Raw genomic sequence first — 72,089 nt, 5'->3', positions numbered from 1 at the left:
CAGTCACAGTTTGAATCTCGGTCAATGCACGGGGAGTTTTTCAAATCGAATATCGTAATTTTCTTACTCGAATTTCACGTAAGGGAGAGTTGTAGTGTCCTACTCCGTCATCATTAAGATTGCCAAGTATATGACCCTAAATCCATTAATTATAGATTGCTATGTCTTTCAGTGTTCAGTCTGCAAGCCTCTGTGAAATTACTAACCACCGGCACAATCCTCTATTTACAATTAGTTATGTGACCTCGTTTAGTTCTATACATCTGATCTTTATATAACTCTAAACTGAGTTTAACCATCGTCATCTTGGTCTCTCTCTACTTCTCCTACCCTCCATGACCGAGTCCATTATTCTCCTAGGTAACCAACCCTCTTTCGTTCGCCTCGCAGGACCTCGCCACCGAATTACGTGTATAGCTTCATCAATCTAGTTCATTCCTAACTTAACATTTATATCCTCATTCCGAGTTCCCTCCTGCCATTGTTGCCACCTTTTGTACAAGTAATCAATCTTGCTACTTTTATGTCTTGTTTCTTCTGACTTAAGAATAAGATATCCCGACTCCACCCAGCTGTCACTCCCGTAAAGCAAAGTTGGTCTGAAAACAGACAGGTGTAATGATAGTTTCGACCGGGAGTCGATTGTCTTCTTACAGAATACTCTTGATCGCAACTGCGAGCTCACAGCATTAGCTTTACTGGACCTTGATTCAGTCTCACGATCAGGTACATCCTGCTACCGTTTGCGACAGTAGACGGTACTACCTGCGACTGTCTGGCCGAGGGCTGGTCGGCTGTTACGAAACCTGACAAACTAAGGGTGAACCAATGGCTATGGGCAGAGGAGTTCACCCTTAGGGGGCTTGTTGAAGCCATTGTGAAGGAAATGACTCATAAATTCAGATGTGGCAGGGGACTACTAAAGAGTAAGTGGGACAACCCTGACAGAAAATCTTCTCTAACGTTAGGCCTAGCAAGTCAGTTGGAGAGTAACTGCAATCGCTTTCAACACTTATACGAGTCTCGGATGCAAACAAAGAACTTGGAGTAGACAACAGCACCCGCAAACCCACGCCAGGTATGATGGCTTACAGCCTGATGATAGGCCAAGACTTGCGATTGTGCAGCAACCCCGGAGAAAACACACTCGAACAGGGACAATCAATGTATTGAGTTTGACTGGGAAATGTGAAGAGTTAGTGGAGATCATAGAGAGAAGGAAAAATCAATCTTAGGACTGAGTGAAACTAAATGGAAAAGTAAAGGGAAGAAAGAGTTGAGGAAAACTATACCCTGTACTGGAATGGTAACAACAGAGAGATTAGAAATGGAGTAGGATTGATATTGTCTAAAGAGTTAGATGGTATTACAGAGATCCAGTACATCAATGAGAAGAAAATAAAGGCAACAGTTCACCTTGGGAAAGCTGACACAGTTGCAAGTGTATGCCCCTCAGACGGGCTGCAATTAATACGAAAAGGAGAAGTTTCTGGAAGACCTAGAACAGATCATCAGTAAAGAGAGGGCAATCGCCATCGGGGACCTCAACGCACAGCTCGGGACAGACATAAATGGCTATGAGAAGGTGGTGGGACCACATGGCTATGGGAGAACGAATTCAGAAGGCGAACATCTCCTAGACTTCTGCATAAGAAACTGTTTGCCAGTAAAAAACAGTTGGTTCAACAAAAGAGTCAGTCACAAGATTACCCGTTACAGCTGGGATGGAAAGAGCAATATGGTCACTGACTATGTCATTACAGATAAAGAAAGAAGTAGACTTGTGACTGATGTCAAGGTGATTCCAAGTGAGAACCTCAATAGCGACCACCGGTTATTAGTAGCAGATCTGAATGACATTAATGTACCAAAGATAACAACCAGGAAATTACCTGAGATTAAGGTGTGGGAACTACAAGAGATTGGAAAAAGGACAGATTACCAGGACCGTATAAGAGAACAGTTGCCTACGGAAGAAGTGGAGAGTGGTGAGGTAGAGTAGACAAGATTTATAAACACCTTGATAAAAGAAGGAATAGAGATTTGCGGAAAGACTAGTGCGAGAGTAAGGGAAAAAGAGACACCTCGGTGGAATGAGAGAGTAAGATCCTCAATAAAGGAAAGGAACATGGCACAAAAAGAACGAGATAGAGAGAAATACAAGCCAGAATAGGTATGGGACGAGGGGAAGATCAGAGACCTCGAGCAAGTTTACCGGGACAAGAAATTGAAAGTTAAAAGAGTAGTAGAAGAGGAGAAGATAAAGTGCTTGGGTAAATTTACTCAAAAACTGAAGAAAGACAACAGAGGCAATGTGAAATTATTGCTCAGAGTGATCAAAAACAAAAGGAATTCAGTTGAAACCATCAAAGCAATTGAAGATCCTAATGGAAACCTGGCCAGGAAAGAAGAGGACATCAGAGAGGTTCTGAGGAATCATTTTGATCACCTATTTAACAGGACAGAAGCAGATCAGAGAACAAAAGAACCAACTGTTGAAACCTGCACTGAGGTACCTCCCATTACATGGACAGAAACAGAAGGAGGCCTTAAGAAGATGCCGCAATGGAAATCGCCAGGAATCGATGAAATCAGCACGGACATGATTAAAGCAGCATGAGTCCAGGGTTTAGAGTGACTGCACAGAGTGCTCAATGTAGTTTGGAAAGATTGCAAGATACCTACTGATTGGAGCAAGGATGTCATTATCCCCCTGTTTAAGAAAGGAAATCGCGAAAATGTTCCAAATACCGGTGAATAACACTCTTTTCTCACGGGCTTAAGATTCTTGAGAAAATCTTAGAGAGCAGATTGCAAATCATCTTAGAGCCACAGTTTGAAGAGGAGCATTATGGCTTCAGGCCTAACAGGTCCACAACAGACCTGATCTTCTGTGTCAGCATGTTAACGAAAAAATATTGGGAAAAAGGCAAAGATCTTTTTATGGTTTTCCTTGACATTGAGAAGCCATATGACAGCATTGCAAGAGAGAAGATATGGGGATGCCTAAGAAAAAGAAATGTGCCAGAGGGACTGGTGAGGAAAGTTCAGATGCTGTATGAGTACTTCACCAGCTGTGTGCAATTGGTTGACTTACATTCATCCTGGTTCAAGACAGAAAGTGGAGTCCAGCAAGGCAGTGTACTATCCCCATCATTGTTTATCACCATCATGGATGACATAATGAAGAACATCAAGAAAACCTCTGGTGAACTAAATGCAATGGCCTTTGCTGCAATAAACAGAGAGGGACGACCAGCGATCATCATGCTAGGAAACCATCCACTAGAAAGTTTGGAGAGCTTTACATACCTCGGCAGTGTAATATCTCGAGATACTCTAGTCACAAAGGAGGTGGCCAATAGTATGCAGAAGAGCTCTCACTTTTACTAGCAAATACAAACACTCCACTGGGATACCAAAGTACCAACACAATCAAAGTTGGTGATGTTCAATCAGTACTTCATACCAATCTTGACCTATGGTATTAAAACCTGCACCCTCACTAAGAAAGACTCATCAAGGTTACAGGAATCCGAAATGAAGTTCCTTAGGTCCACAATTCAGAAAACCAAACTGGACAAGTTGAGGAATGATGTGGTTAGGAAGGAAGCTGGGATTGTTACATCATTGTTAGGTCGGATCAGCGTGTCCAGACTGAGGTGGTTTGGGCATGTAATGAGGATGGGTCCAACAAGGACAGCATATGTTAACTTGGAGGGAACTGTGGCACGGAAACGGATGGTGGGAAGACCAAGAACCCACTGGATGGACATCGTAAAGATGGACATTACAGATCGGGGAAAGACACTGGAGGACGTCATTAACAACAGAACGTATCTCAATAAGACAGAATGGAAGAGGCTCGCCAACAGTACCCGGGAAACTGGAACTGTTAAATGATGGTGATGATGATGATGAATACTACCATCCTGGGAGTATACATATCCGAAATTCTTGAAATTGTCTACATGTTCCAGCTTTGTATCCTCAACCTGATATTCAGTTCTCTTAGGTTTCTTACCTGATAAAACCGGAATGCCCTGCGAGCATTCGCTTTCATGTATTTCTTGAGAAGAACGCACTAACACCCGACTGTATGGATTCAAAACGAGCGCCGAGCGCGCAGGCATCATGGGGGACAGCATGCAAGAAAGCGCTGCTACAGAGTGCCAGCCAAGGCCAAGTGACGTCACACCGAAAATTCTATTCGATTCTATGTCGTTTCATCACGAACGGAAGGTCAGATCGTTTTTGGAGAACGTCACCTTGTAGGCCTGGACAACAAATACTACTACCCAAAATCTCATTAAAATCGGCGGAAGGATGGCGGTAATATGAATTTTTTTAGAAGCTCATATCTCCAGTCTCGCCGTCCGATCTTGAGCAATATAAGGGAGTCGCCAGCCTCGAGGAGATCAGAGTGTGTCAGTGTGTCACAGTGTGTGTCACAGTACTTCGTCATGAACCAGTCGTCTCGCCGATGTGATACAGTTCGTTACTCTGTCCGGCTAAGGACCAGGGTTTGAAAGTACGTAATACGAGTGTTGAAAGCCTTCTCTGTGGACTCTCACTTCGCGTGTAAGCGAAAGGTTATTCACTGATAATATCGGTCTGTCGAGCCGAGTAACATTATTTCGTTTTTTGAATTGTGTAATTGAAGAGACTGTACAGTAATCACTTGATATTTTGAAACTGTGCTTAAAGGACTTAGGGCATAAAGACTGTGCTTTAGTTGTTCCCTCTACAAGAGACTGTGTTAGGCTATTTCGTAAAATTTTCCCCTAGTGAAAGTACAATTCTTTTTATGGACAGTGTCAATTTGTTTCATAAAGGACAGTTCCAACCTTCCTTTTAAAGGCTGTGCCAATTCAGCCTGTGAAAAATCAGTGTCGGCTTTTAGTGCCGGGAGTGTCCGAGGACATGTTCGGCTCGCCCGGTGCAGGTCTTTTATTTGACCCACGTAGGTGACCTGCGCGTCGTGATGAGGATGAATTGATGATGAAAACGACACATACACCCAGCCCCCGTGCCGGCGAAATTAACCAATGATGGTTAAAATTCCCTACCCTGCCGGGAATCGAACCCGCGACCTGTGTGACCAAAGGCCAACACACTGACCATTTAGCCAATCATATCCAATGTTTCCGCTGAATACAGGCGCTTAGGTTTAACGACAGTGTCTAGATGCCTCAATTTAACCCCATAACACAGAACCTTTTTGTTATGGGTGTTCCTTGTCAGTTGAAATGGGATTTCCATTATTCTTGCCCCCTTCTTGAGGGCATTCTCTTCCGATCCATTCCTTCGTAATATTTCTCCCATTTACTTAAAGCTCTTAACGCTCCTTACTTTTTCGTCTCCTAAGTTCAACAACTGAGGGGTCTCTTTAATGTTGGCCATGAAATGAACATATGTCGTATGGTTTTTAGTGCCGGGATATCCCAGGACGGGTTCGGCTCGCCAGGTGCAGGTCTTTCTGTTTGACTCCCGTAGGCGACCTGCGCGTCGTGATGAGGATGAAATGATGATGAAGACAACACATACACCCAGCCTCCGTGCCATTGGAATTAACCAATTAAGGTTAAAATCCCCGACCCGGCCGGGAATCGAACCCGGGGTCCTCTGAACCGAAGGCCAATACGCTGACCGTTCAGCCAACGAGTCGGATAATGTTGGCCATGAACGCAGTCTTCTCAAAAGATATTTGAAGCCTAGTCGTCTTTGCCATCATCTGGACTTCTTCAACCCTTAAGAAGAAGAAGTACTCACTACCACACCAAATTGAATTGAGAATTATTAATCGGGTTTGAACATTAGTTGGTAAGAATAGCCTAGTGAATAGATCAGTAATGACTTACCTCTAATCAACCTCTACGTCACGTTTAAATTCTCTAATTAGCCTTCACATCAATTAGAGTGCCATTTCTCGTAGCCAGGGAGCATTACTTTTACGTCTAACAGAACAGACAGTGCATTCTCTTTTAAGTGCATTTCGTTTGGCTTGTTCCGCATTCTAGTTCATTGCTCCCGTCCTCTACGTTAACAACATGTCTCTCACAGAGTTAGAAAGTATTGGACTTGCAGCATTAATGGATACCAGTAATGATGTTCATAGTGTTGCCAATAAAACACGGTCTGTTTTATCGACCTAAATTATTTTAGGATCACCCTCTTAGCACATACACCATTATATTTAACCGTGAATGACTACACTGCACTAATTACTGTCCATTTTCAAAGTGCCTGATTTCCTCACAGGAGGTATTGCGGTTCGTAGTATTACCTGAGACACGCAATAATCCTCATTGACAGCTCGCATTCGCTTTCAAGTCCAGTGACCGCGCACAGCAGCTGCAGGTGGACAGATGCGAACACAGAGCTATTGGTCACTACAACATATGACCGTTCATTGACTCGACATCAGGAAAGGTCTACCACTCTCCCTTTCAACATAGTGAGCTACTCAACACTGTCAATTCTCACCCAAGCAAAATTGTCAAGATATCGTCGCTTAATAAACAATACGCCTGTCTAAAAATGTTCTTCCTATCCATTATTTTCTTTAAGACCGGTCACGCTTCCCAGCCCCATATGAATATGCAGATCTTTAGAACAATTTTCGTCATGTTCATTTTCGTCTGCATGTAAATAAAGGAAAATGAACATTTTACAGAGTGTACTTGAAAAAGCTTACAGGGAATGTGAGTATTAAGGGTACATGTCTGTGAAGGACCATAATTTTAACTACAAATCACACACAAGATATCACCAGTAGTATGCTTCATATACACCTAAATTTCACTGTACAAGTGGAATTAACCTTTTAGAACCATAAAAAACAAAGAAAAATTAGTTAGTCAAGTATTTTAGTAATTAGCCTAATTTATCCTTCGTAAGTAATTTACTTTTTAGGAGTGGAGACAGTTTTTAGGTACCTATATCTTTGAAACCTATCAATAAAATCCACCAATGTTTTACTGTATACAGAGAATATGTGTGTGCACAAAGTAGACTACTATGGGTAACATACAGAAAGAAATGAATTAACAGCATTAATTAAAACTTGGTACATAAAAATACAGCAATTTTTTGTTGGGCGTAACTGAAGTCAAGTCCTTATTTTTTAAGGTAGGTCCGTGATTGTAGTCTTTCCTTCAATTAACATACTGATTCTATGTACAAAGTTTCAGCCTTCTTGATTGCACCTTAACCTCACTCTCACCAGAACCATTACTGGTATTGATTTATTTTTCTTGCTCTTTAGATGTGAATCTATTTCCGTAGAACTTGCGCCTGCCAGCACCAAATTTCCTAGTCCTCGGCATATCTGTGGAAACATTTACTACTTATCTTTTAAGAAAAACTAATGTGATCAACACTATAGTTTATATATTACTGATGTGGATAAAGATGAACATCGTACAGGTTAGCCAAAGTTTTGAAAGTTAAATTTACTGTTTTTACATAGAAATTACCTTGTTCAGGAAATATTATGAAGTTTAAATACATTTGACGTGTAAAGGGGCGTGGCAAAGTTCTGCAGATATTTAAGATTGGGGCTGTATAAGGTCCTGAAACATTAATAATATGTACTTATTTTATATGATTGGATTCAGGAAAGACAGGGGGATATTATAAGAGCAAAAAAATTTTCGATTTTTTCTAAAAATTCGCGTACATGTTCCCTTAAAGTAGTTTTCCTTTTCCCCCTTCAACGTTAAGTCCATTAGCAATACAACTTCCAGAAAGAAAGCTACCCTCACCTGTATTGCGGAACGTGCCTCAGACACGGGGTGACCTAATTTGCAGATGCCAAAAATATTATCGGTCCAAATTACACTTTCTTTCTTTTTTTCTTCCATTTTACATTTCTGAATTTGTCTGCCCTCCAGGGTTGGTTTTACCTCGGACTCAGCGAGAGATCCCACCTCTACCACCTCAAGGCCATTGTCCTGGAGCGTGAGACATTGAGTTGGGGTATACAACTGGAAAGGAGAACCAGTACCTCGCTCAGGCGACCTCACCTGCTATGCTGAACAGGGACCTTGTTGGGGGATGGGAAGATTGGAAGGGAAAGACAAGGAAGAGGGAAGGAAGCGACCGTGGCCTCACGTTAGGTACCATCCCGGCATTTGCCTGGAGGAGAATTGGGTAAACAGGAAGACCACTTCGAGGATGTCTCTACTCAGTTGATCTCCCGAGGCTGAGTGGACCCCATTCCAGCCCTCGTACCAATTTTCAAATTTCGTGGCAGAGCCGGGAATCGAACCCGGGTCTCTGGGGGTGGCAGCTAATCACACTAATCACACAGAGGCTGACATTATTATTATTATTATTATTATTATTATTATTATTATTATTATTATTTTCTTCACGTGTTTTTATAGATCACAGAGGTGAAGGAAAGTGAGGGCATGAACGGGTGGATGTACGAAAATCGAAAGATTGATTTAAAACTTTAAAATTGGCAGTTTTATTTCTTTTGTTAACCTTTCCCTTTTTCCTTTTCAAATCTTTATACCTAGCCAAGTAATTAACAATCATTTACAAAAGTTAACTCGTAAGCTTGAAAAACACTTTTAGAAAGGTCTAAAATATCAGATAACAGGATGAACTTGAAACTCCCAATTACAATTTTTACCTGAGCACTACTTCTCCTTTAAATCAATAGCCAAGGAGACGGATTTCCCAATTTCTTTACATCAACAGGAAGAGCCTTAAGTTGGTGGGAAGAGACAGAAGTGTTGATAACTTTGAACATCAAAAATAAACACTAAACATTCCAGTTCAGGAAACTTTAACATACAAAACTTATCCAGAATTTTAATAGCTCCTCTTTACACCAGAGGGCACAACATAAGTTTGTAGTAGCGACATCTGTTGAGAAATGTTCAAACTTCTTGTCCTAGTTGTTGCACGGTTTATATTTCAGATGGCATTCTCCAAGGCGCTTAATTTAAATGGGCAGGGCGAATGTACCTCAGGTACAATAATAATAATAATAATAATAATAATAATAATAATAATAATAATAATAATAATAATAATAATAATATATTATTATATTATATTATATTATATTATATTATATATTCTTTCCCGTGATCGATTCCCGACCGGATCCGTTATTTCAACATTCATTAGTTAATTCCTATGGCTCAGGGCTGGTTCTTTGTGTCGTCTTTGGCATTAGATTTCATCTTAAGTAGGACTCCATCCTCACAAACGCGCAGATTGCCTATACGGCGTCAATTGAAAAGACTTGCACCAGGCCACTCTAGAAGCCGAGTATATCAGTGTTAAACATCATTGAAAATTATTATTATCATTATTATTATCATTATTATTATTATTATTATTATTATTATTATTATTATTATTATTATTATTATTATTATTATTATTATTCATGGCATATCGTGGAACGCAGAGGTGTAAGAAGGTGAGGGCATGAATGGTAGGATAGAGAAAAAACCAAAATTTTATTTAAAATTCTAAAATTTGAAATTGTATTCCTTTCCTAGGAATTTTTTTTTTTTTTTTTTCAGATTTTAAACTTTGCTAAGCATTAATACATAATAGTTGGAAATACATAGGAGGAATTCTACATCTACAGAAACAATAATTATTTGAAATCAGGTAGAGTAAGAGTTGAGACAGATAGCTCAAAATGTTACACCATTTCCAAGAGCACAATTGCTCCAATTAATTACAAGAAAGGAGACGGGACTCCAACATTTATATCATTTTAAAGAGTGTCTTTGCTCCACGTAATTATTCTCTAGGAGCCTATTCTCCAAAATCCAAGGGGCCTCCAAGATCTAGGCCTCTTAAAGCCCCAATCTACATTTTACAAAAAACAAACAGTAGTCAATATCTACCTGCTCAACAGACTGAGTTACATTTAAATCAGAAATTAAGTAAGAGAAGTTAACTTTAACAGAGGCAGTAAGTGCCCATTCTACGTGGCCTTTGCAAGAAGAAAAGGTTTAAGTTATTAGCCGAAAATCAAAATGTTAGGAGACGAACACCTGCACTCCTCCTAAATTTACAGGAACATTATCAAAAACCCTATTTGGGCTTAAGGTCCGACGTTACAGAGGCTAAGTGACTAGTTGGAGAGAAAATTTAAATTACCAAAGGAAAAGACAAATTATAAAGTTTACGAAATCATAGTCACCTCAAAACCAGGTTGAAGGGGAATAGAAGAGGGTTCCCTCTCTTTATTCCCTAAGTTAGACTACGGTCTTCGGACTCGTTGAAAAGTTACATGTAAAGATTACATTAAAATAGGATTTTTTTGAAACCTTCCCCTCGAGTTAGCTTTCTGAGACTATTACATGATTAAAAGATGTTTGCCATTACCTTGAGCTGGTGGATCTTCCGGAGATGGACGGGGCAAGCCCTCCCCTGCCTCCTCTACGAACACACTCTACTGCTGGACTGGAGCGATTAAAAGACAACGTGACCCAAAAGATCCCAGCTTTTATAGAGGAGGGGAAGTTTGCAGAATTCTCTGGGCATAAGCCCTGGACACACCTGCAATTTCTATTGGTTGGTTAAATAAATTTCAAAAATTCCTTATCGGTTAATTTTAAAGCCAGCGGGAAGATGTAAAAGTTCTGATAACCTTAGAACACTAAAAACAGTCTACAAACAATTCGGTTTTACCAACTAATGATTACAAAATTTCTCTTAAAAACTAATTGTCCATCCTCTCACCAAAGGGAGCACGTAAGTTGACAGAAGAGACATCTAACGTTAAACATTCAAATTTCTTCCTCTAGAAGTTCCACAGTTCATATTAGAGATGGGCTTCTAAAAGGCGCTCGTTTTAAATGTACGGAGTTGGGGTACCTCCGGTAAAAATTATTATTATGGTTATTATTATTATTATTACATTTCTTTCTTTCTTTCTCTCTCTCTTTCTTTCATTCTTTCTTTCTTTCTTCCTTAATCTGTTTACCCTCCAGGGTTGGTTTCTCCCTCAAACTCAGCGAGGGGTCCCACCTCTACCACCTCGGGGGCAGTGTCCTGGAGCGTGAGACTTTGGGTCGGGAATAAAACTGGGGAGGAGGACCAGTACCTCTCCCAGGTGACCTCACCTGCTATTCTGAACAGGGGCCTTGTGGGAGTATGGGAGGATTGGAAGGGATAGGCAGGGAAGAGGGAAGGAAGCGGCCGTCGCCTTAGTTCAGGTGCCATCCTGGCATTTGCGTGGAGGAGCAGTGGAAAACAACTTCGAGGATGGCTGAGGTGTAAATCGAACCCCGCCTACTCTGTTGACCTCCCGAGGCAACTGGACACCGTTCCAGTTTTCGTACCACGTTTCAAATTTTGTGGCAGAGCCGGGAATAGAACCCGGGCCTGCAGGGGTGGCAGCTAATCACACTAAACACTACTCCACTTTATCATCATGTTTAAATAACGTGTAATACTGCACATTACTGTATTCAAACAAAAGCCTAAAGTGTTTCGATATATTGTTTTAAACTTGAAATATCTTAAATGTACTAAAAATTGCTGGAGAGGACCTTCATTTTAATATTGTCGGTTTAACCGGCCGTTCAGTTATCCGACCAAGAGTCTGGTCCCAAGGAGGCCCGTTAACAGGACATCCACTGTGTAGGCTATAATTCGATTTTTCTCATTTTGGAATCACGATTCCTAAGGAATGGCGCAATTTGTTGAAAAGTGAAAACTTTCGGAAATCTGTATTTCACCTTTCATCATGTCCGTGCACATCACTATGAACTCAGGACAATGACATGCTATGAGACTTGGCAGTTCTCACTACCGAACACAGTTAGTGTTGATTTCCTTCTCACCTCTTGAAGCAGCGCGCAGCGAAGCTGGCTGGTATTAAGATGTCTGTCCGCCAGATTCAATTACCACACACAAATATGTACTTAAGCAAATGAGTGTTATTAATCAATCAAGCTGCCACTAGGAGCGCACCTGTGGAGACCAGCAGGAAATGAGGAAATATTTATGAGCTCTGGAGATCAATTAGAACCTCCTGCAGGGAGCTCGCTTGTATTGTTGATGCACCAATTAATCAACAATTTACTTTAAAACCGCAGACCTATTGATAAATCCTCAATATTCATGTTCTTTTCAAGACTGCACCTCACAGATTGCTTTTCAGAAAACATATATATAAAATTTAATAAAAGCAATGTAGTATACCACACCTGTTGCACTCATCGGCGTCTTTGACACGTTTAAATTTAGAATAGGTAAGGTAAGGGTTATTCTGCCCGAAGGCAGGTCCAAACCTCCGCAGAGGTGTTCCTGAGCCGGAGTTTACGTGCGGTAGGGTGGCCAGTTCCTTTCCGCTCCTCCATTCCCTTACCCCCCACCAACAGCACGTGGCAACCCATCCAACTCCTGACCACGCCCAATGTTGCTTAACTTCGGAGATCTCACTGGATCCGGTGTTTCAACACGGCTACGGCCGTTGGCTTTTAAATTTAGAATAACGCGCGTTAAAAGCTTTGGAAACATTTTTTATTCTAGCAACAAGTACTTTACTTAAATGATGTCTATAGGGGTATTTTATGTTGTAATTCATAAAAAGCATAAAATTTAGTATGATCATTATTATCAGTGTTTTTTCAAAATAGCTCATTGTTAAAATGTAAATCGTGAGGTTTACAAGGAAAATATATTACGTCCAAAATCATGGAAATGAGATAAATGAAGTTTAACTTTGAATTATGGTGAAAAATCAGGTGAGCAACTGGAACACCTCTGCTTATTTTTATTCATTAGTACAAGAATTAGGCTACATATTATCATAATTACAACGTTCATCACGTTGTAGAGTCTAACGGAACTAGATGACCACTTTCAAAAAAATTGTTGCAACTAACATTTAGAGCGTGTAATTTAATTTTTATGCTATCTCAAAAACTATTTGAATAATGGTATATTTTATTATAACTGTGATCTTCGCAATCATTACTTGCACTATACTTCACACCAAGTTCTATTGTAGAGCCGGATGTTGGCAGACTATTTTACTGCCAATGATACTTGCACGACAAAGTTTAAGATCAGTCTTCTTTACTGTTGCAGTGCAACTTCTTTCATGGGTTGTTACCTTTTTTCTTGCTTTGGTAACAACATTATATTCAGCCAGAAAGAGAACACGTTATTATCCATTCCAGTACTTTCAAGGTAGCGAGCAGAGTGAAAGAAGCAATGCTAGAGTTGTCAGAGGTTATCCGTAGTAAGTACACACAAAAAAGCGGGAGAGGAAGCAAAGGGACAACACTGCAATTAGAACCTCCTGCAGGGAACTCGCTTAGATCGTTGATGCACCAATTAATCAACAATTTATTTTAAAATCGCAGATCTATTGATAGAGTAGGCACACTTTCCTGAACAACCCACAATTTTAAGAAATATATTTTTCGTTTGAAAGATAACAAGTTAATAAACAAGCTTACAATGGGAGTTTAAAATAAAAATCTTTACAAGATCTCTTAATTTTACAACACGAATTATAATGTTATTGAAAAAACATGACTAGAATATGGGACGAATCAAGTTCATAGAATTAGCCCCATTAAGTTACCAACGTAGGGTTACCACATCAAGAAAAGCACTTATTGAAAAATCTTGAACTTTTGTACAATAAAGGCCACAATAAAAATGTTCTAGAAAGTGTTTCTAGAACTTTCTTGAACAACAAACATGAAAGAAAGAGAACCATTGAGGTCTGGGGAAAAGAGATAGATGGGATGGAGAGGAAAGAAAAGGGAAAAAATCTGAATGCTTATTTAGAAAAAGTTTTCTTACCCCAATACGAGGTGCATTAAGCTCCCTTAAACACTCGTAAGTAACACCAAAGTTCTTGTCCACACGCTGGGCTTATAAACCACAAGTCCACAATTACTTGTAACGAAGCAAAGAGGATTGTAAGTTCTCGTACAAAAAGAGAAATTTTACTAGGCCATTCCAGGGCCGTATGGTTATTAATGCGAATAGTGCCTGGAGGGCAAAACAGGAATGAAAATGTCCCAGTATGTATTTCAGACGAAAGTTCATTTTTGCTCACCCAGTCCACATGTTGACAATTTTATATTCCATTTAGACACAAATATCGAAGTGCCTGTGGACCAGCTGCACGAGGTCCGTGCTCCATCCACATAATTACACAGTCGATGCCAGTGAGCCAATTTTGTATTATTTTTTTCGGGGGCCCCCGAAGCCCGCTCCCCCCGCGTGGCCATTGTCTCAATCTCCATGGCCTCCGACATGCTATTATTTCTAAGAAGAAAGAGATAGCAGGGAAGAGTGGGAGGTGATTACAAGGAGTATCTGCCGGTTTCCGAGTTAGACTCGCTACAATGACAAGAGTTTGTGTTGGTAAGGTAGTGTTAAGGTGTGGTATTGAAGTGTCAGGGAAAAACCACATAGGCAGAAAAGAGATAGAGCCTACATGTAAAACCTGACATCTTTTGATAGCACATGCAAGGATGTGGGCTGGAAAGGTCCAGTGGTAGTGTTAGTTGAGAAGAGGTATACAACAGCCATGAACCGTAGTCTCGCCATTCCATCTGCCAGGAGATCAGTCCGTCTGGGCACTGCCGTGACTAGCGCGGGCCTTGGCGGTTGCGGAGCCATGCGTCGAATACCACTAGGGCCAGCCGCACAGCACCACCTCCTTGGGGTCCCTCGTACCCAGTCTCCGATCCCGGAGAATGAGGTCAAGCCAGCCGGGGCGGGGGCCTCCTGGAAGGGGGTGGGTCATGACGCCAGGCCTCCTTCCCCTCTGCCCGCGCCATGGCCGGTAGACTGGGCAACTGCGATGGGAGGCCGGGTGGCCCCTCGCGCGGTTGGCGCACACCGGCGCCCCCTTAAGTGTTGCGCAGGCCGTGTTGTGTTGATCACCCCCACAACGGTTGCACCTTACTTGGAGCCCACACCTCTCCTGCCGGTGGCCCCATCTCAAACAGCGGAAACACTGCAAGAGCTGTTGAGGGGGACGTTTCGATCTCACCTGATAGCCGCTACCCGCTGAGGTCCTCTCCTAATTGGCTCCCGGCTCGGCTGCTGTCCTGGGAGCAGTCCTGGGTTGCGGATAGGCGGCCCTCTCCTGGTGGGACGGCGTCTTCTTTCTCCTGGTCCTCGGGCGGCATCTTCTTCTCGGGGATCTCTTCTCGGCAGGGGAAGAGGTCTCTTTCTGGTAGCCCTCCACCCGGCCTGGTGACCGCGGAGTAGCGAGTGGCTCCGCTATGTCGCGGTCTACTTCCTCCTCCTGGCTGGCGGCGGTGGCGTCGGTTGGTGCTAACACTCGACTGCGTTCCCTGTCCTGGTGGTGAGCCAGGGCCATGCTCAGTCCTTTTATAGGAGAACAGAAGGGCAGACGAGGCACATCGAGAAGGTTATCCCTTTGTTGCCTGAATAGTTAAAAATAATAAGTATACTTGATTTTTTCACCTTATTCTAATGGAATATGTTCAAATAGTAAAAGCTAATAGTTTCAAATCATAATTTTAATTTTTGGTATGTTTTTGCGGCCTGGTACTTTAAAGTACCGTCAGGCATATAGGAGGCTTCATATTTGGGTAGATAAGAATGTTCACATTTTGGATTTATATCACATTTATTGTCTCAACATATTAGTAGAACATGTTTTTCATACCTAAAACTATTACAAAAATGTAAAAGCAAAATTTAAAGCAAATATGTGCAATAAGACTGAAGTTCCCTAATATCATTGTTTATATGTAGAACATCTTGCATACATCCCATACAGCTGACACATTATGATACTCTGCAAAGCAGTTCTTCTTTTCATTGCAGCAAAGAAAACACTACATATAGTACACTTTGAATGCGGTCTTGACTGCACCTTCTTTCTCGAACACACCTAAAATCGAGCACGGTTTTTTACAAAAACAACAAAATTATTTCCACGATTACTTAGTCTGACATCACTGGGCACGGAATATTCTGTTTTCCTCCTTTTTGGTAGACAAGTTTGCTCTAGTGACTTTGGTGACCTCATATCACGTGAGAGTTTTCCTGGAAGAGGAATTTCTTTCTGGTTCATCAGTCCTAGGGCCATATTATGCCGGAATGCCATTAGAGGGACTTTTTCTTGCAGATTACAGTATATGATGTAGGCATTGACAAATGATATCTCAATCATTCCCCAAAATCATCTATGCCACCATTTTTGGATCGACGGTCTACCATATACGCCTCGAAGTCTATCAGCATGGTCCACTCCACCCATGGGTGCATTGTAGTCTTGCACAACAACCGGGAAATCAACAGTAACATTACTTCCATCCTTCTGTTTCCTAGAAACAGTTGTGGCTTCTGTTCCATGGAAATTAGGTGCTAAGCACACACCTTTACTGTCTTTCCCTAGAAAAACACTGATGTCCATCGAAGGAAAGCATTATTTTCGGTTTTGGATATGACTAACATGAGACCCTCCATATGGCCTGACGGTACTTCTAAGTACCTCGCCATTTACTAGCTATATATCCACACCAATTGCAAATTGCATTACAGAAGCATACTTACATGTACTAAGATCACTCGCAGGTCGAATGTAACAATAGGAGCTATGAAATAATCAATCAAAATGTCATTTGTTTACAGTGCTAACACTATGACTACACTCCTAAGAATAATACGATCTCCCGCGTTTTTCATCAATACCAACACCAAAAATGAAATATCTCTGTTTCAAGAATTAGTTACTTGAAAGTACCATGAGGAAAATACAAGGGTAGGATTTACTGAATAATTCCAAAGCCATGAAATATGAGATGGTACTTTAAAGTACCGTCAGGCAACAAAGGGACGTAGTGTGGAAAGAATTGGAAGCCAGCTAGTGTACAGTATATGGTGAACTCATACAGCGGACGGAGTAGATACAGATAGGCGAGCAACAAAACGGCGTATATAGTGAAATATAAAATAAGAGTTTTGTCTGTACATTGCTCAGAATTTGAAAAGAAAGTTATTTCTGTATCGGTCATGTCCACAGAAACAAGGAAATGCACTTTTTACTTTTCCGTAATGTCTGTCTGTCTGTCTGTCTGTCTGTCTGTCTGTCTGTCTGTCTGTCTGTCTGTCTGTCTGTCTGTCTGTCTGTCTGTCTGTCTGTCTGTCTGTCTGTCTGTCTGTCTGTCTGTCTGTCTGTCTGTCTGTCTGTCTGTCTGTCTGTCTGTCTGTCTGTCTGTACACGCATCACGAGAAAACGGATGAAGGGAATTTAATGAAAATCGGTATGTAAAGTCGTGGAATGAGTCACTACAATCTAGGCTATAAATCATTTTATTCACGCTGAGTAAAATGGTCGTTTAGGGGAATGCCTAAAATTGAATTCTCAAATATTTATATTATTAGTGGTACTATCGATAAATACTACATAACTGAAGTTATATAAAATTAAATTTCCAATAATTTATGCCTTATACATTTTTACCGTACCGGCTATGACAACACAGATATTCATGATTTCTTTTTTTTTTTGGCTAAGTCCATATCAACGACGAGCCAGGAAGAAATGGGCTAACAGAATTTAATGAAAATCGTTATATATAGTTGGGAATAAGAAACTACACTGTAAGCTATAAACAATTTTATTCACCTGGATGAATTTGTAGTTCAGGCGTAGGTGCCTAAAATTGAATTTTTATGTACCTGCGTTATTGGTCCTATCGAAAAGTATTACATAACAAAAGTTATAGAGAAAACAATTTCCAGTCACTTACGTTTTATTCAGTTTTACCGTACTATGATAAGAATGGTATTTCAGAGTCGGAAGAAAAACTAAATGTGAAGGCCTACAATATCGAAAGCACATAACATTGATCAGCAATAACATTACACTAACTATTGTTTGTTGCGATGTTCTTTGTCTCTTATGCTGCCGCTCAACTCCGATAGATGGGATTACTGCTGCGTACCGATTATAACAGCCTGACTGAATATTCGGGGAAATAGCTGGGGAGCTAGAAAACTTTCTTCTTTAGCAATCCATTCCTCTGGTTCATACATTTTCTCATACTGCTGGTACGTAACATACTGGTTCATCATAGTATTCCAGCTATTCGATCCCTACTCTGACACGCTGTTTTGAATGAGCAGTGTGCACACTTAAGGCAGAGGCTCACTTAGTAGTAGTAGTAGTAGTAGTACTTGGTCTAGAAATACAATTATGCCTATTCCAAATTATATTACCACAATTCACTAATAACTCAAAATTCAACCCTGAAAAGAGTCGTTTCTTATGAAAAGCTTCTTCTTCTTCTTCTTCTTCACTTTTATTTAATTCAACATTCATTTTATTCCAAATTAGCAGTAAAGAGGGGATTTTTCCTCTGGATTGCAAGAAAAATTTGCTTCCAAATCAGATAGATTATTCCACCGCCAGTTAGTGAATTGAGATTTTCCGACTCATCAGGTACTCCTACGAAAGATATTAGAAAAAGGGCATATTTTTTACCCTGGGACTCTCCACTATTCGACTACCGCCCAACCCCCCTTCCCACCCCCTTAAAAAAGACAGAGAGTGTTCACTGATCACGGCTGTCTGCGGCTTGGTCATTCCAGCTCTGGAACGTTTGACTGCTAGATCGGCAATGTACTACTGTTCGTTAAAAGTGAGAAAATTTGTGTTTTTTTTTCATTTGATCGAGTATTTCATATGAAAGCATTGCCTTTAATCGTGCCATTCCTACTGACGCCATTGTAATGACCTACATTCATTTCAGTTGGGAAACCACTAAAACATTCTTTCTGAGGATGTAAAAAGGCAGGTGGAGAGTGAGTGTCCACCATTATAATGAAAACTCCCCAAACGTATTGTGTCTGATGGTACGCAAGCGGGCCTACCATTACAACGAAAGTTCCTTAAACCAGTCTTCACATTAGAAAAGACGTTTGGTGACTTACCCGTCGCGTTTCTAGCGTAACGTTAAGAGCTTTGCAATTTCAACCTTGGTCACAACGTGTACACTACCTAACCTAGAATTCTGTATACAATGTAGAATTCTGTAGCTAAGCACGGGTACATCAGCAAGTAGTGAAATATACGTAACAGCAGGCACCAGACGAACCAGATGAACAGGTAGAAAAGTTGATGCTAGTATTTTGTTGGGAGTACATTAAACTCGGCTAATAGACTAAAAGGATTTCAGCAAATAATGCTGATTGAGCGATACTGATCAGGGTGTCCATACTTGTACTGCAGAACCCATGGATTCTCCTTTGTATACTTGAAAAACTTGTACACGTTCAACCAGTTGACATCACCATTGTCATCTTTGGACCCATTCTTCATTGGCTGTTTTGTCATTTGGTGAAGGTCAAAGAAAGCAGAATATTTCAATTCCTTTACTTTGTTATCATCGCCTTTCTTATTTCAAAGCCAGTCCCTCATACTATATACAGGCACACATTTCTTAGTATTTTCAACGGTACTGTGCATTGAGTCTACTTCCACTTTCCAAGAACTTGTGTTCTACCACATGAATATCAATACTTCTTGCTATGTACGAAAGAAGAGCTGCAATCGTTTGGTTCCTGTTTTGACTGCCACAGTTATCTGAAAACACGTAAACCTCCATAATGTGATCTGGGAGAGAAGACAGATAACAGAACAAACAACTTCCAATTTCTGAACTCCCAAGTTTCTCTTTAATTTCGTTCCACGCAAAGCAATATACATGGAAGCTGGTGCAGCGGACACGTACAGTCAGATTTTGCATGTGTATTTCCTGCCGTATTATGTATGCGAAAAACAGACTGTAAATGAACTTTGCTGAAATAAAATCAGACTCTGTTTATGAGAAAACCATATCGTACATTCACAGTGTTAACCAAGAACCCAAATCACTGCTATATGGTTAAGATACTTGATACTACATAATCACTTACGGGCTTAATTAATTCTGTATGTGCATAATATACTTAAAGATCAATATGAAAGTGTACGGGCAAAAGGTATTAAATGCACATAATGTTTGTTTGTAGACAGAATTTCGTGTATAACGGACTTAGATATATCTGAGCGTCTCATTGCTAAGAAACTGTAAGAGATAAACTTACTTCGTTTTTTCTGTGTTTAGAGAATACTTTTTTGTACTTAACATTATTAAAATAGTTATCAATTTTCTCACTTTTGAACTTAAGACATTTTCCTTGTAAACCCACGAACTGACGCTGCGGAAGTTAAGCATCAATCAGTTAAACGTCTAGTGAAGGCATTTGCATTCTTATATGAACATTACTTTCCCGTATATTCATAAAAATAACGCAACTAAGTGCTATTTGTTCATTAGTACTTATATATTCATTTGTCATAAGTCTGTACAGAGTTATCCTCCATATTCACAGACACTATACATATGTCTACATTAATGCATGAATGAGTTGATAATGAATGATTTCATGACTGAATTGAATTGTCATGCATGCATCAATGAATAAACACTTCTCTCCCAGTCACGGATAACCACTAACTGAGAAGAGAGAACATTCGATTCGCTGAATAAATGCATGGATGGGTTTATGCATAACTACTGCCCGGTCGTGTTATCCACCCCTGGTGAGAAAAGGAGCCACCTTCCCAGGGATAACATGCCCGGCCCTTTCTCTTGAGGCCCAAACGGAAGACCCCCACCTGATCTAATAACTGTCAAACACTAATTTCTCACCATTCCCTAAATTCAGCAAGGCACATGTAAGCGGAAATCCCGCTCTCCATGTGCCCCCCTTTTCTTCTTTCTCTGTTGCATTTGTAAACATTCTACCCCATCCTACCTCGGTTATGTTCTTACGTGAATGCATGAATTAATTAATTAATTAATTAATTAATTAATTAATTAATGATTCCTTGCCTAATGTGTGCTTCCTTACACGGGCGGATCACCATTCCACATGCAAGGGCAACGCCTACGATTGTTTCTACATGAATGAATGGACGAATTAATTAATCAATTAATGATTCCCTAACTGGATTGAAGATAAATGTTTGGGTGGATTTATGAATGGGTACATGAATAAATTGATTAAATGCACTCATCTAATAGCTACTGAGATATTTATCCCTTCAGAGAGGATGAATGGTATTCATGCATGCATGATAAGCAAGGAGACTCATCACTCCCAGTAAGAGATAACCAGTAACTGAGGAGAGAGCCCTTATTTCTGAATTAAATGAATAATAAATGGGTGAATGAATAATTAATGAGTGAATGAATGTTATCAACCTACAGCTACGGATCGCCAGCAGCTGAGGAAGAAACATTCTATCTATTGGGCCCTGTCTCATTACATACAATTTAACAGTTAAATACGTTATGCCTTAATAACAATAGCGACCTTGCAGTGATACTAATACAAATATTCCTTATACTACACACAACTATTGACAAATTCTTAACTAACCGGTTCATAACACAAGCATCCATCCGTAATCTGCCCTACCCGCATTGTAGGCTCTTTCAACTCTATTCTGTATAAATTTCTAATTACAATTAATAATTTACTGAGATTACCAGGCTTATACCATTCTTTTCTTATCATCCTAATAATCCTATAACCATTCTCCTCCTCACTTATCATATATTGTTCCTTGCTATTCGAAAATTTCCTTCTCACCGCTAGGGTTTCTTTACATGATTTCAACATGTGAAATAATTCTGTTTTCTATTTTTATAAATTCCCATCATCCACCATATCAAACCTCGGATTTCTCTTCTATTTACATTCACAATATTTAAGTTCATATCCTACCTTATCCTATTGAACTCTGAGAGGGTCACCTTGCTTCTACATTCGGATGCCAACCACTGTCTTCGAATATCTCTGAGTCGTCTAATGATTAGTTTACTCGTCGATATCTCCAAACTCTCGAGGTCCTTCTTCCAATAATTTCCGTATCCCAACCTGTCTAATATACTTTTAACTTTAGTTAGCCAATACTCTCCCTGGATAAAATCTCTCTGATGTTGATATGCGATCTGCAGCAGCTCGCCACCCTCTCTTCCTTTCAGTCTCAACAAATATTTCAAAATTCTCTTAAGAATATCTACTTGGATATTTTCTTCACATATTAATCTTACTCCACAGTTTGCTGTACAATTTGGTAACCCCATTACAATTTTACAAAACTTACTTATAAACTGGTTCAGCATCCCACATTCTTTCTGTACACCCCATAGCTCAGCTCCATATAACATTCGATTTTTACCTACGGCTTGCAAGACATTTCTCTGAATCTTGTAATCTATATTTGGGAATTTATTTTCAAGAATTCTAATTACTGACAATGCTGCAAGACCCTTCCACTTCGCTTGTTTTATCTGGTGGACCCACTTGCCGTTACTTGCTATATATATTCCCACGTTCTCTAATCTATTCGTGACCTCCACATGGCATCCATCTATCGTCCATTGTTCATTCTTCGCTCGCTTACAGCCCTTTTTATAAATCTAAACTTCCGTCTTAGAAATGCCAATTTTTAATGACCACGTTTTAGCAAACTCTGTCACAGCATTAATACTATTTTGCATGCCTCCGGCCGTTAACGTCATCAGCAGGACATCGTCCGCGAAACTTAGGCCTGGTATTTCTTGATTTACTAGAACTGGGGTGGGAGGACAGAATATTTGGATAAACAATAGAACATGTATGGATATCTCGAGGGGTTTAGAGATATGTATCCCCTGCTTGGATAATGAAATATCAGGATATGAGGTTATAGAAATGATCAGAAAGTCCAAATGTAGAAAAGCGGTGGGCTTCAATTGTATAACTAATGAATTTTGGAAAGAATCAGTTAAAAGCCAACAAATGCTGGAAATATTGTTCAATAAGATATTTGATTCTTCGGAGTTTCCTAAGGCATGGCAGACGGGTAAAATATGTCCAATCTACAAGAAGCGTGGGGAGAGAAGTAATCCAAGTAACTATACAGGTATAACACTATTGGACTTCCTAAGTAAATTATATACAGGAATTCTGGCAAATAGACTGATGAAATTCTCCATCCTCTCGAGAAATCAAAGTGGTTTCAGGAAAGGCAGAAGAACAGTAGATAACATCATGATTGTAAAAACAATAATAGATAAGTATAGGAAAACCGAAATCAGGAAGACTATATATAACGGCTATAGATTTTGAAAAGGCTTTTGACACAGTCAGCAGGGGGGCATTGGTCGCGAAATTACGCCTATTAGGGGTATCCAGTAAGATGGTACAAACAATGGAGGCAGTCTATCGAGGGGTGCAATGCAGTATTAGCGTAGGTGATGGGGTAGCATGTGGTCAAATAGAATCTAAATTGGGTTAGAAACAAGGATGCAGGCTATCTCCTATTTTATTTTTGTTATTTATAAACGATATATTAAACGGACATGAAGGTGATAAGTGGATGAGCCCAGTTCTAGTTCTAGTACTTATATATTGTGTCCTCAATATTATACATTGATCACGAAGCTGAAATGGCATCTCTTAATATGAAGAAAATATAGCCCTTTCCTAATAAAGTAAGCTTTTCCAGAAAGTGCGTGTATTTTAACGGCACAGTTAGGACTATAAGATGATTATGTCACAAAGTAAATAATATTACAAAATGCTTTTGCACGTTCTCGTAAAATTTAAGAAACGAGATTTCCTATTCAGGAGGTGCATATGGCCCTGAGGTTCACTCAGTCTACACCAAAAATGAGTACCAGGTTAATTCCTGGGGGCAAAGGCAGCCGGGTGTAGAGCTAACCACTCTACCCCATCACGTGCCGAGGTTAACAATGGTGGAAGCCTTTACCTTCCACTTCTCCAAGGACCTTCATGGCCTGTACGGAGGTGAATTTGTTTTGCTTTGCTTTTACACGTTCATCAAATTCAACATTAAAATCTAGTGAGCTATGAATTTATTAAATAATGAATTTGGCAATAAAGATTTATCCCGCAGCAATTCTACGTGCAAGAAAATCTACCGAGACGAGACTGGTGTATTTGAGCAACTTCAAACACCACCGAACTGAGTCCGGATCAAATACATCTACCTGAATCTACCGTCTGAGCTACTCAGCGCGCTCTCTTCACCAAAGTTCCCAGTTATTCGTAAATCAATGCTGTAAAATTTTAAATACGTTACCCTGAGGAGTTATGTCTTCCCGAATACACTTCTTAAATAAACGATGACCTGAAACCTGAAATAATGATATTATTTTCATTTCTAACATGGGAACATGTGCACAGGCTTAATGAATGTGAAAATTCTAAAATACGCATTTTGAACCATTCATAAATATATAGTTACTTACCAGCAGTGGGTGGGAAATTCTCTCTTCAGTTAAATCCTCGTTTAATACAAAAATCAAAACCAAATCATCTCCGTACAAACCATGAAGGCCCTTGGAGTGGTGGAAGGTAAAGTCTTCCATTTTCCGTAACCTCAGCACTTCGTGGGGTACAGTGATCAGCTCTAAGTCCCGCCGCCTTTGCCGCTAGGAATTAACCTGTTGTTCATTTCTGATGTAGGCTGAGTGAATCTTCAGGGTCGTGTGAACCTCCGGAAGTGGAAATCTGGTTTACAAAATGTTTCGAATTCCTGACAGAGAATCGAACCCATGTCCAACCGTGTAAACTAAACACGAATTTACCAGATCGGCCTGGCAGCCCCTCTCGTTTAACACAGACTCGTTTTATCATATCTGTATTACACTTAAGAAAATGGAAATTGCAACACCATGAAAGCATTGGTCGTTTGTGTTGATTTTCAAGATATGGAACGATGCCATGTATAAATGTAAACGATCAAAGTTTCAGACCCATTGGATTGTTGCTACAGGTCTCCCCACGTGATTGGTCGCGGAGGAATCAACTCCAGTGTACGGACTCTGGTGTAGCGTAGATGACTTGCAGTCTGTGTAGTGAAGTGTTCCCCGTCAAACATGCCTCGACGACAGAGAAGAGCACGCTATCAACAACTGTCGCCGTTTGAGAGGGGTCGGATAATTGGGCTGTGTGAGGCTGGATTATCTCTAAGGACTGTCGCTGCACGTGTTGGCCGACAGGCATCTATGGTACAACGTGTATGGCAGCAGTGGTCAAATGAAGGTACCCACACTCGTAGACTTGGCACAGGCCCAGCGCGACAGACAACTGTGAGAGAGGATCGCCGCATCATTCGGATGGCCCGGATGGAACCCCATGCAACAGCAGCGCAAATTCGAGCAGCTGTGGCACCCCACGTTACACAACGAACAGTTGGGAATCGCCTGCGTGCAGCTGGCTTACGAGCCCGTGTCCCTGCAGAAGGTGTTCCATTGACCCCACAACAACGACGTGTAAGGCTGGCCTGGTGTCGAGAAAGAACGACGTGGGTCGACGAATGGCATAGGGTCGTCTTTAGTGATGAATCCCGCTTCTGTCTTGCCCGCAGTGATCGCCGGAATCGTGTGCGCCGACATACCGGTGAAAGGGGCCACCCAGATCTTATTGTCGAGAGGCACACAGGGCCAACACCAAGCATTATGGTCTGGGGAGCTATTGGCTTTAATGTGAAATCACAATTAGTGCTTGTTGAGGGCACTATGACTGCTCGACAGTACGTTAATAGGGTACTCAATCCAGTGGTTGTCCCTATGATGGCGAACATTGCTAATGGGATGTTTCAGCAGGACAATGTCCGGGCTCACACTGCACGCATCTCCAGAGAATCTCTCCACGACATCACAACCTTAGAATGGCCCGCCAGAACACCGTACCTCAGTCCTATTGAGCATGTGTGGGACATAATGGGTCGACAACTGGCCAACCGTCCTCAGCCACCCACAACTCTGGAACAACTGACCCGTGCAGTGCATCAAGCATGGGCCACAATTCCTCAGGAAGCGATCCAGGGCCTTACTGACTCCTTGCCTCAAGGAATTCATCAATCTATTGCAGCTCGTGGAGGGCACATCCTGTATTGATTGTTGTCCAAACTTGTGGTCAGAGGTACCTGAAAGTGTAATCATCGAAGCACAGCCAAACACTCGTCCTGCATGTTCAATTGCAACAATGTAGCACCATTCCTTCTGGGTGTTGCAATTTCCATTTTCTTCAGTGTAATAAAGTTGTAGGGGGCGCGCTGTCTGTAATTTCGTATGTTTCGCAAATTTTTCAGATATTTATCCGTTTTAGGTCAACTCAAGACCTTATCAGTGGTTTTTATTTTTCGTGTCCGTTTGATCCAACATCACGGTGAAGCGGCTGATAGATTTCGACCAAACTTCATATTTAGAGTATATACATCCAGAGAAAGATTTTAATATTCATATTATTTTAAAATCACTGAACGTACCGGAGGTTTAGAGGAGAACAGAACAGTTTTCTTCTATTTCCTCTTCTACTACTGATTTCCTGTACAATCCGAGGACTTTATGTGAAACGACCGTTCATTGTTAACAACTTTTGTTCTGTACATAATTTCGCTTACTCTACAAATGACCTAGAAAATTAATATTTTCTGCGGATTTCATATTCTGCATTGAGTGACCGACAGGCCGACAACGAACCTACCAGTTACCATGGCAAGGTCTCTGGTTGATTGCCAGCAAGGAAGTAACGTATTGCCATTTTCGAAACCATTCCTTTAAACTCGTGGTTGTTCCCTGGGTAGAAAGCAAGAAAGACGTCAAGCTGCCATTCTGCGGGGAACAGTTAATATTTGAACAGTATCGTGGAGTGTAACCCATTATTTCACACCGTAAGCTGTTTTCTGGCATTTGCTACAAGTTTTACTGTATTTCTATTATACTTTGTTTTCCGCTTTAATTTCTTGCCTCTACCTTGCCTCTTTAGGCTTAAGAATCCCTGCGTCTAAATTTCTCCTCTGTTACCGCCTTCGTATATCCGTAACTCGTATCATCACATTTTAGTGAGGGACATTTAATTTTCCAACACATCCACTTGGTATTTACATATCTGTCCTATCCGGCTGTCCTCAGTTATAATCCCATTGCCTATTAATTTCAACTTTCTCAACTGTATTACTGTACTTTCATCCTTAATTACTCCGTATGTATGTGAGTTCTAATCTCGAAACCTGGACACACTTTCCTTTGAGAAAAAATCTCAAGCTGTTCAAATGTATAACTTTTGGTCCTGGAAAATATGGAAACATGGATGCAGTTTTAATTATGGTGCAGGCCTTCCTTTTCGGGTTAATTGGCTAAACGGTAAGTCGTATCACAAAACAGATGGCACAATCACAGTTCAATTTGGAGAGATCTTCAACTTTGGTCCTATGACTTATTGCCGTGTATCGATTCTTGATAAGTTAGAGAGCGCTGCCTTTCTCGATTATAATCAAATCTCTCCAACTCCATTGTGACTGGCCTTAGGAAAAGGGGCCTGTCTTTATAAGGAAAACTCTATCTCTACTGTGAATGGCAGCTACCAAGTGAGCCTGGCATTATAGTGAAACTCCCGAACTCGATTGTGATTGGCAGTAGGAAATGTGGCCAGCCATTATCATCAAAGTATTCTCAATGCCACCTTACAGCAGATACAACGTATGGCCTCCTCCCTGTTTTGTTTCTCGGATAGCGCTAAGAGACATGCAGTTTAATATAATCTTACTGTCTGTACAGTAATTTAGGGAGAAATCCGTATACAAGGTGGAATTCCGTTACGAAGTATGGGTACATTTGCTAGTGTTTGAATATTTTGGCCTCTGCTCGGGACGGTTATTTGTCACGTGAGAAGAGAGCAGCGGACAGGCGGGTTGCATAAAGTGGCCGTACTGTACTTGCCACTCGAAAATGTTACCATATGAATAATAATAATAATAATAATAATAATAATAATAATAATAATAATAATAATAATAATTGTTACGATGTTTTGTGGATGTGCAGAGGTGAAAGAAGGTGCTGGGATGAATAGGTCTCAATATACGAAATTAAAGTTAATTTAAAATTTAACAAGGTTATATTTTCTTTTCAAGATCATGAAATAACAAATATAACAGGTACTCAGTAGCCTAGCAACAAATCAAGAATGTACAATTACGGTTGTTACAGGATTTGGGCTCCGAGACCCAGACACACAATTCTTGAGCAATTAGCCCAACTTTACCCAAATACAAGGTTTGACAAAGGGGCAGAAAACCCCAATCATGCCCAGGAGCACTTGCTCCCTATTACTCAGTAAAGCCTGCTCGAGGCACACAGAAACCAAATTTAAGAAAGAGCAACCCGCTCTCAAAGTTCAAGCCTATCAAAGGCCACACCAAACTCCACCTTCAAGCTGTCCTCCAAGCACATGAAAACAGGGGTAAAAATACCCAACCTACTGAGGCCTATTCAATAAAGAAACAGGACAATTACATGGCCCCCAAAATACCAACTTGAGAGGAGGCGTAACTGCACTCCTAACACACTTCTTTAAAACCTATTTGGCACTAGGCCGCTTATGCAAGGGCTAATCCCATACTACGGAGTTGACACGATATAAAAATGTTATGACATTACGAGTAGAAGGGAAACTGTTATAAAAACGTAGTCACCTCAAAACAAAATGAATGGAAGCTCGAGAGGGTTAGGCACTCTCTATCCCAATTTGTAGTTAAGAAGGGTTATACTGCCAACCCAAAAAATGACTGAAAGAAATTTAAGAAAGAACAATCTTATGAACACAAAATTTCTCAAAAAAAACAGTTCCTTCACTTCGCACCAGGGTGCACAATTGTAGTTCTTCAGTAGTGCCATCTAGAAGAGAATGTTCACACTTCTCACTACAGAGAAAACAAATATAAATCGAAAAAGACACAGTTCAGAACTCTTTAAAATTTACAATAGCGACATCTTCTGAGGAACTTTAGAATTAACATGGTTGTTAAAGTTCAGGCTTCTCGATTGACGATGCCTGTTCTAGATCACTCAAAATTAATACGGTAGTACACAGTAACACAATGCTCCAAAACTAATGAAAACACTGTCCAGATCACAATATTAAGCGGCAATAGCACTATGGGAAACTTATTTCCAAACGGTAGCAAATCAAAAAAATCAAAATTGAGATTATGGTGGAGGATTTGAAAGAAAAAGAAACAGTCAAAATGGCTCAAATCCATCTCAAATACGACGTTGAAAATCAGGTTTGATGCCAAAGTACCAAATCGCAAGGGGAGAATCGGCTATGACTTAACATGTCCGTGCTGCCAATGAGGAGTAATTTCCCGCGCACATGGCCAGCAGTAACAGAACGAAAATGAAAATGAAAATCCACAGCATTTTCCAGTCATTCGACCGGGTCAGGAATGGACTGAATGAAGCTCCATCTAGCGGCGAGGATAAGAAGTGTGCCGGCTACCGAGGCCCATCGCGCTCCTTCGGGGCAAAGATTAATGAATGAGAAATGAAATTAAATGATACTGGAGAGTGTTTCTGGGATGAAATGTGACAGTAAAAACCGGAGTACCCGGAGAAAAACCTGTCCCAACTCTGCTTCGTCCAGCACAAATCTCACATGGATTGACCGGGATTTGAACCACGGAACCCAGCGGTGAGAGGCCAGCGCGCTGCCGCCTGAGCTACGGAAACTCATCGTCAACAGAACACTTTGTTTAATTTACATTGTTGTGTTCGATCATCATCATCTACTAAAGGCAATGCCTTGTCGCTGTAGCCACATCTGACGATCATCTGCTAGCCTGTTCATGTTGTTACATGAACCACAGGTCAGTTCACTGGCGGAGTTCCTAATGCATGACATCCTTGTTCGTCCCCTGGATCACTTTCCCAATACTTTACCTTTGATGATGGTTTGGAGAAGCGTCATCCGATGAGGAATGGTTGCTAGTCAGACACTCGCACGGTGCATGTAGCATCAGTGAGCGTGCTGTCGATGTTTAGAATGGGGAAGGCGCACGATCTATTTGAGTTTGACCGGGCAGATTGTGATGGCCCGGAGGCTCGACTCAAGCATTTCGGAAGCTGCACGACTTGTCGGGTGTTCGAGTATTGCTGTGGTGAGTGTCTTCAACAATTGGCGAAATTAAGGTGAAACCACATACAAACGTCGAGGAGTTGGGCGGCCACCTCTCATTAGAAATATCGGACGTCGTAGGCTGGGCAGACTGGTAAAACAAGACAGGCGGCGAACTGTGGCGGAACTAGCATCAGACTTCAATGCTGGGCAGAGTACAAGTGTGTATTGAACCGTTCCGTTCATGGTCAAATAGAGATGATCTGCAAATAATTAAAAAAGGCAGATGAGACCACATAGGAATGACATCAGATTTTATATTATTATGAAATTGCGCGCTTTTTAAGAGATCTGAGCGACAGTAGCAAGGTGGAGTTCCCAGCATGAACAATAAATTTTTATGAAAAAAACACTTAACTAATAGCGTCTGATGCCAGCATCTTCATGAGAAACCGCGGGAGAATCCAGCTTGGAGGGAAAGGAAACTCGCTGGATATCTCTGCCCACAATAGGAATAGCGAGATTCGGAAATAATAGCTGGAATGAGCTTAATTTTCTGCACATTTTGATATGCCACATGAAGGTATTAATAATCTTTACGAAATTATGTATAATTATCTCGTGCACCGTGAGAGAAATTCCATACCATGAGTGCGCATTCCAGTGGACCACACAGCAAGAACCTCGCGGCGTGGGTAACGTTCTTTCGTAATTACCGCACGCGTGGGACGCGAGAAGCATTTTCTGTGCGCATCGCTGACGGAAAGGTGTACGTGTGTGACGGCAGCTCATCGACAAGAGGACAGCCTTTATCTCCAAGAGTCGCAGTGAGAGACTGCATTGTCCTAATAACATGTAAGTAGCAATCTTGTGAGAAGTAAATAGGAACTTTATACAGCAAACTGATTGAAATGATTTTCTTTAGAAGCATTTCTTTGCCACTAACTACTCTACGCAGAGTTGTATATTACAGTCTGATGCTAACGGGTTCTCAATTAGTGTTGCAAGTTAATGTATGCTCGGAAAGACAGTAGTGCTTCAATTATTTCAGATAATCTCGGTCTATTGCGACTTTTATGTGTATAGGAGAATCGGGTGCATGGTTTCGCATGTACTAAAAGGAGAGTCAAGATGGCTAAAGGGAATGAGTCAGAAGGCAAGAGGGGAACCTAGGCATCCAAATAAGAATACGAAATAATATGGCTTTTCCTTACAGTTCTCTAACATCAAGAATTCACCTGATACTTCCAGTTCATCACGCTGGGAGCGATGGTACGAGCCAAACAACGGGGACATCCGCCATCGCAGAAAGACAACGATCGAGGACCCGCTGGCAGTGTGCATCACATCCAGTCAAGGCACCGTAAACACCTAGGAGGTGGCGATCTACTCAACAGTACGAGTTTCGAGCTGAACAACGCAGATCCTCGTGATGGCACCAATCCCGAACCACGGACTGCTGCCTTCCATCAACAGCATTAGCATAGGTTGCTAAATCTTATGTCCGCCATGATAACTGCTTAAGTGTACTTACAGAGGCAGGTCAGGCAAATCCTAACTTATCAGCATGGGGCAGAGATAGGGTAGTTTCAATAACTTAAAGATGTAACTAAACGCCTTCAGGCTAATATGTAAATAGTAAATGTGTCCTCGGGCATTTGTATATAGATTATGCTCAGGACGCACACGATTAGAATAGTTTTATTTTTGCATATTATATTTTCTCGATTTTGGTTTCATTTGTGTCGTAATTTGTTGTACATAAGGTCTTCTGTCATTGAAGAAAGGGTTGTCATTATTTCATCAACTAAAGGACCTGCGCAGTCTGAGATTTTTATAGGCAGACCGAGAATCTTAGGCCCTACCTAGAAATGCATGAGGCATGTTTAGATATCTGTGGTTGTCTGTCAGACGTAATTTGGGATCTTGCACGAAGTCGAGCTTGCCATGAATTCACGCATAAATAAATAATAGACGAGAGATATGTGTTCGATAAGCCCAGAAATGATAGATGAGAGCCCTAAACTGCGCGATGTACCCAGGTAATGATATTTGTGTGTGCAGAAAAATGCACGGGAACGTAAAGGGATAAAGCTCTAGATGAGCTCAAATTAAGAATACGTGTAGTACTTACATGTGAGTTGAGTTAATTAGAGGGCATGGTAATTAATGAACTTTACTTGGGATGAGACTTTGTGAATGAGAGTCTTCCCAGTTGCGTGTTTAGGATGCTAACATTTAAGAAAAAGTACGAATTTACCTGTTCTGAGAGTTTTTAATTTTTATTACAAAAATGGAGTAAGATATTCTAGTTCAAATCTTACCTACTTTTAGTCACTTTTCCCTGTAATGTCGTCCACTTCCTCGTAAAAGAAATGTTCTGACTGCTAGCGCAGGAGGGTCCGTTTACTGCCTGCCTGGTTCGGCAGAAGGGAATGGGGGTATGGTTGCCATGGAAACGTGGCGCACCCACTGCGGTGGCCAAGGAGGTGTGCCTGTTCTTCACTTGCAGTAGCTCGGATTTTTCAAACCTTTCTCTTCCCTGTTAGATGTTGTCGCACGCTACTACAGAATACGGTGGTCTGAACGAACACAAGAACAACAAGGAGAAAGGGATGTAGAAATGCAACAATGCCGTGCAAGAGCACTACAGTAGGCCCTGTCGCCTGTGCTAGCAGTCAGAACGTTTCTTTTAACATTAGTACTTGACTCCATTCAGCCTTTACTGTTTCCCTCTGCGACTGGCTTGAAATAAAAATAAACCAATGAACGATGTTGTGAAATGAAGAAAGAGTAGAAACAGCCTCCCTTTGTGAAATTCACTATGATTGGAGAGACAAGGTGTAATATAATTAGACCTTATTGAGGAAGAAGTTTGAAGTGCTCATCCACTGCAAGGTTGTCAATCAGGTTGCTAGAAGCAAGCAAGAGGGGAAAGTAAGTTGGGAGAGGGCGGATCTGTTACCAACCTAAATGCCCGTTCCTTTGTATGGCCACATTCTCTGCACAGGATTGTACTATATTACAAAAATCGACTTATCCCTGCTTCAATTCACCGTTGTGTTTAACGTGTTTCTAGGAAGCAGGTCATACCAGGTGGCCAACCAGTGCCGACTTTCAAGTGTCCCGCATACACTAATGATGAATAGGATGTCTAATAACTGCTTTTCATAGGGTTACTACTGCCTGCAGGTAAGTTACGTAAGAATTCGAGTAGTATAATGCAGGGATTCGGGCGCCACCGCCACCGCAGGCTCCCAGAGGCCTCCTCCACCACCACCACAGCCAGAGGCCTCCCAGATGCCTCCTCCACCACCACCACAGCCAGAGGCCTCCCAGAGGCCTCCTCCACCACCACCACAGCCAGAGGCCTCCCAGAGGTCTCCTCCACCACCCGCGAGAAATTTGAATTTGTAAACAAATCCACGTGTTTTTTGACAGCCACGTGCTTTTTGACAGACAACAACGCATCGCTAACCTCAGTACTGCCATCTTGACGGGCCTAAACCTCAGTAGTACCAACTTAACCTAACTAGTGCGTGATAAAAAAATCCACGTGTTTTTTTGACAGCTACGTGCTCTCTTGACAGCTGTCATCCGCCATCTTTAAACCACAGAGCACTGTGCTGCCCTCTTTATCGCAGTAGCTGCAAATTCGTCACCTGTCATCCGCAGTGCTGCCATCTTGGCGGGCCTAAACCTTAGTGCTACCAACTTAACCTCACTAGCGCGAGATTTGAATCGGTAAACAAATCCACGTGCTTTTTTGACAGCTGTCATCCGCCATCTTTAATCTATAGAGCACAGTGCTGCCCTCTTTAGCTACTTACCTTTGAAATGTGGTGGCGGATAATTTGAAAAATGCTTTTTGACAGCAGCCATCTTTAATCTAGAGAGCACCGTGCTGCCCTCTTTAGCTAGATACCTTTGAAATGTGGTGGCAGGCAATTCCACATGACAGCAGCCATATTTAATCAAGAGAGCACCGTGCTGCCCTCTATTTGGTGGCGGCAATTTGAAAAATTCTACATGCTCTTGTTTGGAAACAAACTCACGCGCTTTTTTGACAGCCGTCATCCGCCATCTTTAATCAACAGAGCACAGTGCTGCCCTCTTTAGCTAGATACCTTTGAAATGTGGTGGCGGCAAATTCCACGTGCTCTTGTTTGGAAACAAAGCCATGTGCTTTTTTTGACAGCTGTCATCCGCCATCTTTAATCAACAGAGCACCGTGCTGCACTATCTAGTTGAAATGTGGTGGCGGCAAATTCTACATTCTCTTGTTTGGAAACAAACCTATGCGCTTTTTTGACAGCTATCATCCGCCATCTTTAATCCAGAGAGCACCGTGCTGCAGCTACCATCCACCATCTTTAATCCAGAGAGCACCGTGCTGCACTCTCTAGTTGAAATGTGGTGGCGGTAAATTCTACATTCTCTTGTTTGGAAACAAACCTATGCGCTTTTTTGACAGCTATCATCCGCCATCTTTCATCCAGAGAGAACAGTGCTGCACTCTATGTGGTGGTGGCAAATTCTACGCGCTTTACAAACCCATGTGCTTTTCTGATAGCTGTCATCCGCTATCTTTAATCCAGAGAGAACAGTGCTGCACTCTATGTGGTGGCGGCAAATTCCACGTGCTCTTGTTTGGAAACAAATTCTACGTGCTCTTCAGCTGTCATCCACCATCTTTAATCAAGAGAGCACCGTGCTGCCCTCTTTGTGGTGGCGGATAATTTGAAAAATTCTTTTTTGATAAGCAGCCATCTTTAATCCAGAGAGAACAGTGCTGCCCTCTTTAGCTACTTACCTTTGAGGCGGTTAATTTGAAAAATTCTATTTTACAAGCTGCCATCCTTAATTAAAAGAGCATCGTGCTGCTATCTTGCGGGTAATTTTTACGTCACAGCTGTCATCCACCATCTTGCATTGCTAACCTTAGTGCTGCCCTCTTTAGCTACTTACCTTTGAAAAAAAAAATCTATTTGACAAGCTGTCACCCACCATCTTGCATCGCAAACCTCAGTGCTGCACTCTTTAGTTGAAATGTGGTGGCGGATAATTTGAAAAATCTTTATGACAAGCAGCCATCTTTAATCCAGAGAGAACAGTGCTGCCATCTTTAGCTACTGCCATCTTACATCGCTTACCTCGGTGCTGCACTCTTTAGTTGAAATGTGGTGGCGGTAAATTCGAACAAGTTTAATCACGCATCGGGAAAGCTAGAGTAAGCACGTGCTGCAGTGATGACGTCATCATGCATGTTTAGACTTGTCCGTTTTCTTAAGAGTAAGTCGGTGTAAAGGAATGTGGTGGCGGTAAATTCCAACAAGTTTAATCACGCATCGGGAAAGCTAGAGTGAGCACGTGCTGCAGTGATGACGTCATCACGCATGTTTAGACTTGTCCGTTTTTCGTAAGAGTAAGTCGGTGTAAAGCAATGCAATAAGTACAACATTTTTGAATGCGATCAAATATTTATTTACAAATGTACTACAACAGTGTTCGTTTTTGCTGCTGACAAGGTTGGTGTGCTTCTTAACAACGCATGCTTCTGAAATGCCTCCTGCAACATTCAAATTAAACAAAACATTTAGAAATATATTATACTAAGTATGTTATGCTTTACAGAGAAGATCATATACTTCTTACCTTGTTGTTATTCCTTTTCGGAATCATCATCATCATCATGAGGTACTAGAGAACGTTCATTCATACACTGTGTACAGTGTTCAATACTCGGATTTGGTCCATCCCAATCATCATCACCATTTTCTCCTCGATGCTTGTAATGTCGTTCACAAGTTCTGCACAAGCTACTTCGATCGACATCTTACTGTGTAGAGGAAGGATGTCCCAAAAATTATGTACGTAAGAGGCAGCGTACGTATATAAAAATCCTGGTGGTAAGTATTGAATAAGATGTTTCGGCATCGACGATCTATGTTTATAGAACACCTTAATAGCTTCACTCACTCGTGTAAGATAAATAAGATGTTGCGTATGAGCATGCAAACAGCATGCACATTTACAGTTTTGTTCCATAGCGTACGATGTCGAAGCACACACTAATGAAAATGATAAAGATCTATTCTTATTTATAGTCTCGTAACAATATTCGTTAGCGGATGGTAAGTAACATCACTCATATGAATAATATGACAATAGGCTGCTGTGTTAGCAGGAATGTTTTCAGATGTTTCAAATTCTAAACGAATATCAACTGGAGATTCTTTTATAGATTCTTCATGATAAGAGCAGTCTATAACTACAATCGGTGCTTTATTTTTAAATTCTTGAGGTGTAAATAGCGGACGATCTTCTTTCTGATAATACGATGATTGAAATTTACAAAACATGTCATAGAGCATCCCAAACTTATTTTTCTCAAAGTTAATGTCTATGTTTTCGTAGGGATACGTAATTCCGTTGAGATATAGTCTAACGTGTCTTAATTTACAGTGATCAAACAGTGAGCTATCTTTTTCATGATTGAATTTACGATTAGTTTGAAATCCAAAAATAATGTACAAGGGCTTCTCAGTAAAACGTGATGTTTTAACAGCCCAGCTATGCTTGTTTGTAGGTGGTAACACAGGATATTCATGCAGCTCCCAACTTCTAAAACGTATAGGTAATGGTGTATCATTTTCTACAATCTTGAGCAATCGAAGTTTTTCACGATCAGATAAGGTTACATGTGGAATCCGCCAAAGTATACGATGCAGTGTTATTTTCGATTCTACTGGTGTTTCTACTGCTTTAAGAGAATTGTAATCACTTCGATCATGGATTAGAATAAGCTCTTGTTTTGCGTTGATTATAATACGTGTAACGACTTCTGCGAATCCAAAAATATGTTTCAGTGATAACATACCCGTAAAAGTTCCATCCTCATTAATCATCCAGTTGTTAGTAGCTTTTGGACACCATCCAGCCATCCGCAAAAGATTACTTTCTTCATCACAGAAAGAAGGGTAGAGTTTCATTGCACTTGTTATACCAACATACTTCGTTCGATCTATTTCAACATTATTTACTTCATATCGCGCTTCAGAAAAGAGAAAAGCTAGAGCATGGTTGTTTAGTTTGTGAAGTGCTTGGTCCACTTCCATCAGACTTTTCTAGTCGTCCTTCAATATAGAGGTAGCTTTCGTGTGGTAAGGTGTAAACATCTTGCTGATTAATAATAAAATGAATTTCATCATTGTTATTTAAACCAAACGTTAAAGGTTGATAGGAATGAAGCTCACTTCGTACTACACCTTCACGACTTTCTACTGTATTCGTAATGTCTAGCATTTCTTCCATTCTGTTGTAGTAGTGTATATCCTAAATCTTGGAGTACCTGCTTATGGGTATCTGTTAACTCGATGAGTCTCTGCACACATGTAGTATGTCTTCGGAATGTACACCGTGTTTTATAGATGGTTTTAATACTGGTTTAAGATGTAGTTTGTAAGCTACTACGCGTGCTGATCTAAATGAATAAGCTGATTATGTTTATTTACAAGTCTAAGAGTAATGTTGCTAATGTGTTTTACAGACACAGGATGATAAAGAACTACTGCCGGTTTCTCACAAATAGTATATCCACGTTGCTCTGTAACAATAAAGTCGTGCAGGACGTGCGAAGGTTGTAGATTACTATTCAAGTCTGTAATAATATTACAAGTAATGTTCACATTATAATCATCGAAGAGTTTTATAGGTTGATCAGACTCGTAACGTACGTTCGGTAGGAGCTCCCTCGATGAAAATCCAAGCAGTGGTCCAATCGAATCAGGTTGTGATTTGAAGTCAATCTTAAATGAAGATTCAATAACACATTTAAGTGTAATGTTGCTTAGAGTGATTGAGAACTTGTAATTATGATTACTAAAACTATCTTCCCCAAACTGATCAAGTAACGTACTTTCAATATAGTCGTGAATATCGTCTACTGTATAACTACCTAAGGGTAGTGTTAGCACACTCTCATCGTAATAGAACTTGTTTAAACCATCACGCACATTATAGATTTTATTGTAGCTTTCAAACGATACTAGTCCAAGACTATGCGGCTGATAACCAAGTTCGATTGGTGGATTAAAATAGACGGTTGTTTCAGGTCCTTCTCCACGTACAGCAAACGTTCTTTCACTGTTCGTCATCACGTAGACACTAATGCACTTTCTCTACTGTCTGGGTTTGATATAAGAACATAAGACATAATCGTCCGCAAATGCGTGTATTAAAGTTTTGCACACGGTTTTTATTGTAAACAATGTCTGCACTGCTTCCGAAATAACGTATGAGCTCAAAAGGAGGAGGTAAGTCTCCATAGCTATCAAAATACCATACTTTAGATTTACGTTTTACATAAGCAACGTAATGAGTTCCAGGTCCACGACTGTCGTCCAAGTTAATTACGGCACTTTCACGTTCACGTGGGCGCGCTGGTAGTTGATCGCGCATATACACTCCTCGAAAATAATGAATTCCTAGTTGTTTAGCAAACGTAAAAACTTCATCATGCGTTAGAGCTCGATATGGCAGTGCATTCAGTAGACGTTTTTTTGGAGAAATGTAGATACCAAGCCCTTTCTTGTATGGCGCTAGCTTCATGTTCATACCTTTGCCTCGTAACGCAATTGCCTCCATCGTCTTGTTATGACGTTCATTCCCTTTCAACTGTTGTTTCGCTTCTTCTACAGGTTTGACAGTTCTCGCTACAGCACTAGCACCACCTAGCAATGACCCTAAAGCTGCTAAGCCAGCAAACAGCGCAGGAAGAAATCCTCCTCGTTTTGGTACAGGAATAATTCGTGCACGTTTACTAAATATTGCTCTGCACTTTGGAGAAATTCTCGCTCTTGCTGCGCGTAACGCCTTAGTAATAGCTACACGAGGATTGTATTCCCCTCGAACAGCTTTTTGCGCAGCCTTTATAACATCTTTCCATCCAACAGTTTTTAATTTCTTCTTCTTCTTCTTCATGTCGTTTGGATATCGTTGTTTCACCATGCTGGACACGACTTTACTAGTCAAGAGCAAATCATAAACTAACCGTTACCTCTTGTTTCGTTTAATATATATATTACTATTCCGTACTTTATGATTCAGTTATAATAAAGATTATAAAGCAGCAAGACACGCTACCTGTTACCGACATTGTACCACATCTCTTACCTAGTTCTAGTACAACTACAGGAAAACGTCATGGAACGTTGTTTCCTTTTACTGTTCGATGTATTATATCAGGCCCGTCGGGATGCGGGAAAACAAATCTTTTACTCACACTTATTACTTCTATAAATGGTGTACGCTTCGAGAATATTTACGTTTTCGCAAAGTCACTCTATCAGCCGCTATATACTATTCTACAAACTGTAATGCACGATCTAGTTAAAGATGGAATAAGATATTTTAAATTTAATTCGCATGAGCAAGTACCATCACCAGACGATGAGCTTCCTAATTCTCTTATGACCTTTGATGATGTCGCAACAGAACAGCAAAACGTTATTCGTGCATTCTTTAGTATGGGTCGGCATAAATATGTTGATTACATCTATTTGTGCCAAACCTATTCTCGTGTGCCTAAGCAGTTGATACGCGACAACGCAAATGTTATTGTGCTTTTTCGGCAAGATGAGCGCAACATGCGACATGTGTATAACGATCATGTTAACACTGATATGACATTCGATGACTTTAAACGTATGTGTGCTAAATGTTGGTCATTACACCGTTACAGCTTTTTAGTTATTGATAAAGAAAGTGGTGTACAGCATGGACGATATCGCATGGGTTTCGATCATTTTATATGCATTAACACAGAAATACAGTAACTACTTGATTAAAAACCATCATCATGTTAACATCTAGCAAGGAGATCACAAAACATATCATCCAAGCTCGAAACAATATTCGACGGAAATTTAAGGAGCTTAAACGTATTCAAGCAGACGCGGATTTATTTTTAAAAACACAACTAAGTACACCACTCAAAGAAATTTTTAATTCTACTTCATTACCGCAGTCTACTTCAAGTTTTGCTTCTATGCAAACATCATATCATAAAGAGAAGCATGAAGAAGAAAAGCATGAACAAGATAAGGAAGAGAAGAAGCAGGATGTAGATCAAGAAGAGGAAGATAAGGAAGAAGAAGAAGAACTTAATGATACATCACCATCTAAGCGTGTTGAGTTTTTATCTACAGATGTTATTGCTGAAACACCTACTACATCGACGCAAAATCTACCATCTTTGTCTGAGGTTATGATTACACCAGAGTATCGCAATCAGTTTAGAACTTTTATTCAAGATACCTATGGATCTCTCTTTGCACCTTATATAGAAAAACTTTTTACAGGACAAACTGACACTACCTACGGTATTCGCTACGAAGATGACTGTTTCCGGATAGGAAATTCAAACCTTAAGATTAATAACAAAAAACTCATTGTAAAAGGTGTTACCTATAAACCTACGAAAGGACTCTTAGAACTTCTTTTCTCACGAATACCTGACAAGGATATAATTTTACAAGATGATCTCAAAAAATATAAAGCAATACTTTTTGCTACTGATGCAACACGACGTAATTACAAGAGAACAGAAGCTGTAAATGCGAATAAGAGTTACAAGTATCGTGAGTTTATTTCTAAGCTGTTTCCGACTGCACGTAGTCTTGATGTTATCTACAAGCCTTTGTTGCCGTATGTGGATGTAAGATACTGGAATGACCCAAACTTACTCGTTGAACGATTACAACTTTTAAGAGCATCGCAAGAGGCTGGTCACACTGGTCACGGATCAGAAATTCTAGAAATAGAAAGAGAACTACGTTATGCCGGTATTATTTTGTAATGGCTCGTCAGGAGAAGATCTCACCTGTAAACGTAAACATCGCACATGAGTTACATAAACCAGCACGTCGCACCTACTGTCGCAGACGCGTTATTACACGAGGAAAAGATGATCTCTGGCAAGCAGACTTAGTAGAAATGATTCCATATGCCTCTAGTAATAAGGGGTATAAGTATCTACTTACTGTTATCGATGTGTACTCGAAGTTTGCTTTTGCACAACCCGTGCGTTCTAAAACAGCAGATCAAGTTAAAGAAGCATTTAAACATATTGTTGAAGAATCGAAACGCTGCCCAAGGCTTCTTCAAACTGATCAAGGTAAAGAGTTTTACAACAAGGATTTTTCTTCTTACCTCAAGTTACTTGGCATTCAACACTACTCTACGTTCGGCAATCTCAAGGCAAGTGTTGTAGAACGCTTTAATCGTATACTCAGAACAATGATGTGGCGAGAATTTACAGCGCAAGGTTCATATCGTTGGATTGATCTGCTACCTAGACTTTTATCTACCTACAACGATACACCTCATCGCACTATCGGAACAAAGCCACGTCTTGTTCAAAGAATACAGCTCGTATAAATGCTATTCATCTTGTAATTAAAATAGCTGATCCACGTCGCCATCGCTTTAAAGAAGGTGATTTTGTTCGCATCAGCAAACACAAGTCTATCTTTGCAAAAGGATACACACCTAACTGGAGCACTGAAATTTTTCAAATCAGAAGTGTTAAGCTTACTAATCCAGTTACGTATTTACTTCGCGATCTCAGAGGACAGCCTATTGAAGGAGGATTCTACATCGAAGAACTGCAGAAAACAAAATATCCTGATCACTATTTAGTTGAACGTGTTATTCGACGTCGTGGCAATAAACTGTATGTTAAGTGGCTTGGGTTTAATAACAGCTTTAATTCATGGATTAATAAAGAGGATGTGCTTTAAATCTTATGTGTGTTTTATTTTAATCCTCTACCTCTCCTTTCTTCTAAGTCACTAGGACATGCTGTAGGATTAAACAACAACTGTAATATGTTTTGACAATTCATATTTATTTTAGAATATATATATATATATATATATATATATATATATATATATATATATATACATTTTTATCCTTTGTTTATTTTACGGTCTTTGTCACTCAGTTTTCGTTTTATTACACCAACAACTACAAGTGCTGCTATATTCTTCTGAGCAGCTAAAGCACTAGGTAATAACACACACACACACACACAGCATAACTTTACGAAGCAGATTTTAACAGCTACACGACATACTCTATGCAGGCAGCATGTAACTACGTGTCAGGCGAACGTGTTCTAGGGCCGCAGGGGAGATGAAGCACGAAGAAAAGAAGATCAATCACTCTATTGATGAGTCCACGCCCAACATGCTTCCTCATCTTTCTCCCAGCACGTTTCTTCACCTTTTCCTTGTTTACTCTCTCCACAGCCATGATAAGTGTTTATAAGCGAAGACAACTCGTTAGTTTTAGGTCCGTGATACAGTTTAATTAGTTGACATGTACGGCACTGTCTCACAGAAGGTCTTCTACCTAAACTCACGTGTTCATGATGTAAACTACACGTTTGAAGCTCTGACGAAACAGGATCTTGAGTCCACTCACGAGGCACCTTATCCCAAATCTTCTTTACAGCATTCGCAGCTACATTAACCAAAAATGCCTTTGGTAATACATTTAACTCTTCTTCAGTAAAAGTGTTTAGTTTCTTTTTGCATGCATAAAACTTTACGATCGCCTTTTCAACTGCGTTACACTTAGTATCTGTTAGAAATGACATGATGTCTTTACTCTACAAATGTTTCTTTTACACTAAGGTTATTTCTACATTGCAGCTTACATATGTTGTTCACTTCCCGGCATGCACTGCAACACAACCAATCAAAGAGCATGCATACATGTTGTAAAGACTGTTTACTTGTTTCTCTACTATGCTCTTTCGGAAGAGTTTTAAATGATGGACACCCCAATTCATGCATGTCGATAATTTCACACGATGATGGTAGAAAATCACGCAACCATTCTTTCTTTTCACGACTCTTTAAAAGAAAAAGATCTGCTCTTGACAAATGTGCATTCATCATTAAAGGTAGAAAACTATAAGGTATTCCTTTTTCTTCCCACTTCAAACCTAAATTGTTTTCAATACACTGAGTCTGCTTTTTATCTTCACCTGTTTGCAAACAGTAAGGGAACGGTGGACTAAATACTAAACTAACAAGTTTTGGTGCCCACAACACACTGTAATCTAACACAGCCACCTCTTTAAACACAAATTTGTTTCCGTTTGCTTTAAAGACTTGCACATCAACTATTAATGTTTTCCTCATGTTTGCACTCCACTCTCTATCACTGTTTCTCGAAGACTAAAGCTTTTAGTCAACGAACGGATTTAAATATGCACAATAACGTCATCACTGCAGCACATGCAAACTATTGTTTTTATGATGCATACTTATTGCATTCCTTTATACTGACTCACTCTTAAGAAAACGGACAAGTCTAAACATGCATGATGACGTCATCACTGCAGCACGTGCTTACTCTAGCTTTCCCGATGCGTGATTAAACTTGTTCGAATTTACCGCCACCACATTTCAACTAAAGAGTGCAGCACCGAGGTAAGCGATGTAAGATGGCAGTAGCTAAAGATGGCAGCACTGTTCTCTCTGGATTAAAGATGGCTGCTTGTCATAAAGATTTTTCTAATTATCCGCCACCACATTTCAACTAAAGAGTGCAGCACTGAGGTTTGCGATGCAAGATGGCGGGTGACAGCTTGTCAAATAGATTTTTTTTTCAAAGGTAAGTAGCTAAAGAGGGCAGCACTAAGGTTAGCAATGCAAGATGGTGGATGACAGCTGTGACGTAAAAATTACCCGCAAGATAGCAGCACGATGCTCTTTTAATTAAAGATGGCAGCTTGTCAAATAGAATTTTTCAAATTAACCGCCTCAAAGGTAAGTAGCTAAAGAGGGCAGCACTGTTCTCTCTGGATTAAAGATGGCTCCTTATCAAAAAAGAGTTTTTCAAATTATCCGCCACCACAAAGAGGGCAGCACGGTGCTCTCTTGATTAAAGATGGTGGATGACAGCTGAAGAGCACGTAGAATTTGTTTCCAAACAAGAGCACGTGGAATTTGCCGCCACCACATAGAGTGCAGCACTGTTCTCTCTGGATTAAAGATGGCGGATGACAGCTGTCAGAAAAGCACATGGGTTTGTAGAGCGCGTAGAATTTGCCACCACCACATAGAGTGCAGCACTGTTCTCTCTGGATTAAAGATGGCGGATAATAGCTGTCAAAAAAGCGCATAGGTTTGTTTCCAAACAAGATAATGTCGAATTTACCGCCACCACATTTCAACTAGAAAGTGCAGCACGGTGCTCTCTGGATTAAAGATGGCGGATGGTAGCTGCAGCACGGTGCTCTCTGGATTAAAGATGGCGGATGATAGCTGTCAAATAAAAGCGCATAGGTTTGTTTCCAAACAAGAGAATGTAGAATTTGCCGCCACCACATTTCAACTAGAGAGTGCAGCACGGTGCTCTGTTGATTAAAGATGACGGATGACAGCTGTCAAAAAAAGCACATGGCTTTGTTTCCAAACAAGAGCACGTGGAATTTGCCGCCACCACATTTCAAAGGTATCTAGCTAAAGAGGGCAGCACTGTGCTCTGTTGATTAAAGATGGCGGATAACGGCTGTCAAGAAAAGCGCGTGAGTTTGTTTCCAAACAAGAGCATGTAGAATTTTTCAAATTGCCGCCACCACATAGAGGGCAACACGGTGCTCTCTTGATTAAATATGGCTGCTGTCATGTGGAATTGCCTGCCACCACATTTCAAAGGTATCTAGCTAAAGAGGGCAGTACGGTGCTCTCTAGATTAAAGATGGCTGCTGTCAAAAAGCATTTTTCAAATTATCCGCCACCACATTTCAAAGGTAAGTAACTAAAGAGGGCAGCACTGTGCTCTATAGATTAAAGATGGCGGATGACAGCTGTCAAAAAAGCACGTGGATTTGTTTACCGATTCAAATCTCGCGCTAGTGAGGTTAAGTTGGTAGCACTAAGGTTTAGGCCCGCCAAGATGGCAGCACTGCGGATGACAGGTGACGAATTTGCAGCTACTGCGATAAAGAGGGCAGCACAGTGCTCTGTGGTTTAAAGATGGCGGATGACAGCTGTCAAAAAAGCACGTAGCTGTCAAAAAACACGTGGATTTGTTTATCTCGCGCTAGTTAGGTTAAGTTGGTACTACTGAGGTTTAGGCCCGTCAAGATGGCAGTACTGAGGTTAGCGATGCGTTGTTGTCTGTCAAAAAGCATGTGGCTGTCAAAAAACACGTGGATTTGTTTACAAATTCAAATTTCCCGCGGGTGGTGGAGGAGACCTCTGGGAGGCCTCTGGCTGTGGTGGTGGTGGAGGAGGCCTCTGGGAGGCCTCTGGCTGTGGTGGTGGTGGAGGAGGCATCTGGGAGGCCTCTGGCTGTGGTGGTGGTGGAGGAGGCCTCTGGGAGCCTGCGGTGGCGGTGGCGCCCGAATCCCTGTATTATACTACTAATGCGAGGAGATAACAACCGGACAACCGCTTGCTGCATGTTCCTCAACGTTACCCGTCTAATGCGCCCCCTTTCGTTAGTAAGCCTCATCTTTGAAGGCGTTTAAGTAGGCTGATACTTGGTAGAGTAGGACTACACTTGCTGTCAACATACTGACAATGGCTGATGTGTTCAGCAACGACAAATGCCCAGGCATAATTTTAATTCTGATCGGAATGCTGTCAAAGGCTCGCACACGATATGCGTAGGATTTCCCAAATAGCTACCTGCCCTCTGTACACGTACGAGGTATTTTGCCGAATATAATTGCAATTAAGAGCTAGTGAACCAATCAAGGCACATCGCACATACAAGTAACTTTTTGGTGCAGTAAAATGAATGGTATTTGTTTCAGATCTGAAATATAACACGCTGAAGCGCTCCTTTTCTAAACCAGCGGTGAGGCATCCCAATCATCACAGGTACATGCGGGACACATATAAGTAGAAAATACGGAGTTGGAGAGCCACCTGGTATATAGTATCATATTTCACATTCAATTTTGCAAATAACTGTTATCATTTTCATGTTTGATAAACATGAAAAATAAAATTATGGTCCCAACTACTAATATTGATTATTAAAACTAGCTTTAGGTATACACCTAATAGAGAATTAAAACAAATACCAATATGTACAGAAGTCACATATAATATTCTATTGCAATAACAGGGTATACATTGTTTTTAAACCATTATTGGTGAAACTAATGTGCATTCAGTTATTACTATTATTCTCAATTAACTTGCCGACATTAAACAAAGTAAGGTCGTAAAAATATTCATATTCACCGTGGACGAACACAAAGCAGCCATATCGCTACATGGGTGTCACAGTTGCAGTTTTTGTCACGTAATGGACTCTTCAGCAGTATTATTTACTTCGTCTGTCTGTCTGTCTGTCTGTCTGTCTGTCTGTCTGTCTGTCTGTCTGTCTGTCTGTCTGTCTGTCTGTCTGTCTGTCTGTCTGTCTGTCTGTCTGTCTGTCTGTCTGTCTGTCTGTCTGTCTGTCTGTCTGTCTGTCTGTCTGTCTGTCTGTCTGTCTGTCTGTCTGTCTGTCTGTCAAATTATTAGAGTGGATACTGTTTGTATTCTCAAATAGCGTCACGAGAGAGATTTACGGCGCTATAATGAGGGACACTAGACAAAATAAGAAGTGAGTCATTTTACATTATTTTCCTCACTGAGCCAAAAAGTGCAGTTGGAACACAACTGGCTCTATGAGAAACTACTTCCATGGCACCCAGATGCACTAGCCACACGCTGAATGTTTGTTTCAATTTTTTACACTTTTCCTTACATCGAACCGACACAGATAGGTCTTACGGCGACGATGCGATAGGAAAGTGTTGCGAGTGGGAAGGAAGAGACCGTAGTCGTACTTAAGGTACAGCCCCGATGTGTGCCTCGTGTGGAAATGGGAAACCACGGAAAACCATCTTCAGAAACGCCGTCAGTGGGGTTCGAACTTAGCATCTCCCGAGTGCATGCAAATAGCTGCGTGGCCCAAACAGCGCGGCTACTTGCTCGGTACGCTGACCACTCGTACCTTCTATGCTGCCAGTCATAAACCAGACTTCAGTAGAAGCTAAATGTTGCTCTGCCGTGTACCAAAAGACACATGTTAAAATACTCTATCCATATACAGGGTGGGATAAATGTTACTCTCCCCAGAAATTCGCTTTCATTTTTCATTTCCAGTTGTTTGAGAAATTCGACAAAGATCATCAGTTATATTCCACCGTCTCTAAATCGGTGCCTAAGTTATGTGAATTGCCGGGCTGAGTGGCTCAGACGGTTGAGGCGCTGGCCTTCTCACCCTAACTGGGCAGGTCCGATCCTGGCTCAGACCGGTAGTATTTGAAGGTGCTCGAATACGTCAGCCTGGTGTCGGTAGACTTACTGGAACGTACAAGAATTCCTGCGGGACTAAATTCCGGCACTTCGCCATCTCCGGAAACCATAGAAGTAATTAGTGGGACGTAAAGCAAATAGCATTATTATTATTATTATTATTATTATTATTATTATTATTATTATTATTATTATTATTATTATTATTATTATTATTATTATTATTATTTCCGACTCGTTGGCTGAATGGTGAGCGTACTGGCCTTCGGTTCAGAGGGTTCCGGGTTCGATTCCCGGCCAGGTCGGGGATTTTAACCTTCATTGGCTAATTCCATTGGCATGGGGGCTGGGTGTTTGTGCTGTCCCCAATATCCCTGCAACTCATACACCACACATAACACTATCCTCCACCACAATAACACGCAGTTACCTACACATGACAGATGCCGCCCACCCACATCGGAGGGTCTGCCTTACAAGGCTAGAAATAGCCACACGAAATTATTATTATTATTATTATTATTATTATTATTATTATTATTATTATTATTATTATTATTATTATTATTATTAGAGGTATGAATTGTGTATCACGATACAGGGTGAGCACTTTGAACAAACTTCATAAGGAAATGATCAATAATTGAAGAAATTATATTTTATTCCACCCTGTATTTACTTTTATGTTAACAATATCAATAATGTCACATTCCCAATCTATACGTATGATTTATTTATTTATTTTACTTTAGCAGTGGCGAAGTTAGGGTTGGTGGCCCTCTCTTACACTTAACCGTATAATTTACAGCATAATACATACGAAGGTCGTACTATATTGTTTTACACTTTTTTGTTCCACCCAAATGAAGTACATTACACACCAGTTGTTACGCCCACCTTCTCAACAATCTCCTTGTAACTATATGCACTTTTGCCATCGATGTGTCAGACTCTCCAGACTTTCCTGAAACCATACTTTCGGAGTGCTGCGTACTCGTGCCTTGACAGCTGTGTCCAGTTCTGAAAAATCTCAAAACGGCGACCACGCAGAGGTTTCTTAATGTTTCCGAACAGGTGATAATCACTTGGTGCCAAGTCGGGAGAGTATGGTGGGTGTGGCAGCTCCGTGAATCCCATTTGATCAGTGGCAGCGGTGGTCTCTCGGCTAGTGTTATGGCGGTTTAATTTGAAAGGGGACTGGTATAAGTACGGCCATCTATGACTGTTGTATGGTTGAAATTTAAAATGTACCATTTAACAATGCCCCATGAACTGGTAGACAGCAACTGGATGCAATTTGTTAATTGTGATACATCTAATATGTTGATTGGACGACGTGGAGTAGTTTCTACGGCTTTTATTCCTTGACTCCGCGGGCGTGGGTCAATTGTCGACGTGCGTTGACTTGTGGTCCTACTCTATGAACAGGGAGTAGACTTCTGATTGTCTCCATGATGGCTGTGTTTGGAGAGACACACTGTCTGACCATTATGGCTAGGCGAAATGATTACCGTCCACCCTAGTTAAGGGACGGAAATGGCTGTGGAGCCTTTATTTATCTGAACCTACCTTGCTCAGTCATCTGGATGTTTTAGTTTATTAATTTACTTTCGAAGTGTCTCATTTTCTGCAACTGACAGTGTGTGGTAAGACTATTTTATTATATGTACCGAAAAGGATTATTTATGGACCTCTTCGTCGGTAAGTTTTAAAAACATATTTTGTGTGAAGGATATCCCGTCTACCATAAACACAAGGAGTTTCCACAAATTTATACATGTTTGACTGAAATAATATTTGAAGCAGTTTAAAAGTCTTCCCTTCTAAATTTCAAGGTGATATCCGGTATGTACTTTGACGGCCTTAAAACCAAAACAACAACTGTGGTCTCCGTAATTAAGTGTTCCTTCTATATCATATTTATAGACTATTCTAGGCTCTGCTAAGGCCTAGTAACGTACTATTAGCTTTGTTAATATTTAAATTTGTAGTTCTCAGATGTGTTCTACTTAACTTAATTTTCTTGGATTATTATTATTATTATTATTATTATTATTATTATGATTATTATTATTATTATTATTATTATTATTATTATTATTATTATTATTATTATTATTATTATTATTATTATTATTATTATTATTATTATTATTATTATTATTATTATTATTATTATTATTATTATTGTACCAAGAGGTACACACCAAAGCCGCGCATTCAACTTCAGCGCCTCTATTGGTAAAACAGTGAAACTGAAACTACACCAACTTAGAACTTTACTCAGAAGATGTCACCACAGAAATATGATGTAATTTTGTTGTTGTACAGTTTCCTAAACTGCGTGAATTTCTCCTTGTTTTGTTTGCCATTCACCATGTTTGGACATTCTTCCATAGATGACACTACCAAAAAACCCTCAAGGAGGCTGAAAGAAACGGAGAGCCGGTTAGCTCTTTTTCTAGTTTTGTAATTGTAAAGAGTGCCTCTAGAAGGCTAGAAATTGCATTTCTTGAGCAAGTGCCCCATGAATTAGGGGATTTCTGCACTTGAATAAATGTGTGTTCTTTATAAATTTGATCTGGGTGCTCAGCAATTGTAAAGCGAGGGGCTTGAAGCCCAGGATCTGTTAAGACCACTTATCTTGTCTTTTCCTAGACTTGTTTTAAGATTATCGCTGAACCTGATGTTTCATTGTTATGAAAAATGGTTAAGTTTGAAGTTCTGAAAATATAACCTTCAGTTTAAGTTTTAAATTAATTTTGATACTGTAGTTAGACCCATTCAAGCCCGCACCTTCTTTCATCTCCTCTGCGTTCCACAGATACCCCGGAAAAATTATTATTATGATTATTATTATTATTATTATTATTATTATTATTTTGCTAGGGGCTTTACGTCGCACCGACACAGATAGGTCTTATGGCGACGATGGGATAGGAAAGGCCTAGGAGTTGGAAGGAAGCGGCCGTGGCCTTAATTAAGGTACAGCCCCAGCATTATTATTATTATTATTATTATTATTATTATTATTATTATTATTATTATTATTATTATTATTATTATTATTAGGTTTTCTTGGAACTCATTTATTTTCTATTGGAGCTTAATTTGCCTTAACGTAACGGATGTAATTCTTGCTATTGTTGTTGCTCCATCTTATAACGGTTAGCCTATGTCATTGTTATATAAAGATAGTGGGTATTGATTAGATATGGCATCATTTGATAAGCATTACGTCACCGTCACGAGTTGATTGCCGTTCGAGTAGCGTTGTGGATCATGCGCTTGTGTGGTGTAGTGATTGATGATGACTGTGGGTTTCGTACCTCATTTTAAATAAAGTTACCGTGCTCGATAGCTACAGTCGCTTAAGTGTGGCCAGTATCCAGTATTCGGGAGATAGTAGGTTCGAACCCCACTGTCGGCAGCCCTGAAAATGGTTTTCCGTGGTTTCCCATTTTCTCAACAGGCAAATGCTGGGGCTGTTCCTTAATTAAGGCCACGGCCGCTTCCTTCCCACTCCTAGCCCTTTCCTGTCCCATCGTCGCCATGAGACCTATCTGTGTCGGTGCGACGTAAAGCAACTTAGCGAAAAAAAAATTAAATAACGTTTGCGATGTGATTTAAGGAATGTGATCGCTACGATATTTCTACCTGTAATGTGTGATGTGATTTGGTGAAATTAATTATTTTTGGTGTGAATCTGTCGTGTTTTGTCATGTCACCGACTTGTCAATGTTTCTTGTTTCCTACCTCGCCTTCTACCGCTTGTGGTAGTTTGAATTAGTTGGTTGGGATGTGTTTTCTACCCTTCTAGTTTATCTTGTAATGTTATTTCTTGTGTGACCATTAAATGGTGGTGTTTTTAAATGCTCTTCAATATTCGAGTAGAAAATTTTGGTCTACTAAAAGGGGTACGCCGTGTTTAAAAAAGGTTTATTGACAGCTCTCAAAGCATTGACGCATGACCATTGATCTAAAGGTTTCGTTATAAAAAAGAACTGCAGTTCGCGATATATATTTCGGTATTTCACGATTTGCGATTTCATACGGTTCCAGTGAATGATTAATTTCTTCCTATTCTTATTTAATTTATTTAGTTAAATTAAGTTGTATCTTTTAAAATTTTATGGATTATTTGTTGGTGTTACTCTCCTTTTAAAAGATATTAAATTTTCATGGGGTTGAACTATTTTAGTGTTCTGAGTATTTCACATGAATTGCTGTATACTATTCCCCTGGATCCATCCTCTGTTTAGGTTTCTTTTTGACCTTTGGTTCTGCCCAGATTCCATCACTTCCCAGTCCTATGTCTGTGTTTTCATCGAGGCTTACCCTAAGTAGTTGGTGTGATTTTGCGCTAGGATGGCCTCTTGTCTCTTTTGTGGTTGGGCTAGAAATCGAAGACCTGGACTGCTGTGTTGTGCCTGCTGTTGTTTAATTGTCCTTTTCTTCGGTGTTAGTACGCCACAGAGAGTAAGTGGTAGCAGCAATCGTGTGGTTCTGGCTACGCTGTTGCTATGACTACCGAAGTGAGCAACATATCACCTTGAGAGATGATTATCACCGAAAGTCAGTAAATGGTTGTACGCTCCTCATTCCTTCCTACCCCTTTTCTCCCTGTATGTTTACCTCACCCATTACCTTGGTGGAGCAATTCATTGTGGGTAACTGTGTATATCTTGTATAAATGTATTTACTGGCCAGGTGCACCCGCTTATTGTTCTGGTAACTTGTGTTGCATATTCATCCACGATGCCTGCCAGATCTGTACCTGATCCTCGTGTGTTGAGGCGTGCTGAGCTTGATTACGAGCTGAAGGTCCGTAATTTGAGCAGCACTGATACCATTGGTTCTGACGCTGTATTGCTGTCGAGTGTCGGAGATACAACTACTGCTATTCCTGAAATTAACCTCGAGGATGTACGTGAGCTTACGACCTTTATTAAAAACTTTTGTTAGAAATTGATGAAATTTTTAATCATTTTGAGGAACTTGAACCATTGAAATATCAGTTAGATGGGCTCAAAGAACGTATCTTACACCTTGTAGGTTGCGTACGTGACTTACTAGATGTTTGTATGGACGTCCAGAGTTTAAAAGAGTGTTCTGAACTACTTTCTCTCGGTGCAACATTGTCTGATCGTACTGGTATCATGTTCAATTCACTTAGGATTAAGACTATATCTTTCAATATCACCCATGATTGTAGCACTGACAAGGGTGTACAGTGTGAGAATGTCAGTATACCCACCGCATCTAATAATCCTGTGCCCACCATAAGAGTGTTACACGAACACTGTTCGTTTAATAATAATGTTCTCTCTTCCATTAGCGATTTTTGTCTAGGGTCAGAATCGCAAGTTCAATTTTGACACCATTGAAGAGGTTATCAGATTCCTAAGATTCTTTGTGGAGTTAACTCGGACGGCCAATGTGTTTGAAATTGACCATAAGGGGATTTTCCATGCATTCTATCCAAATTGTCTTGGCGTACTTAAACACGAAGTTGCTGGAGCTCTTGATAACTCAGTGTCAACCGATAAATTCCATGATGTTATTCTGCGAACTTATATACCTGCCAAAGCGCTAATAACCTTGATACCTAAGTATTTCTTTAGAGTCCAAGCGATGAATGAGACATTGACAACCTGTATCCTTGATTTGTGCTCTTATTGCGAAGTGTTTAAGCTGTCTGTTCCGGCGTCTGAGATGGTTGAGGATATCTTAGAAGGTATTTCTCCTCAATATAGGTCGTATTTGTCCGTCATTAACACTCCTAATACTCATGCCGATCTTAGAGTTGTGTATGTGAAAGCGGAGAGTATTAAGTATGCCGGCACTTCACGTGTAGTTGATGCACAACTCCATCGTTTTTCAAAACCAGTCAGGACCTTCTTATAACCATCCAAACCTAACCATGTCAGAAAGTGTTATGCCTGTGGTGTGCGGGACCACTTGTGCAATAATTGCCTGTACGTTCGACGTCCTACTGGGTCATCTCCTACCAACCCTAACCCTGGTTATTATGTTTGTGGTTCGCCGGAGCATTTTCAAAGGTATTGTCCTTCCAAAAGGGTCAACTATGGTAAACCTCTTGATCGTGCAGGAAAAAGATGACTAGAGCTGAAAAACTCTAACCCTGTAGCTCCGAATAAGGGTTCGAGAAGTCCTAAGGGTTGTAAACCGCTAAAAACCAAATTTCCCCCATACTGTTATCGTATCTCTGCCTGCATATCTATGTGTGTACCCATGGTAGATATTAAAATCAATAACGAACCTGTTAGTGCTCTTATGGACACGGGGAGCGTTTTATGTCTAATCACAGGGCCAGCGGCAATTCAGTAGTGTGTTGACCGTTGGCGATTTAGGCCCAATGTATTACAATCCTGCCTTTTTCTTTTGTCACTCAATTTCTATATGGTGTTGGTGGCTCAGTCTATAATGTAATTGAACTCTGTATTGGGCGAAGGCCTGTTTGGGTTCAATAAATAAATAATAATATATATAAGAAAATGTAAAGGTCCAATAATACTGCCTTGAGGAATTCCCTTCTTAATTATTACAGGGTCAGACAAAGCTTCGTCTACTCTACTGTAATTCTCTGAGATCTATTTTCTAGAAATATAGCCACCCATTCAGTTATTCTTTTGTCTAGTCCAATTGCACACATTTTTGCCAGTAGTCTCCCATGATCTACTCTATAAAATGCTTTACACAGGTCAATCGCGATACAGTCCATTTGACCTTCTGAATTAAAGATATGTGCTATATGTTGGTAGTATCCTACAAGTTGAGCTTCAGTGGAATCTTCTTCTTATTCTTTTCTTCTTCGTCTTTTCGCGCTCATGTGGGGTAGACGTTTTTGACAAGTCTTTTCCATTTTCCTCGGTCCCAAATGGTGTTTTCAGTTAACTGCTTTTCTGCGAAGTCTTCCCGCACGCAGTCCATCCATCTTCTTCTAGGTCTGCCTCTCTCCCTCCTGCCCTTCACCTTCAAGTCAAGCACTCTTCTTGCTACACAGTTCTTATCTCTGCACCTAATGTGACCATACCAGAGAAACCGCCTTTCTTGTACTTTCTGTGATGCTTGAGTTACCTTAACACTGCCTCGTATGAAGCTGTTCTTGATGTGGTCTTTCCTAGTAACACAACACATCCATCGCAGCATTTTCATTTCGCCTACATCCAGCCGTTTATTTTGTGATTGCACTATTGGCCAAGCTTCTGCTCCGTATATTATGGCAGGTCTCACCACACTTTTGTAGGCTCTCCCCTTTACTTGGACATTTAGTCTCCTGTCACAGAGGACACCAGACAGCCTTTTCCAATTTAACCAGGCAGCCTGAATTCGGTGTGTAATTTCCAGATCAAGATTGCCATCAACAGATACAGTTGACCCAAGGTACTTGAAACTATTACTTGCGTGAAGTTGATTTCCATCCATTTTCACCCTATAATTTTCCTTTCCACCGATGCACAAGTATTCTGCTTTATTCCGATTGATTTTAAGACCCCTATCCTCCAGTGCTTTTCTCCAGTGTTCTAGTTTAAGTTCAAGTTGTTCTCTATTAGTGTTGCATAGTACGATGTGTTCTGCGAAAGAATGCACCGAGGAGCTGGCTCCCTAAGGCTTTCAGAGAGAACATCCATTATCAGATCAAAGATATAGCGACTCAGTGCAGATCCTTGATGGAGACCAACTTAAACTAGTATGGTTTCCGTTAGCTCTACATTGCTTCTAACTGGCGTCTTTGTCCCATGGTGCATATCCAGAATGATGCGCACATACTTCTCTGGTACTCCCTTGGATCTCATGCATATCCATACTTCTTGGCGCATACGATCATAAGTCTTCACTAGATCAATGAACACCCTATGTAATTCTTTCTTCTTTTCTCTGTGTCTTTCCATAAGCTGTCTTAGAGAAAAATGGCATCTTCAGTTCCTTTCCCTGGCATAAATCCAAACTATACTCCTCCTATTATTGTTTCCTGACTATTTTCAATTACTTTTCCCAGATATTCATAGTGTGCGACGTGAGTTTTTTCCTGTAATTTGCACAATCCCCCCTTTCTTTAGAAGTGGGAATTATTTTATTCTTCCGCCATTCATTGGGCATTATTTTCCTCTTGGAATATTTGTTGGAATAGGTTTAGCAACTTATCTATTCCCCCTTCTCCCAGGCATTTCCAGACCTCTACAGGAATTTTATCGGGGCCCGCTTTTTTTCACTTTTCGTTTTCTTCATAGCAGTTACAACCTCTATCCTGCATATGACAGTTGTTACATTATAATTTGGAATACCATCTTCAAACACAAGCCGTTCATTCTCCTCGTTAAGCAGCTTTTTAAAGTACTCCTACCATCTCTTCTTAATTAGGTTCTCATCTTGAATTACCATTCCTTGTTCATTCTTTATTTGCTTGATGTGTGTAATATCTTTTGTTGCTCTGTCCCATGCCTTGGAAATTCTGAAGAGCTTTACCTCGCCCTCTTTGGTCTCTAAATTTTCGTAGACTTCATTCCATGCCATTGCCTTTGCTCTTCCAACAACTCATTTCGCAGTTTTATTTGCTTCTCTGTAGTGTTCTCTATCTTCGGCCATTCCAGATTCTTCCCAGGCTTTCTTGGCTTGTTTTTCATCTTGATCGCATTCTGGACCTCATCGTTCCACCACCATTTCTCTATATTAAGTGGAGCGCCTTTCCCAGATGTCATACCCAGAACTTCCATACGAACTTTCCTGATAGCTTCAGCGTTTACTGTCCGCCATTTCTGGACACCTTTCACTAACTATGATTCTTGGATCACCTTTTCCTTGAATTCGCTTCCCAAAATTGGATCATTTAACCTCCACCATTTGAAACTTGGACTCATTTTTCTTTCTGCTCTTTTCTTCATCCCTGTGCATTCATAGTCAAGCACTAGCACTCTGCGTTGTGGAGCCACGTCTTTCCCTAGTATGACTTTGCAGTTCTTTACCTGCTTCAGATGCATTCTTCTACACAAGAGGAAATCTATTCGGCTTTCCCGTCCTCCACTTTTCTATGTCCATAGATGCCTCTCGCTTTTCTGGAAGAAGGTGTTGCAAATCGCCAGATCTGAAGCCAAGGCAAAATTTACCACTCTCTCACCCTATTCATTTATTGTATCAAATCCCCAACCTCCATGCACTCTTCTCAATGCTTCTTCTTCCATACTGACTCCCACATGACCATCCAGATCTCCACCCAAGAATACTTCTTCATTTGATGGTATGCTGGAAAGTTCTTCCAGGTCTCTCCAAAAATCATCCTTTTCTTCCTCTTCACAACCAACTTGTGGAGCACAAGCAGTTATAATTGTGAACTCCTCCCCAAGGCACAGCTTCGCACTTATTATTCTATCATTTGTTCTGGTTACACTGACCAGGCAGGTTGCAAAGTCATTTGAAAGGATAATTCCATCACCATTCCTACCTGCGCTGTTTGCTCTACTGTACAGCAACTTAAAACCACAGCCAAGCACTCTTGCTTTATTACCCTTCCACCTAGTTTCTTGAACACACAGAATTCCAATCCTTATCCTCATCATTAGATCCACAACCTCTCTACCCTTCCCCGTCATAGATCCAACATTCAGGGTTCCAATTCTCACTTGAACTTGCTTCTTTAGCTAGACCCGCCCATGACCCGGTATCTTTCGCTCATTTCTCAAAGGCGCAGGCGGAATCCTTGAGCGTCGCTTCTGGGGCACGCTCCAGCAGTTTCCGAGTCTAATCTTGTAGAAATTGTCATATTTGTATGGTTTTGGCTATTTAGTTTCAAAGCCGGATGCCCTTCCTGTCGCCAACAGGTTTCCAACTTTCCGGGGATAAATTATGTAACCTCTGTGTCCTAGGCAACGCCGTGAATAATCGCTCCCTAAACCCAAACTGCCTTCTATCGAACCAGTTATTAATTTCACAAACATGCCTAATATAATCAGAAAGTATGCATTCCCAAAGCTTACATGCAATGCATGTCAAACTTACTGGCCTGTAATTTTCAGCTTTATGTCTAGCACCCTTTCCTTTATACACAGAGGCTACTATGGCAACTCTCCATTCATTTGGTATGTTTCCTTCATGCAAACAATGATCAAATAGCTACTTCAGATATGGTACTATATCCCAACCCATTTTCTTTAGTATATCTCCAGAAATCTTATCAATTCCAGCCGCTATTCTAGTTTTCAAATGTTTTATCTTATTGTAAATTGCATTGTCACCATATGTAAATTTTAATACTTCTTTAGCATTACTCACCTCCTCTATCTGTATATTATCTTTGTAACCAAAATTGTTTACATACTGCTGACTGAATACTTCTGCCTTTTGAAGATCCTCACATACACATTTTCCTTGTTCATAATTGATGCCTGGAATCTCCTTCTGCCTTAAAGTATGTATACATACCCTTCCAATTTTTACTAAAATTTGTATGACTGCCAATTATGCTTGCCATCATGTTATCCTTAGCTGACTGTTTTGCTATATTAAATTTCCTAGTAAGTTCCTTCAACATCTCCTTACTTCCACAGCCATTTCTAGCACTATTGCATTCCAAACTGCACCTCCCTCTTAGCCTCTTTATTTCTCTGTTATAATAAGGTGGGTCTTTACCATTCTTTGCCACCTTTAAAGTTACAAACCTCTTCCCTCATTCATCAACAACTGCTTAAAACCCGCCCCAGAGTCTGTTTACATTTTTATTTACCGTTTTCAACCTATCATAGTTACTTTCAAAAAACTCTCTCATGCCTACGTTATCAGTCATATGCTACGGCCTAATAGTCATACTTTTAAGACTTTCCTTTCTATCACGTTTATTTTTAACTACGACAAAAACATATTCATGCTCGCTAATACCATCTATTACTTCGGTTTCTCTATAGAGCTCATCTGGTTTTACCAGCACCACGTCCAGAATATTTTTCCCTCTAGTTGGTTCTATCACTTTCTGTATCAGCTGTCCTTCCCATACTAGCTTACTTGCCATTTGTTGGTCATGCTTCCTGTCGTTCGCATTATCTTCCCAATTGACATTTGGTAAATACAGATCTCTCGCTACAATCACATTCCTTTCCATATCTTTTCCCACATAGCTGATTATCTTATGATTGTCTTATCAAATGATTCTGAATCAGCGGCAGCGCTACCCTTTTCCGGTCTGTACACTCCAAAGACATCAAGTTGCCCATTATCTTTAGAAATGAGCCTCACACCTAGAATTCCGTCTATTACTTCGGTTTCTCTATAGAGCTCATCTGGTTTTACCAGCACCACGTCCAGAATATTTTTCCCTCTAGTTGGTTCTATCACTTTCTGTATCAGCTGTCCTTCCCATACTAGCTTACTTGCCATTTGTTGGTCATGCTTCCTGTCGTTCGCATTATCTTCCCAATTGACAATTTGGTAAATACAGATCTCTCGCTACAATCACATTCCTTTCCATATCTTTTCCCACATAGCTGATTATCTTATGATTGTCTTATCAAATGATTCTGAATCAGCGGCAGCGCTACCCTTTCCCGATCTGTACACTCCAAAGACATCAAGTTGCCTATTATCTTTAGAAATGAGCCTTACACCTAGAATTCCGTGTTTGTCATCTTTAACTTCTTCGTAACGTACAAATTTTTCTTTCACCAGAATGAATACTCCCTCTCCCACCATTCCTGTCCTATCTCTACGATACACACTCCAGTTCCGTGATAAAATTTCTGCATCCCTTATAGTATTTCTCAGCCATGATTCAACTCATATTACAATATCTGGTAATAATATATCTATTCAACTACTTAATTATATTCCTTTCTTTGCAGTACTTCTATAGTTCAGCACTAACATTTTTATGTCATCCCTACTTGACTTCCAGATCCCTATACCCTTATCACCGCTCCCTAGACCACTCTGTTTCCCTGACTATACCTCCACGTTAATCTTCCAAACAAATTTCCTAACATACACGTACCACTGCGGTTTAAGTGAAGGCCATCTGAGCACAGACCCCTATCTCCTACCCACCCATTAGGATCTAGAAATCTCAATCCCAGTTTCCCGCATACCCTCTCCATAGTCTCATTTAAATTCCCGATCACCCTCCAGTCAGTATCCATCCTACACAGTATTCCGCTGATAAAATCTCCGCTTCTTGAAACTTCACACGTGCTGGATTTACCAGATCCCACACATCCCCAACCATGTTGGCACTTACACCTGCTTGCCTTACGTTGTTGGTGCCAACGTGAAACACTACCACCTTCTCATTCCTCTCCTCCTTCTCATCTATTTTCCTCAACATCTGCCTCAACCTAATTCTTGGATAACACTCTACCCTGGTTCCCTTTCCTCCTCACACTTTCCCCACATGTCTCACAATGGAATCCCCCATGAAAGGAGCCTCAAGCCTACCCACCTCATCTGACCCCCTCTCCCCTGGTCAGACCTATCTCCTCTCACTGCTTCTGAAGCTACTTCCTCGTCCCTTTTCTCCCTCCCATAACCCTGTTCCACCATTCTTTTCCTAACCTGTACTCTTCATTTCCCTTTCCTACCTTTTCTCCTCCACCTACTTCCATACATCTCAGCAACAGTTCCCTGTTCCTCATCTTCCCTCTGTTCTTCTACATGCAGTGACTCGTACCGATTACTCACTGACACATGTCCTGAATTCAAATCCTAATTATCTCCCTCAAACTCTCCAACTCTTCCCTCATACTCCTCAATGCCTCGCCACACCCACAGTTCCTACACTTGCACTCCTTAGCCATTCTTGTTGGGAAAATGAAAAGAAAAGGAAAAATAAAATAACTTATAATGTGCAAAAAATGAAAGAAAATATATATTGTCTAAGATAGTACACAAAGATCACACGACAATAAGGTAATTAATATACTACTACACTACAATACTACTTAGTCGTACTCTCCCTTTATCCTACAACACCTTAACAGGATAAACACTGCCGTTAATTACTGAATACCGAAAGGAATACACAAGTATTACACAATTCTAAACTGAAGTTAAGCCTATCCTAACTACAACAACAGAATTCTAGTAAGAGAGTTTCTACGGATACCTCTATTATACTGCACAAATATTTTACAATAATAGAATAAGCATGCTAATTTCTAATATATATTACTCGTATACTACTGTAGAGTAAACTACAATAATTTTAATCTACATTCAGAGGGATCCGAATAACAATACCGTATGGCACTACTAAGCGTAAAGAGAAATGAAAATTGCGTGTTTGAACTTTGCAAGAACTACTCAAAGATTACCAACAAAGCTAAATGCCTAGACAGATTTTTATTATTACTACTATGCTCCAATAGTTACACACGGAAGATACACAAACAAAGATACACATGAATATAACAGACAAGATATTGTGGTATCTAAATATACCGTATCTACACTACAATTCTCAACTGAAGTGTGGTTATATGATTTTTGCCGGTGGTGGATTGATATTATTTTCCCTACCACGCAGGACAGAGAATGAAAGTGTCGTTAAATGCTGAAAAATAAGAGGTTGTCTAGAATAATTTCTGTCAAAACTATGCCGAGGGCTTGAACTGCAATATTGTTGGATATAGGAATTTTATTATTAACTTTTACTCGATGAATAAACGAAGGTGCAAAGTAAAATGTATGCCGGTAACTAAGACTACAAATTATCGCAATAAAATAATCAGCTTAATTTTGTATTTGTTTACACAACTACAATGTGCATGTACTCTTATATCTCGTCGGAATGCAGCAACAATGGTCAACAATCCAAAGACTGTTGAGTACCGTAATTATCTAGCGAAATGCCGTATATTCTGTTTTAACTTCTTTTTAAATCGAATTTTACAGACTTATCGTGGCATTTAATTCAATAAATCTTTACTTTCTTGATAGTTTGAACGGGTATCTATACGAAATACCGGAAAATTTTCGGAAGTTACAACTCCTTATGATAATGTACTTTTAAGTATTATACCAACGAACCTACAGACATTTAAAAATATTTTATGTTAATATTATTGCCTAAATTATTTCCTAAATCTAAATTAGAAACAAGGTATACCTAGCTAGCCTACTTCACCTAGAAAACGTAATCTACTAAATACCAACTGACTACTTGTTATAAAATTCAAATAAATATCACCACTCCCAATTTCTACCAACAAGCACTAAACACCAATATATAAATAGCACAAAATGGATCACACACACACAAAATGGAACGATCAATAGGTTTCAACTACTTTATCATTATAATAATGCAAGAGCACTCTCAACAGCCGACCATTCACAAGCGCATCCAACAATGGACCCGTATTTTAGTCATTGGAGTCATTCTACACAGCTTCATACTGTCATTGTCATTCATTAACATACTGGTACGTAAAAAGTACATCCTAATGGCTTCACCTTGCAAATAGACGGGTGATATCTCCTGATTACCGAGAAAAGTATCACAAAGGCGTGCGACTTTCGAGGCGCTAAGATAAATTGCGCCTCTTCGATCACTACTCTACCTTTGTGTTATTTACGAAACTCCACCTTTGCGATATTGTTGCTGTAGGGAGTAAAATAGAGTTCAGGTGAAATGTGATCAAAATCCTATAACATTTACCTGATGAATTTCACGTCTAAAACTACTAATAAAAAATTCAGCGAAGACTTCCTTTCTTATAAAACAAATTAGAAAATTGCCAAAACTGGATGTGTAAACAAACAAAACTTTTACCTTCAAATTAGACAAGTATATACAGTCTGAAGCTGTGTAAAATGACTCCAATGACTAAAATATGAACTAGTATTAAATACGTATATTTTGTTGCAGCTTTAAGCAAAGAAATTCAAATAGGAAAAGATCCTCACCTTAACAATGACAATGTCGATTATGATGATGATGATGATGATGATGGGAGTTGTGGTGGTGGGAAAGTGATATTACCTGACTGTGAAACATAGTATGTTTCCAAAATTACCGGAAGTAATTGGAGAGAAGATAGACAGTACACCCCAAAAAACACAAGACGTTCCTATGAGCAAAACCGAGCTCGATAGCTGCAGTCGCTTAAGTGCGGCCAGTATCCAGTATTCGGGAGATAGTAGGTTCGAACCCCACTGTCGGCAGCCCTGAAGATGGTTTTCCGTGGTTTCCCATTTTCACACCAGGCAAATGCTGGGGCTGTACCTTAATTAAGGCCACGGCCGCTTCCTTCCCACTCCCAGCCCTTTCCTGTCCCATCGTCGCCATAAGACATATCTGTGTCGGTGCGACGTAAAGCCAATAGCGTAGCCTATGAGCAAACGTCTTATGGCCAACCGTTTACAGGTTACGCCAGTTAATCCAAGCAAATGGCTACAGGGTTTGGGTCACGTAATAGCTTGCATTCGGGAGACAGTAGGTTCCAACTCTACTGTTGGCAGCTCTGAAGATGGTTTTTACTTTGTTACCCATTTTCACACCAGGCAAATGCTCGGTCTGTACCTCAAGGTGAGATCAGTCTCCCTATACCGACAATGTTAAATTCTGTAATTTTTGACCCATTATCTCTCAAACTATTGAAGATATCACCACCAAATATTTACCAATTGTAAGTCTGCATTTAGTTCACTGATCTAGAATTGGGAAGGTATACAATTTGGAATCTGAGATATTTTTTTAAACATATGCCCTCTCTTTTTTAATATAGTTTTTAACAATACAGCATCAATTGTATCATTCTCAAAACACTCATTGTAGATCCATACAATCACCTCTACTATATGAATTAGTTCCACAAATTTTATGTTTATATCTCTATTAGTTCCTGAGAAAATGGGGCTTTTGTCAGAAAATTTCAATTTTTGAGAAAATTCAAGTTAAAGACTAATTATGTGGAAACAAAGATCTTTCTTCCTGAAGCACTGGCTAAAAGCGTCCTGATTCATAGTCTTATCCTTCCTCTTCATCCTTACGGCATAACTTCTTCCTTCTTCTCTTCTTTCTTGCCTCCTTGGTCATTTGCTGACCAGAAATTTCATCCTTCCACAGCCTTAGTCGGTCAAGGTTTTCCAAGATACTTGCTGTATTCTGTCCTATATTAATTCCCAGCTGATTCCAGGCATTTATTCCTTCATCACACGCACCTAATCTTAGTGTTTTTATGCCTATAAAGACATTTGGGGGGATCCGAGTCTACACAATACTGTCAAATGCCTCGTTCACATTCTGCGTTTTCCCATGAAGGCATTTCTTTAGTAAGTCTGGGCGTGCTAAGTCTCTGAATATAGGCTTAATGGAGTCCATTACTGCTTCAGGTATTGAGTGTTTATGTTTGAATGTATCTAGTGTGCCAGCTGCCTCTGCTTTTCTAAACTTGCACCATGTATTTGGTGAAGGTGGCCACAGGTAATGTACAGTTTTAGTATCTGTGGACAGCTTGTGAAATTATGTTGCTCACACTGCTCTTTTCATAGATTCCAAATCATGTGTGTTTACCCTAATGGCTTTGCCATAGTATTCTTGAAATTCATCAATAACTTTATCAGTAAGCCTTCTAGAATATTTTATAATTCCACTGTCTGATAATTTGGTGCTGTCCTGTTTCTTTTTCAGCTGGCGAAGGGGGGGGGGGGTCCCATTCTCTTCTTTACATGGCCTACACATTCAAGCTTTGTAATAGGTTCATCATAGGGTTTGCTTTTTAAAACAGTGTTGAAGGATTTACAGTTCCCATCTCCCATTTCATGTATGCAGCTCCTCGCTCTGACTGTGAGCAATGGAAAATAGCCAGCAGCTGCAACCTCCATACCGCCACTTGACTCTTCATAGTTCTTTGCATATAAAGGACTATTTAGACTCTTTTTCTCTTCATTATCATCTACTAAGGTGCATCCCTGGCACTATTTGGTAAGAATTTCAAAATCCAACACTTTACCAGTGTCAACACTTGTTGCAGTAGCAAATACACTTTTGGAAGTGTGGCCCCATTTTGTCCATGACCCTTCAAATGCTACACTTATGTCTTTTACAGCACTATTCTCATTTACTGCTTCTACAGCTACAGTTTTCATAGATTCTGTTACAACAAAGTCTATGCACTTGCCAATAAGTTCAGTGTATTTCTCATACTGTGTGGGTGGGTTTGGTAGATTTAGGAGAGCACAAAGTAGTTTACCACCAACACTACCTTTCACAATACACCTAAGTCTATATAATAACCTCACATTGGTTTCATACAGTTCATTATTAGAGCATTTGACAGAAGGTAGAAATGACCTATTAACATTCCAGTTTGCGCTATAATTTACAGTTTGTAGACTAGTTCATTCTCAGAATTTACATCTTCGGAAAGCACTATATCACATAACCTGCATGCTACAGTCTCCTTCAACACTGATATTAAAATATTAAAGTCTATAATTAAATTTACACCACAGCCTTCATGGATATCTAATGTATCTCCTACACAGTGAGATAGCAATTTTCTTTTTGATGGACTGGGAGTAGTGTCAACAGTCTTCTCACCAACACAACTATCACTTTGCACTATTTCACTACTAACCACAACTGGTGCAGTTCTATAATACCTATTTCCTTTGTTTTGACATCTCTTGAAGATACCTTTGGGTTTGGTCAGTGAAATGAGAGCTATAACACACAATAATAATCTCTAATCTAATCAGTAATCTAATCTAATTAGTAAAAGGATTCAAGCTGGAAGTTGTTTCTATCATAGTGTAAGAAACATGTTATGGGACAAAGACGTGCCAACGGAAGCAAAGGATACTATGTACAAGATGTATTATGTACCCATAACAACTTACGGAGCAGAAACTTGGACAATGACAAAGAAGGATGAGAGTCGAATACAGGCAGCCGAAATGAAGTTCTTGAGGAGTATGATACAGAAGAGCAGAAGAGACAAAATAAGGAATGAGAAAATCCGGGAAGAAATTGGAGTGGAAAAAATGAATGATAGAATAGAGAAGAGCCGACTAAGATGGTTTGGGCACATAAAGCGAATGAGTGATAAAAGAATGCCAAAAAAGGTGATGGAAATGCAAATCCAAGGAAGGAGAGGCCGTGGACGACCACGATTGAGATGGAAGGATACAATCCAACGCAGCATTATAGAAAGAAACCTGGACTGGGACACAGTGTTGGAGGAGGAGTGGCGGAAAGACCGAAGAAAGTGGAGAGGAACCATATTTGCCCCTACCCGGCTACAGCTGAATAAATGGGAATAATGATGATGATGATGATGATAAACACACAATAATTTCAATAATATCAAAATATTTCGCTTTCTTTATGTTTTACTTGCATATAAGCAAAGAATAACAACAATCAGTAACAAACAAATCCAAAGACAAGCAAAACTACAGCCTTCTTGATCATATCGCTTCTGAGACATGAATATAAATATGAAAAGATGCAGACGTTGAAGAAGACATCTTGCTATGTCAAGTAAAATTAAAAGTTAAATTAAAAATACACACATACTTATTCATTATGAAAATTATATATCAAAATATTCAGGCTTGTCGAAATATTTGTATAGACCAAAAACATGATACTCGATTTTTTTTTTTATGTGGGCTCTGATCTCACTAATTAAGGTCCTAGTCCTTTCCTATCCCATCGTCGTCCTAAGACCTATCTATGCCGGCGCGACGTAAAACTCATTGTAAAAGAAAGTTGTGCCTCTGTGTGTTATCAACGCAAATGGAGGGAATATATAGTACTAATTTTGGAGTCAGAAATTCTGTCTTAAGTTTTCGTATCATTAAATTTACAATCTAATCATTACGAGTTCCGATAAATTCAATGCCGGTAACGGTAGCCTAGTACAGCCCTCGTAAGGCAGACCCTCCGACGAGGTTGGATGGCATATCCCGCGCATGGGTAATTGCGTGTTACTGTGGTGGAGGATAGTGTTGTCTCTGGTGAATGATTTCTTTTTACAATTTGCTCTACGTCGCACCGATTCAGATAGGTCTTAGGATGACAGTGGGATAGGAAAAGACTAGGACCTTAATTAAGGTACATTTGCCTGGTGTGAAACTGGGAAACCATGGAAAACTACCTTCAGGGCTTCCAACAGTGGGATTCGAACCAACTATCTCCCTGCCATCTTTAATTCCAGCGACAATCTCCAATATCATTTCATTTCATCTGTCAGTCATTAATTATTGCCCCAGAGGAGTGCTACAGGCTTCGGCAGCCTATCTCCCGAATGCAAGCTCACAGCTGCGCGACCCTAACCACACGGTCAGCTAGCTCAGTGAAGGATTTACAGGGATACTGAGGACACCTAGTCCCCGAACCAAGGGAATTAATCACTTATGATTAAAATCCACGTCCCGGTTGGGAACTGAACGGAAGACTCTCTCAACCGAAGGCTACTATGCTGAACATTCATCCAAGCAGCCAGGCACGAGTTGGATGATATCTGTTATTTTTCTATCACCAAAATAACGTAAGATTCCCTCGCTGCTAACGTCACGCACAATTGCGAACAACGCTCTGCTCAGCTGCCTAAATTTTTGAGTGGCGTATCACTATCGGTGCGCAAACAAGGCTACAGGTACCCGAAGAGGGAATACCAAGTAGGATGGTTATCAATAATTCCATGATAACTTCAGAATGTCTGTGAATCGTAATCGACCACAGGACGTTAATTCACAGAGACGTATTTTGGTTTCTTCTGTTCTGCTTTTTAATTGTTTTGTTTTGTTTTGTTTTGTTTTGTTTTGTTTTGTTTTGTTTTGTTTTGTTTTGTTTTGTTTTGTTTTGTTTTGTTTTGTTTTGTTTTGTTTTGTTTTGTTTTGTTTTGTTTTGTTTTGTTTTGTTTTGTTTTGTTTTGTTTTGTTTTGTTTTGTTTTGTTTTGTTTTGTTTTGTTTTGTTTTGTTTTGTTTTGTTTTGTTTTGTTCTTTTCTGTTTTGTTTATTTTGTTTTGTTCTTTTCTGTTTTGTTTATTTTGTTTTGTTCTGCTCTGTTTTATTTTATTTGACCGAACTCGATAGCTGCAGTTGCTTAAGTGCGGCCAGTGTTCAGTATTTGGGAGATAGTGGCAGCCTTGAAGATGGTTTTCCGTGGTTTCCCATTTTCACACCATGAACAGCCATGGCCGCTTCCTTCCCACTCCAAGCCTCTTCCTGTTCCATCGTCGCCATAAGACCGATCTGTGTCAGTGCCACTTAAAGCAACTTGCAAGGGAAGAAAAGAAAAATTATTTTGTTTTCTTTTTTTTGTTTGTTTTGTTCTATTCTGCGTTGTCCTTTTCTGTTTTGTTTCGGGTTTATCTTGTCTTATTTTGTACTATCCGTGCTCCGATTACTTCCTACAGTTTTGGAAACATCTTATATATTCGTAACCTTTTTCATTTCAAGAAATCGTTCATATTTAATGGATGCTTTTCTATGTTCTGATCACTGATTATTAATTAGCCGGTGTGTGTGTGATATACAAGATAAGCGTATGTGCATAATTATAATATTTTCGGCATCTAACATGCATCAAACATTCTTTCAGTAACTTTGAGCTCAAACATAAGTTTTTGTTTTGTTTTTCTTGCTTTTTGTTCGGGGTAAAGGTCAGTTTCTCCTTCAATTATTCATTTGAAGAGAGACGCAGCTCTGAGCCTTGCAGTTACCGTCAACAACAAGTATCTATTTTGCAGCAAAATATGGCATTACTTATTCAGCGAGTCGAAGAATTACGCGATGTCCAGAGGGAAATGTTGTAAGCCCTAATTTGCTGTGGCTGAGTTATGAATAGCTGCACCTGATGCTGCCATCTATTGATGAATATAATTAACAACGCTAAGGGACACAATGTATAATGTAGCCCCCATCTGCTTAACAATGGATGTACATGTAAGCCTGAACATGTACACTCACTTTGAGACTAAAAATGGCACTCTTGCACAACGTCACATGCTATGGGACTTTAAAACTGTTGAATGCACACATTTGAAAATGTATAATTATTATTAAACTGATGCCCTCATCCCGAAGTGGTGCAGCTGCTTTCAAGCTCAATTCCAATGGAGATGAGCTGCATGTACAATTTTAGCCACATACCAACCCTCCTGTCATTCGTAAAATTCTGACGGTACCAGGAATCTAACCCGGGCCCCCGTCGACGCTAACTAATAGTGCTAACCGTTGCGCTACGGAGGTGGGTATTATTATTATTATTATTATTATTATTATTATTATTATTATTATTATTATTATTATTATTATTATTATTATTATTATTATTATTATTATTATTTGGTTACCTAATACACTCCAAATGGCAGGATACAATCCACCCAGTCGGCGTGCGGTATTGATCAAGTATCTGTGATCCTGCATTCGGGTGATGGTGGATTTTACCTTAACTGTCGGCAGTCCTGAAGATGGTTTTCCGTTGTTTCCCACTTTCACACCAGGAAAATGCCTTTCCTATCCCATCGTTGCCATAAAATCTATCTGTGCCTGAGGGACGTACAACAAATAACTAGGATACAATTCCAACACAGTATGTTGCCAATTTGATTTTTTAAATGCGAGCTAATGTTACTACCGACATCAATAGCCACGCTTTTTCATGTGTTTAAACTCGTATGTTTGTGCTTTTTTATCATTTCCCTGTATTACTGTGTAAAAAAGAAATGAAAAAACGCTTTTTGGATAGCCGGGAGTGGGTTTTCTTTTCTCCTTCTTAAATTGGAGGAAGATTCAGGAATCCAACACAGGACACCCGGTCAGGAGGTCCTTATTCTAACCACAAGACCACGGCTTAAATGAAATGTATTATTATTATTATTATTATTATTATTATTATTATTATTATTATTATTATTATTATTATTATTATTATTATTATTATTATTATTTGTCTTCACTCGTTTTGGCCGACTATGGACTACGTTAATTCGAATTCAGCTTCGTCTCTTTCTGGACTTTAATCCTCGTCCAATACTCCTTCATCCTGCAATCTCCTCCTATCTTCAGTCCACGGTCCTTTGGTACGGGATCTAATTTTTCCTTGAAAACTCTTGGTGGTTTTAATAGTCGACTTGTAAGCATCCCTGTTGTTGATTTCCGTTCCTTGTATTCCCCTTTTCTTCCAGGTCCTTCTTCACTGCCTGATGCCAGCGCACCGTATTTTCCCTGGTCTCATAGGGCTGTATTATCTGATTGGTTAGTCTTCCCGGGTAATAATAAAAATTTCGTGTGGCTATTTATAGACGGGCGCATCCCTTGTAAGGCAGACCCTCCGATAAGGGTGGGCGGTAACTGCGTGTTATTGTGGTGGAGGATAGTGTTATGTATGGTGTGTGAGTTGCAGGGATGTTGGGGACAGCACAAACATCCAGTCCACGAGCCAAGGTTAAAATCTCCGAGCCGGCCGGGAATCAAATACGGGACCCTCTGGACAAAAGGCCAGCACGCTAACCATTTAGACATGGAGCATTTTTTGTTTCCGGGTTCATTCTGTAGATATGTCCGAAGAACATGGCTCTCCTCTTTTGCGTGGTATCTAAGATCCTTACCATATCGAGGTATAATTCTTGGTCTCCTTTCTTTCTGTTCCTTGGAGTCCCAGTATTTTCCTCAGAATATTTCTCTCCAGCAGTTCCAACTTCTTGACCAATCCTTTCTTTTTCTATCAGGCTCAAATATTCAGCTGCATATAAAGCCTCCGTGGAAAAATACAATATAGGGTCAATATCACACGGGAAGAATTTGACCTAGCACTAAAGCAATTAGCCGGCCCCGTGGTATAGGGGTAGCGTGCCTGCCTCTTACCCGGAGGCCCAGGGTTCGATTCCCGGCCAGGTCAGGGATTTTTACCTAGACCTGAGGGCTGGTTCGAGGTCCACTCAGCCTACGTGATTAGAATTGAGGAGCTATCTGACGGTGAGATAGCGGCCCCGGTCTAGAAAGCCAAGAATAACGGCCGAGAGGATTCGTCGTGCTGACCACACGACACCTCGTAATCTGCAGGCCTTCGGGCTGAGCAGCGGTCGCTTGGTAGGCCAAGGCCCTTCAAGGGCTGTAGTGCGATGAGGTTTGGTTTTTTTTTTTTACTAGAGCAATTAAAGGACAAGAAAGAAACAGGATCGAACGACATACCAGCAGAACTTCTCAAGGGAATAGGAGAAAATGAAACAACTGTACAATAAACCGTATGTAGGAGAGTTACCTTAGTGAAGAAAGGAAATTCCACTGTATTCACCAACGTCAGTTAATTTTGCTACTATCTACAATTTCTAAAACTCCGATAATGTCAGTATCTCGGACAACGCTCACTTCTCTATTCACCACACAATTTTCGTATCAATCTGAATTTGAATCTTAAATTCTTCATACTGACGCACGAAAAACAAATGACTACGTGCTGCCACCACTATCGAGATGTAAACAATTTTTTTATTCCATTTTTGGTTTGCAGGTAATTTAACATAAATTATGTTCGCTATTGACCAGGAACGAAGAAAGTAGCCTATATGACCTTCCAAGAGAATGAATTGTAATTTAATTTGCTGGCAGAAATCTTTAACATAATAGAGAATAAGAAAACAAATCATAGCCTACACATTATATATTTCACTCAAAAATTATGACAGTATTCCTCAATTCTTCATTAGAAAGTCATCCGGTCGTGTACCGTACAAAATATGAGCTATAATCGAGAATTCGCCTTAAGCCTACATATGTGTTGAGAATACCATTCCACGCAACACCAATACAAATAAACGAAACTGTAAAAAACCTTGGCCTCATTTTTGATAAGTACTTAAACTGGACGGAGCACACGACGAAAATACGCAACGAGTATTCTTTTCTTTGCACTCTCTTAAACGTTTACGGGATCTCCTTCCTCTAAACGAGAAAGTTACTTGTTCAAAGCTTAATTCTACCCATCTTCGATTATGGTGACGTAATATACAACAACCTAAACACCACACTTAACGCTAAACTTCAGCGGGTTTATAATGCATGCATCCGTTTTGTATTAAATATGCCCAGGTATTGTCATATATCACCTTGTCTTGAACAGCTGTCGTGGTTATATTTGGCGGAGAGAAGAAACCTTCAATCTGTTTCGCTTGTTCACAACATTCTTCGTACAGACACACCAAGTTATCTGAGAATGGATTTTAAATGCCTGTCATCTCCAAACAGTATACCTACAAGGTCAGAAACCTCTTCCCTGCTGAGCTTCCCAATTTACCGCACGGCCGGTTACGGCAACTCATTCATACCTGCAACCATACGCTCTTGGAATTCCCTTCCGGCTGTAATTAGAGACATACATAGTAGAAATGTATTTAAAAAATATGTTATAAATAGCACATAGACTTAAGAAATTAGTATTTAATGTTTTTTAATAGTGACTCTCAGAAATTTACCTTTTGTTTATAACTATTATTTAAGTTTAATTTTATATTTAACTATATGTAATTAGAAATCTTAATACTCTGCAGTTTGTACAATGTAGTATATATGAGATGGTTTGGCACAACAGCAGGCTTCATAGCCTGAGCCACGCCATATAAAACAAGTCAATAAATAAATGTATCGAAGCTTTAGATACCCTAAAATGTCTTTCAAAATCAGTATTATCGTAATTTTAAAAGTACGAGGGCTGATCAATAAAGACAGACTGATTCTTCTCTGTAGCTTCCGTGATAGTTTACTTCCTGTAGCATAAATATTTGAAAAGAGCGAGTTTTTGTATAATGTCCATAAGAGGCAGCACTCTC

This window comes from Anabrus simplex, chromosome 7 (genome assembly GCF_040414725.1).
Source record: "Anabrus simplex isolate iqAnaSimp1 chromosome 7, ASM4041472v1, whole genome shotgun sequence".
Lineage (NCBI taxonomy): Eukaryota > Metazoa > Arthropoda > Insecta > Orthoptera > Tettigoniidae > Anabrus > Anabrus simplex.
Note: the sequence above shows the minus strand (reverse complement) of the source record.